Below are 72,089 nucleotides of genomic sequence, written 5' to 3'. Positions count from 1 at the left end.
TGGAGATACCAGGAGTTGAGTTCAGTTCAAAAAAGACTGGTCATAAACAGTTGTACCTCAAACAAAAAGTAAGTATTATAAATACTTACTTTGAGGAGTAGAGAAAAGTGTTCTCCCCCATCTTAATTAATGGACTGATTTATGCTCAGCTCATGTATTAACATGCTCATGTAAATAGAACTCCACTTTCCCACCTTATTTCAGCAGATTTCATTTGTCACATGTCAGCACATGTCACGCTTTCTGCTCACTTGACTTTGCCTTGTGGGACACAGGCTCATGAGTTGTATACAATGCTTTGATCATACTGTGTTTGAGATTATAGCTTTGATTTCTTATTTCCATTTTATCTTGACTTCTGCAAAACAAAAGACAAATGGTAAAACAGCAAGATAACTGATGTTAAAATAGTGATGAGGTCATCATTACACATCCAATAAGTAATAGAAAAGGGCTCAATGAATTAGTGTAACTGAAAGGCAAATTAGCAGGAGAGCTGTTCCACATCACTACCTGGTCTTCAACCAATTAGCATGTGAAATACATAAATGGATTGTATCTTTTGCCACATCAATAGAATGGAATAGAATGGAATTTGCCAGCATGCAAGAAAATTAGGAGGGGACATAGTTTTCATTGAATGTAATACAGAGTGCTAGAGTCACATAAAAAAAGAATTCAAGGGTTTTAAGTTAATTTGTATCATGGCTTATGAAAAATGATAGACAATGATAGATAAATTATAATGTTGAAGGACCTGGAAGTTCAGGAAAAAAATTAAGGAAGAATTAAGAAAGAAAGAAAAATCTGATAAGTATCCATCAGTGTTCATTTTGTAAACAGATGTAGATTGCTCAGACTGGAAAAATATAACCTAGAAAAATGCTTAATAATGCCTTAGAATGGAGATTATTAATTTGAGATTATAGCTTTGATTTCTTATTTCCATTTTATCTTGACTTCTGCAAAACAAAAGACAAATGGTAAAACAGCATGATAACTAGTAAATTTTCTCCATTATATTACAGAATATAGCACTATTAGAATTGTTATAAGAAAAATGTTCTTAGTAACTTGAAGAAATGTATTTAATTCATTTCTCTCATGCAAAATTACAAGACAAATAATCTACCACCAATTCTTCTAAAGGGGAAAAGTTAAACTTTATGAAATAAAAGTATTAAATACCACTTCACCTCTGTTGGATATGCTGGTGCTTCAGTAAGCATTTATGCCACAGAACTGCCTTTTCAATTTCTCCACCCTGCTTTCTCTTGCCTACAGATTCCAGAGACAAACTCAAGAGCAATTCATCCACCCATGTCACCATGATATGACCAGCATATTTTACAACTCTCCTATTTGCAGATAATGGGGAAGTGGGAGTAGAGTCTCATTTGCAATATATTCTATTAACTCAAAAATGTGGGTCAAGTCTTTAAAGATTTTTTGTTTTTGATTTGATGTAGCTTTCAGTGAAAAACTTAATTATTTGTGACTAATTGCAATTATTTGTAACGTAGAATAAAGAACACGTACGCAGATTGTATGATAGCTTCTAATATTAGGTAGACTTCTGCTTTTATGTGTCACCAAACAGCAGCCATGTTCTATTTTATTATCGTTGTTCTACTTTTTCATCTTTGGAGGATGGAAAGCATAATTTTCATTGAGACAAGCAGCCTGATTTGTGACTACAGGTAAAGTAACATTAACATAAGCAAAGAAACATTACAAAAAGTAGCTGTAATTTTTGGATTGTGACCCTGGGTGTCGCTGTTTACCAGTCTGGCAGATAACTGCTCAGAAAGCTCAACCTTCATATCTGTGCTACTCAAATACCTAGACTACAGAACAGCTAGATCATAAGGAAGAGACATACAAGCACAGGCAATTCTTGCTTGCTGGAAGTAAATGGAGAAAAGAAGCTACAGAGAAGGAATTCTACTACAATGCCTTATAATGGTGAATTCTTGGAAGATTATTTCTGGTCAGCTCCATTATTCTATTCCAGAGGAAGTACGGAAAGGTACTTTTGTGGGAAATGTTGTGAAGGATCTGGGAATAGATGGGAAGCAGCCTTTTAATCATGGACTACGTATTATTTCTAATTCAGGTACAATTCAGTACTTTGAACTTAATTCCAACAGTGGCCATTTACAAACCTGTGAGAGAATAGATAGAGAAGAGATCTGTGGAACAGGAAAGAAATGCATCTTAAAATTTCAAATCCTTGCTGAAAGCAAGTTAAAGCTTTATGTCACTGAAATAGAAATTGTGGATATAAATGATAATGCTCCTTCCTTTCTTTCAATAAGGTGGGAACTGAAAATCAGTGAAACATCTATTCCTGGTTCTCAGTTCTTTCTACCAGAAGCTCAAGATCCAGATCTGGGGGAAAATTCTATACAACATTATGAACTCACAGGCAGTAACCATTTTTCTTTGGAAGTGCAAAGCAGCCAAAATGATGCCAAATCTACTAAACTGGTGTTGGAAAAATCATTGGACAGGGAAGAACAGTCAGTGTATGATTTGATTCTAACGGCTTTTGATGGGGGTGAACCTATCAGGTCTGGCACACTGCAGATTCACATCTTTGTTCTAGATGCAAATGATAATGTACCAGTTTTCAGCCAACCAATGTATGAAGTAAATGTTAAGGAAAACATGCCTAAAGGATCCATAGTAGCTGCAGTGACGGCTATTGATATGGATGAAGGAATCAATGGAGAACTAAAATATTCTTTTCAAAAAATCACAAAAAAAGGCTCCCAACAATTTATTATAAATTCAACTTCAGGGGAAATTATCCTTGTGGGGAGCCTTGATTTTGAAACATCATCAAGATATGAATTTGAAGTGCAAGCCATAGATGGAGGAGGACTGAGTGATAGGTCAAAGGTTGTGATTTTGGTTACAGACTTAAACGATAATGCACCTGAGTTAGCCCTCACCTTTGTGATCAACTCGGTTCCTGAGAACTCTCCAGCTGGAACTGTCATTGCCATTTTAAATGCCCAAGACAGAGATTCAGGAGACAACGGAGAGATTAAATGCTCAATCCCCAGCAACCTCCCTTTTCGGCTCAAGAAAACAATGGAGAGTTTCTACAGTTTAGAAACAGACAAAGCCCTCGACAGGGAACTATTGCCAACTTACTCTATCACTGTTACAGCGGTGGATGACGGGGCACCACCACTCTCTACGTCTGTGGTTATTTCACTCCAGGTGTTAGACATAAATGACAACCCTCCACTGTTTCTAGAGTCAAAATATACCTCCTACCTTCTAGAAAATAATCCAAAAGGTGCCTCAGCCTTTTCGCTTAAAGCAAGTGATCCAGACTGGGAAGAAAATGCCAGAATAACTTACTCCATCATTGATAGCCCAATGCGGGACTCACCCCTCTCCTCCTACCTCTCCATTAATTCTGAGACAGGGACCATCTATGCCCTAAGCTCCTTGGACTATGAGGAGATTCAAGAGATTCAGTTCCATGTCAAGGCTCAGGATGGTGGATCCCCATCTCTCAACTCTAATGTCTCAGTGACTCTCTTCATCTTGGACCAGAATGACAATGTGCCAGAGATCCTGTACCCCTCTCCTCCCGCTGATGGCTCCACTGGACTAGAGCTGGCCCCTCGCTCTTCTGAGCCAGGTTACCTGGTCACTAAAGCAGTGGCAGTAGATGCAGATTCTGGCCAGAATTCCTGGCTCTCCTATCAGCTGATCAGAGCAACAGAACCAGGGCTCTTCACCGTGGGACTCCACACGGGCGAGATCAGGACTGCTCGGCTTTTTCTGGAGAAAGATGCCCTGAAGCAAATCCTGGTGGTTTTAGTGAAGGACAACGGCCAACCACCTCTCTCTGCCTCCGTCACTCTCACAGTAGTTCTGGCTGACAGCATTCCTGAAAGTCTCTCAGATCTGAGCAACATTTCAGCTCCTGTAGATCCTCAGTCAGACCTCACATTTTATCTGGTGATCGGTGTGGTGTTTGTCTCCTGCTTGTTTTTTACATTCCTCCTTGTCTTATTGACCATCAGGCTGTACAGGTGGAAGAATTCAAAATTGTTAGAGTCAGGAAGTGTACATTTTAGTGGAGTCCCAGTGTCACAATTTGTTGGGATGGATGGAGTCCGAGCCTTCCTTCAGTCTTACTGCCACACTATTTCACTCACTAGAGATTCTAGAAAAAGCCACTGCAATTTTCATGAGGAAAACTGTTCAAATACTCTAACCAATCAACCTCTGACCTGTGGGATGAGTGACTCTATCCTAGCCTGTGGGGATTTAAATTTGAAGAATGATGAACAAATCTTAGTCAAGGTGAGTTTAATATTTCAAAGCTATAGTGTGTTTTGTTGATCCTATAAGCCCTTATTTATCTCAACAGTGATTTCCCATTGGTCTATTTTATCTATTCTGACAAATTCCTTGTGTGTCCAATCACACTTGGCTAATAAAAAGAATTCTTTTCTTATTCTGTTCTATTCTATTCTATTCTATTCTATTCTATTCTATTCTATTCTATTCTATTCTATTCTATTCTATTCTATTGAGTGGATGTTTTAACATTTTGTTTTTACTAGGAACCTTCAGTTTTGTCCTGGAGTCTGTTAGTATAATGTTCATACTATTGATATGAACACTGTTCCAAAATGAATGCAGAATATATGTTTGTCGTATAAATCTACTTATTTGCCTCTGTTTCATTATTCTTGTGATATGATAAGGCTGACTAATTTCCTCGTGTATTGATTTTCTATTCATAATGCTCATTCCTCCTATGGTTCACCACTACTATCATTTTATAAGTTCGGGCTGATGAAGACTGGTCCAAAGTCATCCAGTGAGTTTATGTGGCTGAATATATAATAGGATATCTTCTCAGTGATGATCTGAAGAATTGTTGAGGAATTAGGGTACCACAAAATTATTTGTGTATCACATCACATTGTATGTTAATCTGTATATAGATACTCTGGTTGAACTACAAATGTGATTCTTACTCAGGTTAGTCAATGTGATCTTAATCTTAGAAGAAAGAATAAAAAAGGATTTCTGTGTAGATTCCACTGTAGCTAAATGTGGGCTTTCTGCTAGCATTTCTGCAGATGTATTTTCTTTACACAAAAACTGGTTAGTTGCTCTTTTTCTAATAAAAAACCCTCTAAAAGGAACTTTACTTGGAATTTTGTTCTGAGACATTTTACATAGATTAAAAATTCATTTTAAATCCCACCACAATATAGTAATTCCTAACTAAAGTGAAGTAAACCAGAGTTTTATTAGTTGTGATAATATATTGGACCTATTTGCGACATTATCACATTTCTTGAAGAAATGAACAAAGTTTGGTATTTTAACTATAGCATTTTTAGAGTTCTTTTGTCCATCAATTAAAGAAGCAACAGCAATAGCAATAGTACTTAGACTTATATACCATTTCACAGTGCTTTACAGTCCTGTCTAAGCGGTTTACAGAGTCAGCATATTTCCCCCAACAATCTGGGTCCTCATTTTATTGACCTTGAAAGAATAGAAGGCTGAGTCAACCTTGAGCTGGCCAGGATCAAACTGCTGGCAGTCAGCAGAATTAGCCTGCAATACTGTATTCTAACCACTGTGCCATCACAGCTGTTTTGACCCAAACCCTTTTCCAATAAAACAAACAATAACTAAAGGAAACAGAAACCTTTTAATCAGTCTTACGAATCCCTGGTTAAAAGGTTGCTGCAAACTAATTAACTTTGATAAGCACAAACCTCGCCAAAACTGTGTGAGACTGCCAAGAATCACAGATAAGAAATATTTCACAACACAAGCGTCTTCAAATACCAACTTAAGACACTGTAATGTCCACGAGGCTGAGTTTCAAAATGACTTTGCTTCCTGCAAAGAACATTCACTTCACAGCTGGCTTTTATCTTCTTGAAGGAAAGGCCATTACCTTGCAGCCTTACTCCCTAGTCGCCCGTGCTGTTGCAACTATTCTTTCTGTGAGCAATCCTGTGCGCATGCACACTTGGCACAGGCTCCTTGGGAACCTCCTCATCGCTGCTGCCAGCCCCCACAATCTCTGAAGGAAGCAGTCCACTCCCTAATGGTCCTGGCCCCTCATCTGAGTCCTCGCTCTCCTCAGCCATCTGCACCTGCTACTGGCTAACCACAACAACAGCGGTGGTAAAATGGCAGTGCTAAAGGAAGAAGCTTCCTTTACTATGTGCAATGTTTCCTATCATTCTGAGAAATACAGAGTAATCAAAGGCTCTATTTTGACCTGCAATATTGCCCACAAATACTTTAATAAAGAGGTGCATGTATTATTAAAATTAAGGAATGAATGCCACCTTATTGTTAAGGATTATAGGATTATAACTCTCAGCTTTTCAACCTGGGTGATACCTTAATTTATCAACTATGGCTTGCTGTATGAATTTAGCCCAAAATAATAGCTGAGATTCACAATTACACCCCCCACCCATCCCGCTTCCCTGGTCTGATGAACTTTTTGACTTTTGACAAGGTTGTGCTTGCATGAACAGGGTTGGTACACAATTTGAGAGTTCTCCTGAATTTATGTTTTCTGTTTGAGGAGTATGTGACAAACTTTGTTAAGATTTATTTTCTGCACCAATTGCACCCATTCCAGAATAAGGAAGCCTTGCTCATGGCCCTTCCTTGGTTGGACTAGTTAACATGCTGTATATGTGCTGTCCTTGAAGACCCCAGGATATTACAATTGGCACAGAATGTGGTAGCCTGTGTGGTGTTGGGCTTCCTGTTATTTGCTCATATTACACTGCTGATTTATGTGTTGCATTGGCTCCCAGTTTCTTTCTGGGTGCAGTTCAAGGTGCTGACTTTTAAAAGAACATGGCATAAGGCTATGTTCTTTTGTGGGGCCATCTCCACTTGAGGTTATCTGCCTGCTGCATCAGGACTGATAAAGTGGGCATGTTCCATGTTCCTTCTCTTAAATGCTACCATCTAGTGAGACCTAAGAAGTGTGCTTTATCCATAGCAACCTGTGGAATTGAAGCTGGATTAAATGATGATAATGCACCTCATTTTTAGTAAGAGAATTCAAAGTATCTGTAAAACCAGGATCCAGGCTTCTTTAAATATTGTCATAATGCACAAAATAATTCAGTTAATTGCCCAATGATATATTCCAAATGTACTATTTTATCTGGAAGTTAAGCAAAATTTCTAGGTGTCATAACTATTGTTCTGTCTTGAACAATAAAGGGGACTCCATTTATAATAATAGCTATTAAGGAAAGCAATCTGTCCATATGGTGGTGTATTATTCTAAATTATTTTATATTTAAATAACTGTTTACTGGTTTTTAATCTTTTATGTAAAATAAGTGTCACTGAGGATATCCTAAAAGAATCCATAATCTGTACAATAAAATCCAGTAATCTTGATGAAGGAATCAATAATGATATAAATTATGCTTTCAGAAATATTGGAGCAACTACTATTCAAATATTTATCTTCAGTTCTAAAAAAGGGGCACAAAGGAATTAAAACAAATGTGTGGTGACCAGAAACATCAGTTCATGAAGCATGTGCTTTGTCAGGAACAAGAATGTGACTGAGCCATCAAGCCCATTGACAATTCTGTTCTTGCAAATACAAATAGATACTCTAAAAAACAGCTATAGCTTATTCACCATAAAATGAAATTTTCAGAAGGAAGCTCAAAAACCTGGGAATTCAAGAGCCGTTATCTTCCAATCTGTTCTTCAGGTCAATGATGAATTATACAAATGGTGTCAATAGGAGAGATTTGGTTTCTGGAAACAAGGTCTGAATTCTCAAAAGATGGTCTGAATGGTCTGACTGCTAGCACAAAATAGGTTATACCTCACAAGGATCAACAAAAATGTGTTTGGACAAAGCATGGCAACTTCATTAGAAGGCCTTAAACTATATATTTTGGGAAGATGAAATGAAAATCTCATTTTAGATACTAATGCCCAGAATTTTGGAAACAAACTGAATCTGAATCCTTAAAATAGAAAGGCAAGTATCATTTAATTCATAAAATAGAGACCCAGTGGCTGGAATATAGCAACTGAAGGATGCAATTTGTTTAAAAGGGAAAAAAAGCAACAGAAAGCAGGGAGGAATTGCATTATTTGTTAAAAATATTCCTTCCTGCTCAAAAATAAAAATGAACAAACTGATCAATATTGTCAGAAACTCTTGTTTTTCAAAGAGTCATGAGGTCATACAAATGGGAAATCATTCCAATTATTGGGAAGTCCAGTCAAGTACAGATCTTCCAAAAATTTCTGATTTGTTTTGCTGACAAATTTCACCTTCAGAGAAAGGGGGAAGAATCAAGATTCTAACTCATATATATCTGAGGAAGTGGGCAAAGTACGTCATTGAGGGAATGGCAATGTATTGCTTATGTTCTTGATTTTAAGGGAAACTAAAAACTCACCATAGTGAGAGCAAGGATAAATGGGATTGTATGGGATGAAAAAGGATCCAAGACAGGATAAGTTCTTAAAGGAAAAAATTGAAAATTCCACTGTGAAGAAAAATGCAGGAAAGCAGACCAGTCTAGAACATCAAAACAGTGTAGCTACAGAAAGAGTTTACTGAAGATCTGAACACACACACACGCACACACACAGAGAGAAATGAAAAAGATCATAAAGGAAGAGTTTAGACAGTTAGATTTGGAGTGTACAGCTGGTATAAAGAAAGCAAAAGCTTAGAATGAACTAAAGTTACAGAAAGTTAGATAATTGCACTGTTGAAACAAACCTTTTGTATGTGAATGCATCAGAACAGATTTTTGCCTCCTTATCGAAAGAAATACCTGAAGATTCTCTTTAAATTTATATCACTATATGTAAAATCTAAGGCTTGTGGGGGCAAGGTACTTACAGGGAATTTAAAGTAACATCCATATTCATTTAAGGAAGTTGCATATGTATTTCTGGAAGTTTTCACTGAAAACAGCTGGCAATATTATAACATCTTTAAAAAATCTGAAAACAAACTAAGAGAAATATTGCTGTAGTACTGAAGACGAAATAATTGAAAATATTTAGACAAATCGTACAATTTTTCCTCTGTTAATCAAATATTGTCGTAAGAAAACTAACAAAAACATTTTTATTTATTGCATAACAACCAAGAACTAATCTGAACTTTAAAAGACATTGCATTATTGCATGTAGGAGCTTCCTTGTTATTTTTTTCTAAAAGCCTAGATCCAGAAATTTCTTGCAGTTCTGCATCTGAGACTCAGAGTGCCGCTGTTGACCAACATAGTTCCCAGAAAGGAGCTGGAAATCTAATGGGGCTTCCTGCCTTCTGACTATCCAGTCACCAAATGCAGAGCAGTCAAAGAGCAGGATTGAGGGACACCCAACGACCATGGCAGAGAAAAGAAAACCACTGCAGTGTAGATAAAACTCAGGAGAATCCCAGGACCCTCTTGATGCTTTCTTTCTAATGAGAATTTAAACTGCTCAGCTTACTGGATTGCACAAAGCACTTTTCATCGCAGTTGGGATGGACGGCAGGAGCAAAGCTAAGAGCAGATCTGTAAAAAGGCAAGTACGTCTCCTCTTCTTATTGTCTTTCGTCTGCCAGACTGTCTCGGAGCACCTTCGCTATTCAATTCCAGAGGAAATGGGAAAGGGTTCCATTGTGGGGAATCTTGCCAAGGATCTGAAACTGAGTGCTGCAGAAGTGGGGAATCACAACCTGCACATCCTTTCTTTAGGCAAAAAGCAGTATTTCTCCATTAATGCTGAAAATGGGAATCTGTATGTAAACGACAGGATTGACAGAGAGGAAATCTGTGGGGAAACTGCATTCTGCCCCATCAGTTTTGAAGTGGTGAGTGCAAACCCCATGGACATATTTTACATAACAGTAGAGATCCAGGATATTAATGACAATGCACCACATTTCTTAAATGGTGATATCAAACTAGAGATAAGTGAATCCTCTTTACCAGGAGCCACATTTCTTCTTCAACAAGCAGAAGATCCTGATATTGGAACAAATTCTCTCCAGAATTATCATCTAAATATTAATAAATATTTCATTTTAGCAATTACTAAACAAGACTCTTTAAACAAGTATGCAGAATTAGTGTTGGAAAAACAATTGGATCATGAAAGTGAAAGTACTGTTAGTTTAACCCTTACAGCTCTTGATGGAGGAAACCCTGCAAAAACTGGAACAGCCAAAATACAGATTACAGTCATAGATGCTAATGACAACCCACCTGTCTTCAGTCAAAAAGTATACAAAATCAGCCTCAAAGAGAATGCATCAAAGGGATCTACTGTAATACAAGTCAAAGCTACAGACAAAGATGAAGGTTCCTATGGTCAGATCAATTATTCCTTTAGCAACATTGCTGATAGTGTGCAGCAAAAATTTGAGTTAGAGCCACATTATGGAATTGTAACAATAAGGGAAGAGGTAGATTTTGAGGAAATAGAGAAATACACAATGGTGATAGAAGCAAGAGATGGAGGTGGCTTAGTAGCTCATTGTAACATTGAAGTAAATCTGGTAGATGTGAATGACAATGCCCCAGAAGTAATTCTCGCCTCCTCATCCAGAGAAATTCCTGAAAACTCTCCATTAGGAACACTGGTAGCCCTCATCAATATAAAGGATAAAGATTCAGGGGATAATGGGGAGGTCAATTGCCATTTATGGAATGCCTCCCCATTCAAAATAGTATCAGCAGCTAATGGCTACTATAAACTGCTGACAGATGGTCCCCTAGACAGAGAAAGCACCCCAGCATACAATCTTACAATCACAGCCACAGACAAAGGTACACCCCCTCTTTCTACACAGAAAACCATCTCACTGGAGATTTCGGATATCAATGATAATGCCCCTACCTTTGAGAAATCCTCATACACCGTCTATGTGGCAGAGAACAATCCTGCTAGCTCCTCCATCTTCAGCATCAAAGCTGTAGACCCCGATCTTGGTCGCAATGCTAGGATCACCTATTCCATCCTCACAAGCAAAATAGAGGCACTACCTCTCCCGTCTTACCTCTCCATTAACTCAGAAAGTGGCACCCTCTATTCTCAAAGGTCCTTTGACTATGAGCAACTCAGGGAATTTGAGGTACAGGTGAAGGCTGAAGATGGAGGCTCCCCACCTCTGAGCAGCAATGCCACATTGAAGGTGTTCATCCAGGACCAAAATGATCAAAGCCCTCAAATTCTGTATCCTTCTCCAGGAGCAGAAGGTTCAGCCTCCTTTGAGATGGTGCCTCGCTCGGCAGAGATGGGGTACCTGGTTACAAAGGTGGTGGCTGTGGACACCGACTCTGGCCACAATGCCTGGCTCTCTTATCATCTACTGCAAGCCACTGAGCCGGGGCTCCTCACAATTGGTGCCCACACTGGTGAAATCAGGACATTGCGGACATTTCTGGAAAGAGATGCTCTGAAGCAGAAGCTAGTGGTCCTAGTGAAGGATAACGGGCAGCCCCCGCTCTCTGCTACAGTCAGTCTCAATCTGATTTTTGCTGAAAACTTCCAAGAGGCACTGCCAGAAATAAATCACCAAACCACGGATTCAGAGCAACAGTCTGAGCTCCAGTTCTACCTAGTGCTGGCCTTAACTTTGATCTCCTTTCTGTTCCTCTTGACTGTAACTCTAGTCATTATGATGAAACTCCGACAGTCAGGGAATCTGAAATTTCTTCCATGCTTTGCTCCCATTCCCCATTCAAGCAATGCCATTATATTCCCACCGAATTATGAGGAAGGGACTATTCCTTATTCCTATCAGCTCTGCTTATCCTCTGAGTCCAAGATACATGAAATTACTTTTCCAACTCCCAAAGTTCAATCTGCAGAATATATTTCATGCAACCAAAAGTCTGATGAGCTTCTAGCCAGCAATGGAACTAATATCCTAAGTTCTGAGATGGATAAATCTAGTTTGGTGAGTTTTCTTATTTTCTTTTTTACTAGTATTGCCTTTAAACCATCCTTTAAAATATATTATGGTACATTGCTTTATATACACATTTTACTTTCTGTTACTATCTCATTCACCTGTTGTTTCTCATAGCTTTGTTGTACAGAAGAACCTCTACAGTTTCAGTGGTTTCTAACATTTCTTTTACATACTAGAATTATTTCAGGATCAGATTTTGGAGCAAGTGTAGTCTCCTTGTAACTGAAAATATATCATTTGTGTAAGAGAGAGACAGTTTGCACATATGCGTGCATATATGTGAGGTTGTGTATTAGAAAAAGAGAGTTGTGGAAAGTGAGAGCTATTCAGACTACCAGTGGTTTGACATTTTTTTCATAGGTCTTTAAAATTTAATTAAATAAATGGAAAGGGGCCCAATATTGTGAGTTCAAATGACACGTTGTATGCCTTGAATGAAAACGCAAAATAATGAGCAAAAATAACCTACAAGTATGAATAACAATTGATGGATTTCTTCTGCTTCTCCAGTAGCAGTTTCCAATTCTATTGGTGACTTGGGTTGAGATATAACAGCTTGTCTAAAACCACCTCTGGTATATGAATTAATGTGTTGTGAATAAGCTTAATTTATGAACTAATCCAATTTGGCAAATGTAAAAATATTGTTACAATTGTAAAAGCAAATTAAGTTTGCCAGATACCGTTTTTCCCCCAAGATATGATAACGCAAAACAACTTAGAACTATTTAAATAGATTTCTTTCCATCCTTTCTGATGTCACTTTTTAATATGACGTTGTCAAGGCAACTTGCAATTTAGAAGTCTAAATATTAATTTCATTTAAACAACAAAATATAACAGAAGAACCAATCCCACTTCACTATATTTCATTATATACCAGTAATAATGAATGGAGGCTGGGTATACAAAGTACAAGTACAGGATAAGGGTTGCAATTTTTTTTTTGCCTTACACTGTTCACTATGGCACTTGATAAGCAGACCAACAGAGGGCTTATGCCATACTAATTAATCATGCTAACTTAAAAAAAAATATTGGGTGTGTTTTGATTATAGATATATATGGTTTTAATTTTAACTATTAACTTATGGCTTCTGATGGTGTATTCTAATTTAAACTTCAGGAGTATATAAATAGGCTTTCCAGTTGTGGAATGAAAGAAGCCTGCAAAAGGCCTAGGATAGAATAATAGTAACTTGGTTGTTTTCTTTGCAAGATTTTTACTAATACTATTTGCTCAAATTTTTCTATATGTAAAAATCTCTAAAATGCATTCGAAAACATATTAAAGAAACAGAACAGGAAGGCAAGGAATGTTGAGGGTCCCATCCCCTAGGCAGATACATCTGGTGCGACCCAGAAGAATGGCCTTCTCCATGGTGGCTCCCTCTTTCTGGAACATCATTCCCCCAGAGATTTAGAATGGCCCCCACTCTAATACTCTTCCAGAAGATGCTGAAGACGTGGTTCTGCCAGCGGGCCTGGTGAATGCAGAACGGGATGGAGCCCATTAAATGGCTCGTATGATGTGTTGGCGCCAAGGCGAGGGGTTATTTCATTTCATTTGATTTCATTTATTATATATGACTCTTTTATTACTTTTATTGTTTTTATATTTTTGTAAGTTGCCTTGAGTCACCATCTGCGAATAGGTGGCAATATAAATCTCCTAAATAAAATGAATAAATAAATAAACACAAATCTGATAAGGAAGAAATATAACTGAGAAAATGCAGCTTTTTACAACTTTTGATTGAAGGATCTGCAACCAATTGCTTTGCACTTATAGGACCAGGAACCGTGTAGGTATAGCTTGGAAATTGAAAAGAAATGGGCTACTTCTCTGAAAACATCATTACTGATTAAGTTCTGCCTCACTGTCCTGCTCTTACTTTATTTCTTTAACATTCTTCATAAATCTGCGGTTTCAATTCTGCACTGAATTTCAGAATGTAAATTTCTCAGGTGTAGAATTTGTCTTTTTGGTTGTTGCACTAAAGTAACTGGTTCAATCCAAATATTCTGAACTTGAGCTCCTGATAACATGGCGAGCAACTGTATTTTAAACCATTCTGTATATCCAATACGGTCTGGAATCAGATTTGGTTTGGTTTTTAAGTGTAACATAACTGCAAACCTTTCATATTTCATGTTTTTCACACTCTATTGTATTGCTTTTGATTCCATAAATTTTTGAGCCCAGCTGTTGTTCCAATGGTATCTCCTATCTCCAAATGAATATATTTTCAAAATTGTGGCAACCTGCTTTTATGCTACTATTGGATAATAGACCAACCAGTTTAAACTTACAAAGGCCAGCATCTAATTTACTGAATTAGCCACCTAATTAGGGCTCATATTGTATGTCTTCAGTACTATATTAAATTTAACAACCTCAAACAAAGATATAAGAATATCGGATTTATATTATCTTGTATTCTTAATAAACACTAGTAGAGCAAAATTAATTCTGATGATTCAGGAATTCTAATTATTTTTCGAACAAATTTCCAGTTCATAATAAAACATTTCTTATGATCCTTCAAGGAAGAAAATTCCATAGATTCCTGGGACATTTGTTAGAGTGATTAAAAGACTTTCCATTTATTCTGCTTCTTCCTGTTTGTTTGTTTGTTTGTATCCCAATTTCATCATTTTTGCAAATAACTCAAGGCCAAAAACATATCCAGCATATATTCTTCCTATTTTCCCAACAACAACCAGGTGAGAATAAAGAAATACAAGAATGCCAACTCTTCCAAAATCTGTTGATTAACATAGCATTTATTCTGAACACCTCAAAAACCGGTAGCATGCAAGTATTGCAGTTTCCCCTCTGGCCTCAGGGTGTCGCTCTTAACCAACGGGGACGCCGAAGAGAATGCAGAACTGCTGCTTGTTATATAGATGCTTCCAAAGGAGGATTCCGGCATTTCGTTAAAGACAGGGAAAAGAGCAAATCACAAATGCAAAGCAGGCTTGCGAAACGGGAAGGTCCCAGACATTAAGAAGAAACGAGAGTGTTTCTTACTATTCTGCATTCGGATGAGATTTTGAGGCAGTCACTTTATCGCAGAGGAGATGGAACGAGGGCAAGGAGGGAATGGCAGAGCAATCCGAAGGCAAGTACTATCGCTCTTACTCTTGTCGGTTTCCTACCGGGCCGTCTCCGAACAGATTCATTATTCAATCCCCGAGGAGATGTCAAAAGGTTCTATAGTGGGGAATCTTGCAAAGGATCTAGGACTGAGTCTCAGAGAGCTGGCAAGTCGCAAAATGCATGTCATCTCTGTGGACAAGGTGCAGTATTTCAGAATCCGTGCAGAAAATGGAAACCTCTGTGTGAATGACAGGATAGATAGGGAAGAAATATGCAACAGAATCCCACTGTGTGTTCTTAATATTGAATTAGTGGTTGAAAATCCGTTAAATATTTACCATCTAAAAATAGAGATACAAGACATAAATGATAATTCTCCACAGTTTCTCAGTAGCATAATCCAGTTGGAGATAATTGAAACAACCCAAATAGGCACCAGGTTCCTTCTTGGGAATGCCAAAGATCCAGACATTGGCACAAACACTTTACAGAATTATCATCTAAGCACTAATCCTTACTTTACTTTGGATGTGAAAGAGGGTCAAGATGGAAATAAATTTGCAGATTTAGTACTGCAGAAACCACTTGATCGTGAGGGTGAACCAACTGTTCAGCTAACACTTACTGCGCTAGACGGTGGGAAACCCAGAAAAACTGGAACAGCCCAAATATGGATCAATGTCACCGATGCCAATGATAATGCACCTATATTCACCCAAGAAGTCTACACAGTCAATCTGAGGGAAAATCTACCAGTTGGGTTCCTGGTGCTGCAACTTTTAGCTTCAGATAAAGATGAAGGCTCAAATGCACAAATCAGATATTATTTCAGCAATATACCGCTGAGTGCAAATCAGAAATTCAGCCTAGATTCAACCCGTGGAATGATTTCTCTTGTGGAACCATTGGACTTTGAGGAAAACACAGAATATGTGATGACTGTAGCAGCGAAAGATGGAGGTGGATCAATGACCCATTGTAAAGTAGAAGTAAAGGTCCTTGATGAGAATGATAATGTGCCAGAAATTATAATTGCATCTGTTTTTAGTCCAATTCTGGAAGATTCTCTGATTGGAACAGTTATTGCTCTCATCAATGTACATGACAGGGATAGTGGTAATAATGGAAAGATTGTTTGCTATTTAGAAGATGACCTGCCATTCAAGATTCTTCCATCATCTAAAAATTATTACAAGCTCGTGACAGATAGACCTCTGGACAGGGAGAAAGCATCTCAGTATAATATTACAATCAGAGCCATTGACAAAGGAACTCCTCCACTGAGCACAAACAAAACCATCGTGCTGCAGATCTCTGATATCAATGACAATGCTCCTGCTTTTGAGAAAGCTTCCTACAGCATCTATGTGCCAGAGAACAATCCTTCTGGGGCCTCCATCTTCCAGATTCAAGCCTTTGATCCGGATCTGGATCAAAACTCACACATCACATATTCAATCCTCACCAGCAACATTGAAGAACTTCCCATCTCCTCCTATATCTCCATTCATTCTGAGACCGGCATCATCTATGCCCAGCGATCCTTTGACTATGAGCAATTCAGGGAATTCCAGCTGCAGGTGAAGGCCCAAGATGGCGGGAGTCCCCCTCTCAGCAGCAACGTCACAGTCAGGGTGTTTATCCTGGATCGGAATGACAACAGCCCCCAAATCCTGTCCCCTTCACCAGGCTCCAAGGACTCTGCCCTCTTTGAGATGGTCCCTCGTTCAGCCGAGGCAGATTATCTGGTAACAAAGGTGGTGGCTGTGGATGCTGATTCCGGACACAACGCCTGGCTCTCCTACCAGCTGATTCAAGCCACAGAACCGGCCCTCTTCACTGTTGGCTCCCATACGGGTGAGATCAGGACAGCAAGAACTTTTATGGAGAGAGATGCTGTGAAACAGAGACTGGTCCTTCTGGTGAAGGATAATGGACAACCGACTCTCTCGGCCTCTGTCACTCTGAACCTGGTATTTGCTGAGAACTTCCAGGAGGCCCTTCCGGAGATGAAAAACCAGATGAACAGCTCAGAGGATCAGTCCGACTTGCAGTTCTATTTGGTGGTGGCGTTAGCGGTGATGTCATTTTTATTCCTCTTGTCAGTGATTCTAGCCATTGCCATCAAACTCCGGCAGTCAGGAAATTCCAGTTTCTTACCATGTTTTGCTCCCGTTTCCCATTCCACAGCTGGGGTTATATTTCCACCCAATTTTCAGGATGGGACTCTGCCTTATTCCTACCAGCTTTGCCTCTCCTCAGAATCCAGAAAGAATGAATTTACCTTCCTGGCACCAAACATTCATGTTGCAGAGAATGTGCTTTGTGGTGGAAAAACGGAGGTGCCTCTTTCAAGCAATGGAGAAAGCAATTTGCATCTTGAGGTGGAAAATAACGGGAAGGTAAATATCAATTAAATGCCAACCCCATAAATCTATTCCCTAAGAAGCAGCATACTCCTACACTAGTTTATTCAGAGGCTGATTCTATTCTATTTTACTGTTCCAATACATAAGATTATATTTCTTACCGATATTTTGCTGAACCATTTAATTTACCCTTCACAGAAAATGGAATAATTAATTTGAATTGTCCAATTGAATACAATAGCAAGGTAAGTTTTCTTTTTTAAAGGATTTCCATAATATTTAACAGGGAATCAGCACATTAATTTTAGTTGTGTATTTCTTTTATCTAGATAGTAAGTGTTCTTATGAAGTAAATGATTTTAAATTAGTATTTATTCTAATTAAGTTGATGGTAACTTTTATAGTGAGGATTAAAGTTCTTTTCAAAATATTTTTCTGAGATACTATTTGATTTATTATTGCACAGATTAGTTTCAAAACTATTAAGAAAATATACCAGGTAAGAGAATTCCCTTATGTCATAATGATTTTAGGAATATGCCAATCTCTTTCATTTAGATTAATCGTTTGACTATTTTCTGTTCTCTGTCTAAAAATACTCACTCTTCAGTCCTCTGCACTCTTTTCTAATATTATATGTCACAATGCCACTATATATTACTTAATTTAGACAAGTAAATATATCTTATATTTTACTATAACAAAATGTTTTCTAGAACAAAGAGCTTCTTCAGGTAATACTTAAAATTAAAAGTTTTTTAAATGTTATGTAGGGCTCACGCTTCCATCAAAAGTACTGTAGTCATGCAAAGTTAATAAGCATAGAACTAGGTACTATAATATAAAAAGTTTAATTAAACTAAAACAGAATTAAATTCCGGTCGAAGGCAACAGAATCATAGAATTTTGCCATCATATCTTCTCTTCTACTGAATGTAGACATTCAAACTAAAGCATCCAAGATAGAATCATAGAATGATAGGCCTGGAAGTGACTTTGGAAGTCTTCTAGTCCAGTGCCCTGCCCAGGAGACAGGAGACCTTATACTATTCCGGAGTGAAGAACTTTGCTTTTATCTCTATTGAATTCTTATTAGAATGTTTCTCATCAAGAGAGTTAAGAATTTTATTTTTGTTTTAAGTAATAGTTATAAAACCTAATTTGGGCTCATTTGCATATTTGCTTCCACTTCTTCATAATTATTCTGCTGTAATTGTTGATTACATGCAGGGTACATGATTTCTTTCAATGGAAAACCAGCTGTCCCATACTCCTCATGGACTATGTTAGCACAAAATGAGCTTCTTCATTCTATTTGCAAAACAAATGGAGATGCATTTAAATTGCATACAAAATGGAATCTTTTCTGTATCATAAGAAGAGCCAATTGGTAGTATGTTGCATTGGTTATTGATAGCAAGGCTTGGTTGTTCCTTTAAATTGTGCTTCAGAATTTTTAACTTTTATTTTCATTTGGGTGCTATTTATGTTTACTTTCATTGAGGTATTAGCCAGTACTACTGTTTGTTCTTGAGGCTTCTTTACTGTGCAAGAAAACACAAAAGCTGCAACTGCTGAACAGATTATTTTATAATGGGCAGTTTTTAATACACAAACTTATTGAATACTTTTAACTAAATAAACATAGAAACATCATACTTCACTCATAAATATTTCTTTGATATGTTCTTCCTCATCCAAAGAAACAGAATTTCTATCCGTTCAAATAAGAATAGTAGAAATGAATAGTAAAAATATTCAGCATTGTACTAAAGAGTAGTACAAGATACAGCTGATTTTGATTCAGTGGCTGATGCACCAAAAGCTAAGCAGTGGGCTTCAAAAATTTTAGCAACGTGTTCTCTGCCCGGTTGCTGGCTGGGTGTGGCCATGGTGAGTGTGGCCTAGTCAGCCTCCTGTATCAAGGCAGCTGGGGGCATTTTTGCCCTCCCCGGGCTTTGGAGGGTTTCCTCAGGCCTTGGGGAGGGCAAAAATGGCCTCACGTGTGTATACTCATATCTGAACATGCGGAACTCCTAATAAAGGCAGAGGTTTGTATCCAAACTGAACACAGCAAGGAAGAAGCGCCAGGAGCTCTGTGGAGGCCAGAAACGGGACCATTTCCAGCTTTCCCAAACTTCCGGAAGGCCTGTTTTTCACCCTTCAAGAGCCCCCCCCCCCCCCCCACCCCAAAAAGGGGGGGGGGGGGCCCCCAAAGGAGGGGGGGGGGGGCGGGACCCCCCGGGGGGGGGGGGGGGGCCCCCACCCCCCAAACAAGAGGAAGGGGAAACCACCAAACACCCACACAAAAAAACCCCCCCCCCCCCCCCCCCCCCCCCCCCCCCCCCGGGAAGCCGGGCTGGAAGAAATAGTTATCTAGCACCTGTATAGAGCTATTTGCATAATGCTGGGCTAAGAAGTAAGAGAACCTTATGTTTGTTGATCATAAAAAAGGCAAAAGGATTTTAAAAGGGTAATAATGTAAGAATTTGCCTAATTCTTTTTTTTTGTTGTTAGCATGATTATCCTATGAATCAGAGGTATTAAGTGTATATATACTGTAGAAAGTATATATACACCAACTATTTTCTTGCATTTTTGCTATAATTCATTTGGTTCATTTGGCTCAATATTGTCTGGTGTAACTTCTGTTATAGGATTTTTTCCCCACTATTGTGGTGATTATGAAATTTGCTTGACATGCAGAATGCCGCAGGTTTGAAACATCACAGATTTTTAAAATTAGTATTACACTTTTCTTTCCTTACTGCACCTTTTAGGAAAAAAATACCAATGTACTATTTTATAGTTCTTGTCACTTTAGGTAGAAGGGTTTCAACTTCACCCTAGCTCCCAACTAGTCCAATTAGGTAAGTACCCAGTTGCAATACTTACTCCTTTGGATTATTTGTGAGCTGGAGGAAAACACAGCAGCAGCAGCTCCAGCATTTCTTAAAGCCTAGTGGAAAATTGGATTTCTCCAAAGAAGAAGAGTACGTTTTTAAAAAATGTTTCTGCTGAGTTTCAAATCAACCTTTGCAGGTTAGACAGGAGCACTATGCTATTGGAACATTGTTTAATAGAATCATAGAATAACAGAATTAGAAGGGACCTTGTGGGTCTTCTATTTCAACTCTCTGCTCAACGAATGGTTGCCCAATCTCTTCTTGAAAATGGTAGAGTATCCACAACTTCTGGAGGCAAGCTGTTCCACTAATTAATTGATCTCACTGACAGCAAATTTCTCCTTAATTCTAGGTTAGATCTCTTTAATAATCTGTCCTCCATTACTTCTTGTCCTGCCCTCTGATGCTTTGGGGAATAGCTTGACCCCCTCTTCTCTGTGACAGCCCCTTAAATATTGAAAGATTGCTATCATGTAATCCCTTGTCCTTTTCTTCGCTAGACTAGTCATGCCTAGTTCCCACAGGTGTTCATCATATGGTTTATCCTCGAGAATCCTTATCATCTTTGTTGCTCTTCTCTGAACACTTTCTAGAGCACCAACATTTATTTGTTTGTTTGTTTGTTTGTCATCATGATGACCAGAAGTAGATGCAGTATTCCAAGTATGTTTTACCATTTCAGTGTAAACGCTTCACTTTGTACTAACGCTTCCTTGATGCAGCCTAGGTCTGACAGCATACTGTTGTAACCCAGTTGACAGAATATTCCTGTCACTTCATGCAGTAGCCATTTGAAATAAAGGGGTCTTCCTAGCAACAACTAAACCACAATAGACAAACTGGATTGCAGGACTTCAGCTGCCAAAGCCAGAAAAACTACTTTTAATATGGAGCAGGCAGAGATGCACTGCAGTGGATTGAGAGTAAGAAGAGGATTGTTTCCATCCAGACATTGTTGATTGGCCACAAATAATAATATGATTAGTCACCAGAAAGTCTTTTTCTATTTCTTTAAAGCAGTGTTTGTCAACCACAGCAATTTTTAGATGTATGGATTTCAACTCCCAGCATGCTGACCAGGAAATTATGACGTCCACAAATCTTAAAGCTGAGGAGGTTGAGAAACACTTCTTTAGATGACTATTCAACAATAACCGTTGGCAAGATCTAAATCACTCCTGTTCCTTCTAATATTCAGTTTTAAATAAATAAGGTTAATTTAATGACAAGAAGTGAATATGACTTCATTTCTTCCACATCTTTATAAAGTAAGAACAGAAAACTGATGGTTAAGTTTAAAAGGTAATTTCAAATGACCTAACCAATTTTCCTAAGACTCCTTCAAAGCATTGGCAACACTCCTGAATATGCTAGAATGCCAAATGATGAAAACAGGGTTCCAAGCTCAAGAAAATCTTTATATTTCATACACCTATATTTAAGGGATATAATTTCCATTTTGTCCCTTTGAATGTGTGCATAGCAGCTTCAGTTTGGAAGAATTCTGTCTTACATCAGAGTGCTAAGTCTTTAGAGAGTTCAAATGAACACTTTGAAAAAGTTTATTAAAAATCCTTCACCAGGAAATATATCACATATTTATTAATAGACTTCTAGTGTCATACATATACATTTCTAAATTTAAAGTTTTAATTTCACTGAATCAGTCATGAAGTGTATTATAACAACATCGTGATCTTTCAGTTGCAAATTTCTGTGTACTGCACAATTACTAATTGAGCCAAATACCCTAACATATAATGCATGAAATCATCACACAGGCCATATAATAGGGGTAGCACTTCTAGGCACTGGCATTGGTGTTTTCATTTACTTTAGATACAAAATACCATTCAATAGATTAAATTGTAATTTCACAAAAATATTTTCTTCATGAAGAGTTAGTATAATCTGGCAACACCATGATATAACAGTGATTCTGTATTTAATCAATAACAACTTTTTACTGACTAAACTACATAATTCATGGCTTAAACATCTGCTTTTGGATAGTTTTTCTTCTGAAAAACCATTCTCTATTTTTTAACCCAGTGAAGAGCTCTGTAGAACTCAGAAACTTGCATACATTTTACTGTTAGTGTGGCTATCTTGGTACGGAGATGAAATATTGCTTGTTCTATTGTTAAAAGTACACAAAAAACCTGTAAACACACATTATTTACCATAAGCGCTACAGATTCAGCTCTCCATCATAAACAAAACAATCAAAATTGGGAGATGGGGGAATCTGAATATATTTAAGATGCTTCTTGCAGTTCTGCATCTGAGACTCAGAGTGCCGCTGTTGACCAACATAGTTCCCAGAAAGGAGCTGGAAATCTAATGGGGCTTCCTGCCTTCTGACTATCCAGTCACCAAATGCAGAGCAGTCAAAGAGCAGGATTAAGGGAAACTCACCGACCATGGCAGAGAAAAGAAAATCACTGCAGTGTAGATAAAACTCAGGAGAATCCCAGGACCCTCTTGATGCTTTCTTTCCAATGGGAATTTAAACTGCTCAGCTTACTGGATTGCACAAAGCACTTTTCATCGCAGTTGGGATGGACGGCAGGAGCAAAGCTAAGAGCAGATCTGTAAAAAGGCAAGTACGTCTCCTCTTCTTATTGTCTTTCGTCTGCCAGACTGTCTCGGAGCACCTTCGCTATTCAATTCCAGAGGAAATGGGAAAGGGTTCCATTGTGGGGAATCTTGCCAAGGATCTGAAACTGAGTGCTGCAGAAGTGGGAAATCGCAACCTGCACATCCTTTCTTTAGGCAAAAAGCAGTATTTCTCCATTAATGCTGAAAATGGGAATCTGTATGTAAAAGACAGGATTGACAGAGAGGAAATCTGTGGGGAAACTGCACTCTGCCCCATCAGTTTTGAAGTGGTGAGTGCAAACCCAATGGACATATTTTACATAACAGTAGAGATCCAGGATATTAATGACAATGCACCACATTTCTTAAATGGTGATATCAAACTAGAGATAAGTGAATCCGCTTTACCAGGAGCCACATTTCCACTCGAACAAGCAGAAGATCCTGATATTGGAACAAATTCTCTCCAGGATTATCATCTAACAATTAACCAATATTTTATTATTGATATTAGTAAACGTGACTCAGCAAACAAATATGTAGAATTAGTACTGGATAAACAGTTAGATCGAGAAAGTGAAAGTGTCATTACTTTGACACTTACAGCTCTTGATGGGGGGAACCCTCCAGAAATTGGAACAGCCAAAATATGGATCAAGATCATTGATGCTAATGACAACCCACCTGTCTTCAGTCAAAAAGTATACAAAATCAGCCTCAAAGAGAATGCATCAAAGGGATCTACTGTAATACAGGTGAAAGCCACAGACAAAGATGAAGGTTCCTATGGTCAGATCAATTATTCCTTTAGCAATATTGCTGATAACGCTCATCAAAAATTTGATTTACATCCAGAAAATGGACTTATAACAATTCAAGAAGAGTTAGACTTTGAGGAAACCTGGAAGTATACCATAGCAATAGAAGCAAAGGATGGAGGTGGCTTAGTAGCACACTGTAATGTTGAAATAAAGCTACTAGACGTGAATGACAATGCCCCAGAAGTAATTCTCGCCTCCTCATCCAGAGAAATTCCTGAAAACTCTCCATTAGGAACATTGGTAGCCCTCATCAATATAAAGGATAAAGATTCAGGGGATAATGGGGAGGTCAATTGCCATTTACAGAATGCCTCCCCATTCAAAATAGTATCAGCAGCTAATGGCTACTATAAGCTGCTGACAGATGGTCCCCTAGACAGAGAAAGCACCCCAGCATACAATCTTACAATCATAGCCACAGACAAAGGTACACCCCCTCTTTCTACACAGAAAACCATCTCACTGGAGATTTCGGATATCAATGATAATGCCCCTACCTTTGAGAAATCCTCATACACCGTCTATGTGGCAGAGAACAATCCTGCTAGCTCCTCCATCTTCAGCATCAAGGCTGTAGACCCCGATCTTGGTCGCAATGCTAGGATCACCTACTCCATCCTCACAAGCAAAATAGAGGCGCTACCTCTCCCGTCTTACCTCTCCATTAACTCAGAAAGTGGCACCCTCTATTCTCAAAGGTCCTTTGACTATGAGCAACTCAGGGAATTTGAGGTACAGGTGAAGGCTGAAGATGGAGGCTCCCCACCTCTCAGCAGCAATGCCACATTGAAGGTGTTCATCCAGGACCAAAATGATCAAAGCCCTCAAATTCTGTATCCTTCTCCAGGAGCAGAAGGTTCAGCCTCCTTTGAGATGGTGCCTCGCTCGGCAGAGATGGGGTACCTGGTTACAAAGGTGGTGGCTGTGGACACCGACTCTGGCCACAATGCCTGGCTCTCTTATCATCTACTGCAAGCCACTGAGCCGGGGCTCCTCACAATTGGTGCCCACACTGGTGAAATCAGGACATTGCGGACACTTCTGGAAAGAGATGCTCTGAAGCAGAAACTAGTGGTCTTAGTGAAGGATAACGGGCAGCCCCCGCTCTCTGCTACAGTCAGTCTCAATCTGATTTTTGCTGAAAACTTCCAAGAGGCACTGCCAGAAATAAATCACCAAGCCACGGATTCAGAGCAACAGTCTGAGCTCCAGTTCTACCTAGTGCTGGCCTTAACTTTGATCTCCTTTCTGTTCCTCTTGACTGTAACTCTGGTCATTATGATGAAACTCCGACAGTCAGGGAATCTGAAATTTCTTCCATGCTTTGCTCCCATTCCCCATTCAAGCAATGCCATTATATTCCCACCAAATTATGAGGAAGGGACTATCCCTTATTCCTATCAGCTCTGCTTATCCTCTGAGTCCAAGATACATGAAATTACTTTTCCAACTCCCAAAGTTCAAGCTGCTGAATATAGTTCATGCAACCAAAATTCTGATGTTCTTCTGCCTACTAATGGAGCCAATGTCGTAAATTCTGAGATGGAAAAATCGAATTTGGTGAGTTTTCTTTTGAAAAGTTTTCCTTTAACTTTACATATCTTGTTAATGAAATTGAAAATTTTAAATTTTTCTATAAAAACTACCAGGTCCTTTAATTTCTGTGTAAAAATAAGGTTATCTACTTTATTGTACACAGGTTGTCCTTCACTTATGACCACAACTGAGCCCAGAAATTTCTGTTGCTAAGCAAGAAAGTTTTAATGCGATTTTTTCTGCATTTTCTGGTCTTTCTTGCCACACAGTTGGTAACTGAATCACTGCAGTTGTCAACTTAGTAACACTGTTAAGTGAATTTGACTTCCACATTGACTTGGCTTATCAGAAGGTCGCAAAAATTGATCACATGACCCTGGGGGATTACAGTTGTCTTATGAGTCAGTTGCCAAATATCTGGATTTCGATCATGTGACCATGGAGATGCTATAATAGGTGTATCTGTGAAAATGGTCATGTTACTTTTTTTCAGTGCCATAATTTCGAACAGTTACTAAATGAACTGTTGTAATGCGAGAACTACCTGTAGTCCAGTTATCTATTTTACTCAGTGTTTCATTTTAAGAAAGAATTATTTTATGTATTAATTACATTTATATGCCACCCAACTCACTGCCAAGCAATTCTGGATACTTTACACCAGGGGTCCCCAACCACCGGGCCCCGGACCGATACCGGTCCGTGGATCATTTTCTACCGGGCCGCTGGTTTGCTGGGCGCCGCCATCTTGTTTCGACGAGAAAGTGCTTCTGGGTGAGCTTTTCCGTTGGAAAGCGGCATTTGGGTCCTGAACGAATCCTCGCACCTTAGTTTCATTGAAGGGGGGGCTTGAACGAAGGGCTGTCCCGATGGTGGAGGAGATTAAGAAAGCACAAAAAGCACAAAAAGGTACAAAGGAGGAGTTGAAGGTGGCGGGGAGAAGCGGGGACAGCTGGCTGGCCAGTCGCTCGGCTCGCCTTGCCTTGTCATGCGTGCTGATGCTGGTACTGGGTCACAGATCATTTTGTGATGCCGGTACCGGGCCATGGCACAAAAAAGGTTGGGGGCCACTGCTTTACACTGTCATAAATGTGTTGTTTTATAAGAATGATTGAAACCAGATAAGAATTGAAGAGGTTTCTTTCATAGATCTTTCTAGAGAAAGGAAAGGAAATGAGTAAACTTGAATCATTTATAACTGTTTTGAATGAAATTTAGTAGTAATAACCTCAAATATATATAATGAATGACTTTTTAATGATTATTCAATAGCAACACTTGTAATTAATTAATAGAGAGCTTTTGAAGCACTCAGAATGGTTCACCTTTTTTGATACACATGAAATGTCTCAATAATGGATGCCAATATTTCGTGTGAGACATTTTTACAAGATGAAGCTAATATGAAATCCCATTTCATTTTCAATTGTGACTATAATTCATCTAAAATCATTTCTATTTTCTATGTATTTATTTTAATAAATTAAACAAAGTTTTAATTATCAAGTAATCTTTGCCGAGCACAGGAAAAACTTTCCCATAAATAAAGAGATATACTAATAATCCATATTAAATGTATGTGCCTTACTCTTGAAAGGGATAATAAAAAGCTTTTAAAAAGATTCATTGCTTTCCTTTCTTCTCAACATATTCCATAGTGTCGATTAGTAATTTGTCAAAGCAGCTTACACTTTAGAAATCTAAAAGTAACAGTCTGCTTAAGGCACACTTCCTCATTTTCTCTTTTCATTTAACAATGAATTATTATTTTTAAAAAGGAGACCCATTATCACATTGTCACACCCTCAATAGTCCTGACAAGAAAATAGTGGAATCTATTCCTGGTATCAGGTTTTTGCAAAAAACAAAAAACAAAAAACCCAACAATATTAATTGTAACATAACATTTGCAACTAGGTTGTTTGCTGCAATTGTGGGCTTCCAAATTTAAAACATGGAGGACAATTTTAGGATACTGTATATAAAATCCAATATTTTACCAGTGAAAAGTTTGTGCCAGATCCTATTTCTACTACTTGATTCAAAGTGAACTCAGTCAAACAATAAAGCAATTTCATGGATTTCAAAAGACAGAAATTTACATTCCAAATAGAAGAAAGGACAATAAAGTATTGTTTATGATCTCATGCATGTCAAAGGTAGCTGGAAAAATAAGCTCATATTAATTTATACGCTCTGATAAATCAGCATGGAATTAGGCACATACACAAATCTCAAAAAACCACTTCTTGGTAACTTTAACATGACTCAAAATATTCTCATTTGAAATAATATAATATACAAAGCATAATAATACTAATTCATTATGTTTACCACTGACAGAAAGCTTTTTAATAAATATAAATGTGTACAAATATTCACAGTAGTAATGGCAACAATAACATTAATGAAAGGACCTCTATTTACAAAACAAGGCTTTGCTAGCATATTGATTATATACAGATTAAATGATAAAAGAGAAAATGACATAACAGAAGTTAGAAAAAACATTACTAGAAGAAGTAGAGAAGTGAAAGGATGTAAAAAAGACTTTAAAACATTTTCAAATCCTGGGTGGTTTCATTAATGAAAACCATGTTCTAATATTGTTACCTTCTATTGTAGTCAGGAATGTGGTTATATGATTTAAACTGACTTTCCAGATCTATCAGGAATTGTTATAGGCAGAACATATAGAATACAGATCATTTGGAAAGTTATACTGCTAAGAACATTTTTCTAATGCTTAAAATGAACCAGTATTTTTAAAGTGATTGGAACACACCTTCTTTCACTCATGCTCCTCATGCTCCTTCTTCCTCTTATTAGTAAAACTATTGTCTATGCAAAAAAGAAAAGAAATAGAAAATTGACATTTAGTAGTTTCCCTCTGGTGCCATGGTATGGTTGAGGATAAACTAAATTCTGAGATCAAATACAGCATACCTTTATTGTTAGATATACAGAAACTATAGACTGTGTTCATCATAGGGCCAGTAAATATGAAAGCAATCGAGTAAAAATGCAGTAAGAACTTTAAGATATACTTTAAGTATCATTGTCACCCATTTATTGTGTCTAGCCTGTGTGTCATGGGGTAGGTAAGATGCATAAAACTCCAAATCTTCCATTGTGCTCATTTTCCTGAGGCCAGGCCTGCTGGAGTGAATTAACAAGTATTAACATTGCACTGTACCATGACATTAAGAGCTCAATGAATGAAAGTTCATTGAAAGATCTATGTTATAATTGCAGCATCATAAAGAGAGAGAGAGAGAAACAAAAACTACAAGGCAAACTCTTACAAAACTCTGTTGCAGTTTTCAGTTAATATAACATTTATGAACACCCAAACAGGATTCGTATATGAACATCCCAAAACAGATCACATCCAAGCACTTTTTTTATATTGGCCACTATTACCTTTTTTATCACTTGTGGAAGAGAATCCGTTGCAGTTTCCCCTCTGGCCTCAGGGTGTCGCTCTTAACCAACGGGGACGCCGAAGAGAATGCAGAACTGATGCTTTCCAAAGGAGGATTCCGGCATTTCGTTAAAGACAGGGAAAAGAGCAAATCACAAATGCAAAGCAGGCTTGCGAAACGGGAAGGTCCCAGACATTAAGAAGAAACGAGAGTGTTTCTTACTATTCTGCATTTGGATGAGATTTTGAGGCAGTCACTTTATCGCAGAGGAGATGGAACGAGGGCAAGGAGGGAATGGCAGAGCAATCCGAAGGCAAGTACTATCGCTCTTACTCTTGTCGGTTTCCTACCGGGCCGTCTCCGAACAGATTCATTATTCAATCCCCGAGGAGATGTCAAAAGGTTCTATAGTGGGGAATCTTGCAAAGGATCTAGGACTGAGTCTCAGAGAGCTGGCAAGTCGCAAAATGCATGTCATCTCTCTAGATGAGGTGCAGTATTTCAGAATCCGTGCAGAAAATGGAAACCTCTGTGTGAATGACAGGATAGATAGGGAAGAAATATGTGGCCGAATCCCACTATGTGTCCTTAATCTTAAAGTGGTTATTGAAAATCCGTTAAATATTTACCATCTAAAAATAGAGATACAAGACATAAATGATAATTCTCCACAGTTTCTCAGTAGCGTAATCCAGTTGGAGATAATTGAAACAACCCAAATAGGCACCAGGTTCCTTCTTGGGAATGCCAAAGATCCAGACATTGGCACAAACACTTTACAGAATTATCATCTTAGCACTAATCCTTACTTTACTTTGGATGTGAAAGAGGGTCAAGATGGAAATAAATTTGCAGATTTAGTACTGCAGAAACCACTTGATCGTGAGGGTGAACCAACGGTTCAGCTAACACTTACTGCGCTAGATGGTGGGAAACCCAGAAAAACTGGAACAGCCCAAATATGGATCAATGTCACCGATGCCAATGATAATGCACCTATATTCACCCAAGAAGTCTACACAGTCAATCTGAGGGAAAATCTACCAGTTGGGTTCCTGGTGCTGCAACTTTTAGCTTCAGATAAAGATGAAGGCTCAAATGCACAAATCAGATATTATTTCAGCAATATACCGCTGAGTGCAAATCAGAAATTCAGCCTAGATTCAACCCGTGGAATGATTTCTCTTGTGGAACCATTGGACTTTGAGGAAAGCACAGAGTATGTGATGACTGTAGCAGCGAAAGATGGAGGTGGATCAATGACCCATTGTAAAGTAGAAGTAAAGGTCCTTGATGAGAATGATAATGTGCCAGAAATGATGTTCGCATCCATTTTTAATCCAATTCTGGAAGATTCTCAGACTGGAACAGTTATTGCTCTAATTAAAACAAATGACAAAGACATGGATGATAATGGAAAGGTCATTTGTTATTTAGAAAATGACTTCTCATTCAAGATTCTTCCATCATCTGACAACTACTACACACTCCTGACAGATAAACCTCTAGACAGGGAGAAAGCATCTCAGTATAATATTACAATCACAGCCATTGACAAAGGAACCCCTCCACTGAGCACAAACAAAACCATCGTGCTGCAGATCTCTGATATCAATGACAATGCTCCTGCTTTTGAGAAAGCTTCCTACAGCATCTACGTGCCAGAGAACAATCCTTCTGGGGCCTCCATCTTCCAGATTCAAGCCTTTGATCCGGATCTGGATCAAAACTCACACATCACATATTCAATCCTCACCAGCAACATTGAAGAACTTCCCATCTCCTCCTATATCTCCATTCATTCTGAGACCGGCATCATCTACGCCCAGCGATCCTTTGACTATGAGCAGTTCAGGGAATTCCAGCTGCAGGTGAAGGCCCAAGATGGCGGGAGTCCCCCTCTCAGCAGCAACGTCACAGTCAGAGTGTTTATCCTGGATCGGAATGACAACAGCCCCCAAATCCTGTCCCCTTCACCAGGCTCCAAGGACTCTGCACTCTTTGAGATGGTCCCTCGTTCAGCCGAGGCAGATTATCTAGTAACAAAGGTGGTGGCCGTGGATGCCGATTCCGGACACAACGCCTGGCTCTCCTACCAGCTGATTCAAGCCACAGAACCGGCCCTCTTCACTGTTGGCTCCCATACGGGTGAGATCAGGACAGCAAGAACTTTTATGGAGAGAGATGCTGTGAAACAGAGACTGGTCCTTCTGGTGAAGGATAATGGACAACCGACTCTCTCGGCCTCTGTCACTCTGAACCTGGTGTTTGCTGAGAACTTCCAGGAGGCCCTTCCGGAGATGAAAAACCAGATGAACAGCTCAGAGGATCAGTCGGACTTACAGTTCTATTTGGTAGTGGCCTTAGCAGTGATGTCATTTTTATTCCTCTTGTCAGTGATTCTAGCCATTGCCATCAAACTGCGGCAGTCAGGAAATTCCAGTTTCTTACCATGTTTTGCTCCTGTTTCCCATTCCACAGCTGGGGTCATATTTCCACCCAATTTTCAGGATGGGACTCTGCCTTATTCCTACCAGCTTTGCCTCTCCTCAGAATCCAGGAAGAATGAACTTACCTTCCTGGCACCAAACATTCATGTTGCAGAGAATGTGCTTTGTGGTGAAAAAACTGAAGTGCCTCTTTCGAGCAATGGAGGAAAAACATTACAACCTGAGATGGAGAATAATGGGAAGGTAAATATTGAACTGCAACCTCTATAACAGCTCCCCCTAAAAGACAGCAGACTCTTAGACATGTCTACTCAAAGTAGATTGCATTCTCTTTTACTTTTCTAACATCTAAAATTGTATTTCTTCACAATATTTCACTGAGCCATTAAACATTGCTTTCTCAGAAAATGGTCCACCTAAGTGTAACATCAAGGTAAGCTTCTTTTTTTAAGAACTTCCATATAGTTTTAACATAGGATCAGTTATATTAATTTTATTACTGAAGTTCTTCTGTCTAAGCGGTTAGTATTTGTATGAAGTTAAGAAGTTTAATCTGACTCTTTATTTTATTTAAATAAGTTGTATGTTTTTAACTCAGTTTCAACATATTATTCTGTGGCAGCATTTGAATGCCAGCACCAAGTACTGATATTATTTTGAAGGATACATACCAAAATTGGTGGGGAGCAAGGGTGGGATTCTACTGGTTTGGACCCGTTCGGGCGAGCTCCTTTCTCAGAAGATCATCTGGAAGCAAACCAGTTCGCTGCGATGAACATGTGGGCCCACCAACCTGACCCTACTCTTCCCTGTGCTTTATTTCCTTTTTTAAGAGCATAGCTGATTCATGCAGCAGAGCAGTTTGCTGTGCCTCAGCTGTTTTATTTATTCACAGGGACTGATGTAGAAGGTATTAGAGCTTTTAAAAATGCAGAGCTCGCACAGAGCACACGATCACCGAACCAGTTGTCATACTGGTGAAATCCCACTCCGGGGGTGTGTGTGTGTCACAATGCTTTTAGGACTATGTTGATACGTATTACTTCAAGTTTGACTACAAATTTCTGAGTCCCAAGTGTACAAGTAAAAATGTCTTGATTTTACAGTCTCAAAATATTTGCTAGAACAAAGAGATAGCCCAGGTAATACAGTACTTTTGCATTTATGTTAGACTTTCTTTCATTATATATATAAAAATACTTCTCACCCCTGTGGGTGGTATGTGTCTTCCTCAATCTCAGGACCTCTACCAGAGACTGGGAGTTCGAAAGTTTTACACAGTATCTTAGATGTTTATAACATTGGATTCTAACATTGGACATAGAGCTCTGATGTTGTTCCTGGTATCTCTTAAAGCCACTCTCCCAGCTTATGAGTCACAGCCCAAAGTGTTCCTAGCATCATTTTAGGACCACTTCGGCCTTTACTTTCCACATCCTCTCCAGTTCTTCCTACTTTTCCTAGTACTTCTCCAACTTCTGATATTCCTTCTTCATGTTGTTGCTATCACTTGGCACTGCTACATTACTGTATCACCACTGCTGTCTTCTGCTCCTTGACTATTACCACAATGGTTGCTTGACAAGTAGCTGCCTATCTGTCTGGATCTGAAAGTCCCATAGGATCTCAGCCCTCTTATTCTTCATGACCTTCTGTTGGATCTCCCATCTGAACTTGGGAGGATCTAACCCACATACCGTGCAGATATTCCTGTACACAATCCCAGGTTATGCTGTTCAATGCATGCTGTTCCTGCACTATATAGAGGCAACTCTAAGATCTCATCAAATTCTGCTTTCTACATGCATTTCATTATAAGTGCCATTCCCTTACTCTGGTAGCCTGGATATGGCAAATGATTATATCACTCCATTTAGAGAAGTGTCTTATATTTTTTATATGTAAATTATATATGTATTTAAAGAATCACAGTCAAATAAAAACAATTTGTAATGATAGTTGTGCTGGTATTCCATTTAAAAATGCAGTGATCATACAAAGTTAAAAGATCTGTAGTCATGAGTTTTATCATTAGAGAATCTTTATGGGCTTTCTGATTATGATCTCAAGCTTCATGATTATAGAATGTAAAAAAAACTCAGAACTGGTCACGATCCAAGTCCAAGTCCATAGAATCATAGATTCTGAAAATTTTGGCTACCATTCATGATCTCTGTTGAATACAAGAGTCCAAATAAAAAATTCTAGGGAGATTGCAATCTAGTTTTGCCTCTGAACACATCCAAGAAGGGAGAGTTGATTACATTTGTAGGCAGATGGATCCATTGTCAAATCATTGTTAGTGTCAATAAATGCTTTGTAATATTCAGAACCTGCTTTCTTAAAACTTAAATTGGTTATTGTATGTCTTACTTTTGGACATTTTTCTACATTTTCTCAATTTCTCTATTTTTCTTTGTTGTATCATCGGGGTGCTTGAAAAGTGCTACTATTCTTTCTGTTCTTATATTAACAATCTCATCATTATTTTGATTGCCAAGAGTCACAAAAGAGAACACTAAACAAATAATTATTGTCTCCAGCCTAAACATGCCTAATCTCTTGAATATCTCTTCATATTTATATTTGCCTGACCATCCTTTTACTTCGTTGAATCTATTTCCAGTTTGTCTAAATATTTTTTAATGTGGGTATTCACAAATAATACTATAATGCTGGGGTCTGAATAATGAAAAATAAATTTAAATTTCCCATTATTTAAAATTCCACTTTTCTTCCTGCAGCTAAACTGTATTTACCATTTTGCAACTGCCTCACAATACTGATTCATGTAATTTGGAATTAAATAATGAGAGAACAGTTCAGAGAACTAGGTATGTCTAGCCAAAGAAGAGAAGGGTTAGGGTGACATGATATCTGTCTTCCGGTACCTGACGGGTTGTCAAAGAGAAGAAGGGGTCAATTTATTCACTATAGCACTTGAGGGCAGGACAAGAAGGAATGGGTGGAAGTCCATTAAAATCCAACTGGGAACGGGGAAGAAATTTCCTGACAAGTGAGAACAATTAATCAGTAGAACAACTTACTTCCCAGAGTTGGAGGTTTTCAAGAAAAGATTGGGCAACTATTTATTCAGGATGGTATAAAGTCTCCTATCTTGGGCAGAAGGTCGGACTAGAAGACCTTGAAGGTCCATTCTAGCCCTATGATTTTATGTTAGTTGGATGTTATGTTACATTACATTACGAGATAGGTGTAGAATGAAAATTCAGATATTTATACACACATTCCTTGCGCATCTTGTATTGCAACTAAATAAATCTGGGAACTTCATAGCATAACCGATGAAGAATAAAATATTAGAACCCCATCTTTTCAGTCCCAAGTGTGCTAGCATTTCTGAGCCAAACTCCATATATAGCCAAGGCAGATTTCAAAGAGGAAGCAGAGCCAGGACACAATTAAATTAAATAGAAACTTGTTTCTTATAAAAAATTAAATAATAATAATTAGATACAGTTAGCATAATTATCCTCCATGCAGTATTTTTCTCTCATATTAAAGACTGGAATTTATCAATAACTTTTGAAATTATTAAGTCTCTATTGCCTATGACCATTTTAAAGTGTGTTGCATTTTCTTATCAATTTTTCAGCAGTTATGTTTAATTGTAATTATTGTTGTTATTATTATTAATATAATAATGATTACATTTTTATGCCATCTGGCTTCCAGCAACTCTGGGCAGTTAAGATGATCTTTTAAAAAATCATCTTAGTATACTTATTACTTAAGTAAAACCTCTGTGTATTATGCATTTATTACTAGTTTATAAAGTATGAAATCATTATAGACCATATAAAAGGCACTTCATTTCCATATTGCTGTTACTTTTCAGTTCCACTTTAAGAGCAAAATGCCATTCAAGAGCATAGTTTCCAGTTCCAGAACAATCTTCTTCCTGAAAAGTGCCCATCATCTGGCACTATTAACACACAATATTGACTCTGTATTTAGTCTGCAACTACCTTTTAGAGAATGACTTTCCACTGCTTATCCATCTGACCTGTGACTGACTGATTGATTGATTGATTTCGTTTAAATGCCGCCCATCTTATTAGCCAAGTGACTCTGTATGTCTTACATCACAATGTGCGTTTGGACTCTATTTCAACCTTTTTTCTAACGTTTTGCTCCCTTTCTGGAACATTCAGAAACTTGAAAACACTTTGCTTTTCTGTCACATGGAACATAATAATAAAAGGATCTTCCAGTTATGGATTGACAAAAAGTTTCCAGTGCTACTAAAAAGAATTGTGCATAATTTTTGATTTTTGAAATTTTCTATCAGATAGATAATACTGAAAAGGAAACAAGAAACATATATTACTTAGCAATCTATACAAACAGACCTTCCAAACCAAATAAAATCATCAGCAAAATAGAAGTAATTTTTTTTAAGATGCTTCTTGCAGTTCTGCATCTGAGACTCAGAGCGCCGCTATTGGCCCAGAAAGGAGCTGGAAATCTAATGGGGCTTCCTGCCTTCTGACTATCCAGTCACCAAATGCAGAGCAGTCAAAGAGCAGGATTAAGGGACACTCACCGACCATGGCAGAGAAAAGAAAACCACTGCAGTGTAGATAAAACTCAGGAGAATCCCAGGACCCTCTTGATGCTTTCTTTCCAATGGGAATTTATACTGCTCAGCTTACTGGATTGCACAAAGCACTTTTCATCATAGCTGGGATGGACGACAGGAGCAAAGCTAAGAGCAGATCTGTAAAAAGGCAAGTACGTCTCCTCTTCTTATTGTCTTTCGTCTGCCAGACTGTCTCGGAGCACCTTCGCTATTCAGTTCCAGAGGAAATGGGAAAGGGTTCCATTGTGGGGAATCTTGCCAAGGATCTGAAACTGAGTGCTGCAGAAGTGGGAAATCGCAACCTGCACATCCTTTCTTTAGGCAACAAGCAGTATTTCTCCATCAATGCTGAAAATGGGAATCTGTATGTAAAAGACAGGATTGACAGAGAGGAAATCTGTGGGGAAACTGCACTCTGCCCCATCAGTTTTGAAGTGGTGAGTGCAAACCCCATGGACATATTTTACATAACAGTAGAGATCCAGGATATTAATGACAATGCACCACATTTCTTAAATGGTGATATCAAACTAGAGATAAGTGAATCCTCTTTACCAGGAGCCACATTTCCAATCGAACAAGCAAAAGATCCTGATATTGGAACAAATTCTCTCCAGGATTATCATCTAAGTATTAATGAGAATTTCATACTTGAATTTAGACTGGTGGAAAACAGAAAACAATATCCAAAATTAGTGCTAAAGAAACAGTTAGATCGCGAAAGTGAAAGAAGCATTAATTTAACACTTACTTCTGTTGATGGTGGTAATCCAACAAAAACTGGAACAGCCAAAATATGGATCAGGGTCATTGATGCCAATGACAATGCACCCATCTTCAGTCAAGAACTTTATTTGGTCAGCCTAAAAGAGAATGCATCAAAAGGATCTACAGTAATACAGGTGAAAGCTACAGACAAAGATGAAGGTTCCAATGGTCAGATCAATTATTCCTTTAGCAACATTGCTGATAGTGTGCAGCAAAAATTTGAGTTAGAGCCACATTATGGAATTATAACAATAAGGGAAGAGGTAGATTTTGAGGAAATAGAGAAATACACAATGGTGATAGAAGCAAGGGATGGAGGTGGGTTAGTAGCACACTGTAATGTTGAAATAAAGCTATTAGACGTAAATGACAATGCCCCAGAATTGATTCTCGCCTCCTCATCCAGAGAAATTCCTGAAAACTCTCCATTAGGAACACTGGTAGCCCTCATCAATATAAAGGATAAAGATTCAGGGGATAATGGGGAGGTCAATTGCCATTTACAAAATGCCTCCCCATTCAAAATAGTATCAGCAACTAATGGCTACTATAAGCTGCTGACAGATGGTCCCCTAGACAGAGAAAGCACCCCAGCATACAATCTTACAATCACAGCCACAGACAAAGGTACACCCCCTCTTTCTACACAGAAAACCATCTCACTGGAGATTTCGGATATCAATGATAATGCCCCTACCTTTGAGAAATCCTCATACACCGTCTATGTGGCAGAGAACAATCCTGCTAGCTCCTCCATCTTCAGCATCAAGGCTGTAGACCCCGATCTTGGTCACAATGCTAGGATCACCTATTCCATCCTCACTAGCAAAATAGAGGCGCTACCTCTCCCCTCTTACCTCTCCATTAACTCAGAAAGTGGCACCCTCTATTCTCAAAGGTCCTTTGATTATGAGCAACTCAGGGAATTTGAGGTACAGGTGAAGGCTGAAGATGGAGGCTCCCCACCTCTGAGCAGCAATGCCACATTGAAGGTGTTCATCCAGGACCAAAATGATCAAAGCCCTCAAATTCTGTATCCTTCTCCAGGAGCAGAAGGTTCAGCCTCCTTTGAGATGGTGCCTCGCTCGGCAGAGATGGGGTACCTGGTTACAAAGGTGGTGGCTGTGGACACCGACTCTGGCCACAATGCCTGGCTCTCTTATCATCTACTGCAAGCCACTGAGCCAGGGCTCCTCACAATTGGTGCCCACACTGGTGAAATCAGGACATTGCGGACACTTCTGGAAAGAGATGCTCTGAAGCAGAAACTAGTGGTCTTAGTGAAGGATAACGGGCAGCCCTCACTCTCTGCTACAGTCAGTCTCAATCTGATTTTTGCTGAAAACTTCCAAGAGGCACTGCCAGAAATAAATCACCAAGCCACGGATTCAGAGCAACAGTCTGAGCTCCAGTTCTACCTAGTGCTGGCCTTAACTTTGATCTCCTTTCTGTTCCTCTTGACTGTAACTCTGGTCATTATGATGAAACTCCGACAGTCAGGGAATCTGAAATTTCTTCCATGCTTTGCTCCCATTCCCCATTCAAGCAATGCCATTATATTCCCACCAAATTATGAGGAAGGGACTATTCCTTATTCCTATCAGCTCTGCTTATCCTCTGAGTCCAAGATACATGAAATTACTTTTCCAACTCCCAAAGTTCAAGCTGCTGAATATATTTCATGCAACCAAAAATATGATGTGCTTTTGGCAAGCAATGGAGGCAATATCCCAAATTCTGAGATGGATAAAACTGATTTGGTGAGTTCTTTTTATTCGTACTGATTTTGTACTCTTAACTCTCCTTTAAAAGATTCTCAATAAATGTTTGATTCTATGATTTTGTATATACTTTCTGCTTTACCTATTGTTTGCTCATTGGTTTATTGTACTCAAGAATCTCTACAGTTATAATAGTTTCTGACATGCCTTTTGCAAATCAATATTATTTCAGAATTAGACTACGGAACAAGCATGGTCTCCTTCCAATTGAAAATGTATTTGCTAGTTGTGTTAAGTCAAAGTTTTATGTGAAACTCAAATCACCGCAGTTTTGTGGTTTTTGCATAGAAGTTTCAAGTTTAGTGAAAGAAAAGTTCAAATAACATATGCTTTGAATGAAATAGCAAATTAAATGAGAAAAAATAATATTCAAATATGAATAGCGAATGATCAATATGTGATGCTTCTTCAGTAGTTGTTGCTGCAATAGTAGCAGTAATAATTTGCAGAAAGCACTTCAGCATTCAGAACAGTACACATAATTATTTAGAAGAGATAATGTGAACCAAGAGCATATGCTGGTGTTTAGTTATGAACATTTTTATTAAAAAGAAGTATATAAGTATAGTTTTACATTTTATCAAATGCCTCAGACTAAATTGTTACCTGTTTCAAACTACCTCTGCACTGCACATATTAATGCATCACAGTTATATCTGAAGTATGAACTATTTTGACAAATCTGGAAGGAGCACTATTATAAATTAAGCTATGAAAAAGCAAATTATAGCTGTTCCTTAAAGTCTATTCTCCAATTTCAAATGAATATAAGCACAAAAGACAACTTTTTAAAAGCTGAGTTTTCTTCTTACTTCCTAATACATTTCCTGATGAAGTTGTGAAAGCCACTTACAATTTTAAAGTTAAAAAGGAAAAACAGAAGAATGCCAGTAACATGCTCCACCAAATCACTGTTGAATTCCTGTGAAGTAACAAATTACTTCTACAGCCAAAGAAGTCCAATACAAAGTACAAATAGCAACCATAATGAATGGAAATTGATCATTCATGTTGCATGCTAAAACATAATAAAACCATAATCATTCCCTTTTTCAGCCGTGGCTCAGTGGCTAAGATGCTGAGCTTGTCAATCAGAAGGTCGGCAGTTCAGTGGTTCGAATCCCTAGCACCGCATAATGGAGTGAGCTCCAGTTACTTGTCTCAGCTTCTGCCAACCTAGCAGTTCGAAAGCACATACAAAGTGCAAGTAGAAAAATAGGGACCACTTTGGTGTGAAGATAACAGTGTTCCGTGCCCCTTCGGTATTTAGTCATGCTGGCCACATGACCATAGAAACGTCTTCGGATAGCACTGGCTTTTTGGCTTAGAGATAAGCACTGCCCCTAGAGCTGGAAATGACTAGATGCACGTGCGGGGGAAACTTTACCTTATGTCACTGGAACTCTCATTTCCTGTGGTTTGCTGAGGCAGTTATCATCAATTATTTGAAGCCCCCCTCGTGCATGCAGATATGACTTTATGTCAATCTACGTCTCCTGTGGGCGTAAGGCTTGCCATTGGTTGCTTCCTGCATAAGTTATAGGCTTAATTAATTAATGCTCTTGCTAGATCTTATATTTGAGGCTGATTTCAACAGTGTTATTGTAATGTAGATACTGATGAGTCAATATGAAATGCTTGCCTCTATCTCTGTTCTTCTTTTGACTGTATTGTTTAAATTATTAAAAGGGACCAGTTGTTTTAAATATTCCATTTAGTCAAGACAATAGAAACCTATGCTCGCAACCTCCCTATTTATATCAATATAACTCTGAATGAAACAATCAAGGATGTGCTATTCAATACTTGCCTATTACTTGCCTATATTGTGAACCAGATGGTCATTTCTCATTGCTAAGACAGAGTCCTCTCCTCTGTCTTTGAATCTGTAGAAAGCTGGTTTGAAATTTGAAATTTGATGTTCCAATTACAAGTCATATCTTGCTTCTATTGAGTCACTGTACTTATTTATTTGTATCCACATGGTAATGGCCAAGTGGAAACTATGGAATACGTACTTTCCCATTGCACATACTCTAGAGATATCCATAGCTTATTCATTGACCCTATTACTCCTAAGAGTACAAGGCCGTCTTTTATATCAAGTTATTATGGTAATTTTAAATAATGAACAATTACTACTAATGTAGACACATTCTTTGCAACAACACATAAAATATGACTAGAATTAATATAGTATTAGTAAATGTTAAGTGTGCTAGAAATATTCTATATTTATAATTTAATCTCAGTACCTAATACTATTATTGTAATATTATTGTAAGCTATGTTTACTAACGCATCTTTTAACTGGATTAATTATCATCCCAGTATCTTAAGAGTTTAAGTTAATTTAATTATTTTAAACTAATTAAATGTTAGTAAATTTTAAAGCAGCTTGTAGATCTTAGAATTGTAGACTTCTTAATTGATATTTTTAATTGTATAGATTTTAGTCTGTTGTTTTACATAAATTTCAGACCTGCTTGTACTTTTTAATTTACTGTACAAATTAGGTTCTGTACAATTCTGTACAGTACTGTAGATGGTAAACACATTTAAGACTACTAAAATCTAATATTATAGTTACAAAATTGCTGGATTACTTTTGTATTGTCTATTTTACACATTAAGCTAGATAAATAAATACAGAACTGACCAATCACTTAATTTTCCTCCAAGGCAATGGGAAACAAAAGGTTTTTTTAGGCTTTGGCTTATACTCAGTTGTAGTACATTCACCACTATACCGTTTTATTATACTCAGTTATAACTATAAATATACTTGAAGCTACATTTGAAACCAAGAAAGTTCTGCATACAAGGCAAAAGCAATAAAAAATAAATTTGGTGTAATACATGCAACCGATGTTATTCAGGAAAAAATGCAGGGATCTGCTTCTGTGAAATTACCTCAGTGCAGGGATGGTCTTGAAAAAAATGAAGCACAACAGGCAATACCTAAGGCAATAACCAGAACCAGAAAACACTAGTTTGAAAGTAGAATAAAGTGATAAGAAGGTTATATTTATAGTGGTGTAGATACTATCTCTCTGTTAATACATCTTAAGACTGCATTGGCTCTTTTGGCAGTTGCAGCATACTGCTGGCTCATACTTAGGTAATGGTCCACCAGGACACCAAGATCTCCCTCTATATGTTATTGACTTGGCTTCACAAGTCTGTACTTTGTGACCCCCTGCAATTTCTCCTCAGCAACCACTGTTGAATTTTCCAAGATATGCAAGACAAAATGAAAAAAGCTCTAATTTTCCCCATGTAGATAAGTGAAGTCCAAGAGCAGATTCATTATACAATATCTGAGGAAATGACAAAAGGTTCTATTGTGGGGAATCTTGCCTAGGATCTGGGGCTGAGTAACAAAGAACTGGCGAAACGCAATGTGCATGCAGCCTTGGTGGATGATATGAAATATTTTGGAATCAATACAGAAAATGGAAATTTCTATATAAACAAAAGTATAGACTGGGAAAAATATGTAGTAAAATTCTGCTTTGCTTGGTTAATTTTGAAATAGTGATTGAAAACGCTCTGAATATTTTCCATGTAAGCATAAAAAATCCAAGATATTAATGATAATGCCTCACAGTTCCTTAATGGCACTATCAACTTGGAAACAAGTGAAGTTACTTTGCCAGGCGCCAAATTTCTTCTTGGAAGAGCTGAAGATGCTGATATTGGAATAAATTCTTTACAGAATTACCAGCTCAGTTCCAATCCATATTTCATTTTGGAAGTAGAAGAGAGTCAAGATAGAAATAAATTTGCAGATTTAGTTCTACAGAAACCTTTAGATTGTGAAAGTCAAGATTCTATATTTTTGATTCTTACAGCAATAGATGGAGGTGAGCCTAGAAAAAATTCTACAGTGCAAATATTAATAAACATTACTGATGCCAATGACAATCCCCCATTTTTATTCAAGAGGTCTAGAGAGTTGGTCTGACAGAAAATGCTCCTATTGGAACTACTGTGCTCAAGACTTCTGTTTCTGATGATGATGAAGGCATAAATGCTCGAATCAGGTATCGTTTCAGCAACTTACCAACAAATGCCCAAGAAAAATTTAGTATGGATCCAATCAAAGGGATGATTACTCTCATTAAAACATTAGATTTTGAAGAAGCCAAAGAATATATTATAACAGTGACAGCAAAAGATGGTGGAGGATTAGTAACACATTGTCAACTACAAATACAAATTGTAGGTGAGAATGACAATTACCCAGAGATAACAGTGGTTTCCTTATTTACCCCACTTTCTGAAAATTCTAGGCCTGAAACTTTAATTGCTCTTATAAATGTTAAAGATAAAGATGCTGGTGATAATGGAAAGATAACTTGTTATTTACAAGACGCTTTGCCATTCAAGATTCTTCCATCATCCAACAATTATTACACACTCCAGACAGACAGACTCCTGGACAGAGAAAAAGATTCTGACCATAATATTACAATCACAGCCATTGACAAAGGAACTCGTCCATTGAGCACACACAAAACCATCATGCGGGAGATCTCTGATTATCAATGACAATGTTCCTGATTTTGAGAAAGTTTCCTACAGCATCTATGTGCCAGAGAACAATTCTTCACCAGAAGAATTATGCACCAGAACTCACAGATCACATATTCAATCCTCACCAGCAACACTGAAGAACTTCCCATCTCCTCCTATTCATTCTGAGACTGGCATCATCTTTGACTATGAGCAGTTCAGGGAATTCCAGCTGCAGGTGAGGGCCCAAGATGGCGGGAGTCCCCCTCTCAGCAGCAACGTCACAGTCAGGGTGTTTATCCTGGATCGGAATGACAACAGCCCCCAGATCCTATCCCCTTCACCAGACTCCAAGGACTCTGCCCTCTTTGAGATGGTCCCTCGTTCAGCCGAGGCAGATTATCTGGTAACAAAGGTGGTGGCTGTGGATGCTGATTCTGGACACAACGCCTGGCTCTCCTACCAGCTGATTCAAGCTATAGAACCAGCCCTCTTCACTGTTGGCTCCCATACGGGTGAGATCAGGACAGCAAGAACTTTTATGGAGAGAGATGCTGTGAAACAGAGACTGGTCCTTTTGGTGAAGGATAATGGACAACCGACTCTCTCAGCCTCTGTCACTCTGAACCTGGTGTTTGCTGAGAACTTCCAGGAAACCCTTCCAAAAATGAAAAACCAGCTGAGCAATTCAAATTTCCAGTCTGACCTACAATTTTATTTTCATTGGCCTTACTTTGATTTCATTCTTATTTCTGTTCACAGTGATTCTGGCTCTTATGTTGAAACTCTGGCAGTCAGGGAATCCTAGTTTTCTGCAATGTTTTGGGCCAGTCCCACATATCAAGACTGGTACAATATTTCCTTCAAATTTTGAAGAAGGGATGTTGCCTTTTTCCTACCAATTTTGCCTTTCCTCTGAATCCAGAAAGAATGAGTTTGTTGTTCTGACACCAAATATTGCTCAAAATGTTCTTTGTGATTTGTGATTTGTCCAGTTTATTAAAAAATTGCTACATCTTTTGCAGAGGTTGGAGGAAACAATTTACCTTGTGAGGTGAGATAAAATAAAAAGGTAAACTTCTTACTCTTTGTTTTAGCACAGTGCTATCTATCTATATTTTATTTGTAGTTAACTGTATTTTTTCCAACTCTTTTAGTTGCATAAATCTGTTTTAGATATATTTATCTCTCTCCATAGGTTGTGCAATAATGAATTTCATTTAATATACAGTACATTTAATATTGATTCCGAAGGCACATTTTCACTGATTTATTGTCTGTGTTACAATGTTTATTAATAAACAAACATCTGTGCATATTACATAAGTGATGTTCTTCATAATGTGTATGTCTAAGAAAAAGATAAGAAGTTTGATTGCTTTGAGGCAGCATGTTTTCAAGAGATAACTGTTGCTTTACTATCTAATAATAAACATTTAAGTGAATCATGTTTAGGAAAATGGATAAATGAGGGTTGGAAAAATATATTGTGAATATCTGCAAAATTTATTTTCTTTGGATATTTATTGAATTTTAGATTTCTTTTACTCTTTGGTCAAATGTGAGTAAGAGAGCAATTTACATGTTCCATTCTAATGCATTGCTGAATCCTTGAGCTTTTAAAAATTGATCCAAGACTGTTCAACAATCATAAATATATATAACTTTATGCTTGTTTATTTGTCTAATTAACTCATTATTCTGCTCAAATAGAACATGAGGTTTGGTACAAAGCATAACACATATAAAGGTAAGTTTGCATAATGTTTCTGTATGCTTTCTTACAAAACTGCAACAGGATTTAATATGAGTAAGAGAGTGAAATAGTTAAAAATGTGCCAATGCCAATGTAAAGGTCAACTTTCATTTCCCTAATTGTGGAATTGTGAGCCAAATTCATCCTTCAGAGCACAGTACACTTTCTAGTTATATTTCTAAACTATGTTAAAGTCAGTCTAGCATCAATAACTGGGAAGATTCTAGAGAGTTCAATCCGTAAACTCGAAGACTTCTATGAGTAGAAGTCAGCAGAGATTTATTAAGATATGTCAGACTAAACTTAGCTCATGTTTTAATCTGTAACTTTTTTAGTAGATTGTGGGAATGCTGTAATAGATCAGGGGTGGCAAATTCACAGCCTGTGGGCCAGATGCGTCATGCACTGGCCACACCCACACCTGGTTTAGAGAGGGGGGGAATGTCACGATACGTCATGTGATGCTGCCATGATGATGCGGGTTTGACACCCCTGCTGTAGATATAATAATATTGTGTGTGTGTGTTTTCTTGGATACGTTTTCTTGCAAAGTTCAACATACTCCAGTTTATTAGTGAAACTTCTGACATTTTTCATTGCCCATAGTTTTTTCATTAAATCAATAGTTTCATCAGAGATTGTTGACTGTCCAGTGGTACTATAGATGTAGCAGATTCAGAGATGTTTTTGACTATTTTGTTTATTTTGGTCTGTAATGTTCATCTCTTCCAAAACTTGCAATAGAGCAAAGTAATTTGTTAGATTAATCTCAAAATCGCTGTTCTTCTCTAACAGCTTATCACTCTCTATTTTTGTTTTTTGTGATGTCTTTATCATGTTTGTATGCTCTTTTCAATAGTCTATCTTCACTTTAGCTTGTATCATTCTATGGTCATTTCTAACGTTAAAATGATTGGTGACAGTACAATTGTAGAATATAGTTTTATCACTTGACATGATGTAGTCAATTTTGCTTGTGTACCCAGAAGAACTCTTCCACGTCCATTTTCTGCTGGCTTTTTTCTTGAAAAATGAGTTCATGATATAAAGTTCCTGTCCTTCGGCAAAATCTACTAGCCTGTTGCCTCTATTATATCATTCACCGCTTCCATATGGGCCAGTCACTTTTTCTCCAAGCCTTGCCTTGCCTTGCAGTTTTGAAGTTTTAAAATCCCAATTTACAGACCTCAGTGCAATAATATTTGCATACAACAGACCCAGTTTCTTTTGTGATTTGCATGAGTTGTGTAATGATCTCATTTGTATCTATTTGCATCATTTCCATTATGTCATTTCCCAAATGACATAAATCCCCACCTTATGTCACTGGACATTCAATGGACATTCCTGAATAAGGAACATTCCCCTCCTCTGCAGTTGCACTGTAACTTCATAGATCTCTGACAAGATCTATGCAACCATTTTTCTTCAAATTTTCTGTGAAAAACTACTGTGATTCTGATAACTAATCTTGGAATGCTTAATTTCTTTAAAAGTTATGCCTGAGGGTGAACATTATAGACAAAAGCCACAGAAACCTATGAAATGGGAGTATGTAATTCCTGCTTTTTCTTATAACCACTCTAAAACTTCAAAATTTAGTTTGAAGGTGAGGTGGGTATGATTTCTATTCTTAACATGGCAAATTATTAATTCCTCCTTGTTATGTATTTTTAGATTTTACCTCCAGATTTATCCTCAAGCAATAATACAGCTCTTTTCTACCTCCCTATTACCTCAATAAATAGCTAATTTCCCTGTTCTCCACTTTGCATGTCTTTTTAAAATGACACAATTTTTTTTGTTAGCAATGGGTTAACATCTTTGTTTCAAAAGTAATATGTTCTGGTAAAATGAATATAACTTGGTAACTTGGACTTTTAGAAACATTGCCTAAAGTTCTTCAAAAGGTCTTAAGTAAATTTAAGTAGAAGAATGTCCCTGTGTGTGTGTTTTTTTCTTCCATCCATTTTTATCCAATTCTTGGAGGCTGCCTAAACAAGTCCCTGCAGTTTTCTTGGCAAGATTTTTCAGAAGTGAATTTCCATTGTCTCCTTCCTACAGCTAAGAGAAAGTGACTGTCCCTAGGCTACCTAGCTAGCTTTGTGCTTAAGGTGAGGCTAAAACTCATGGTCTCCCTATTTCTGAAATAGGAAACACAGTAGGAAAATATTTGAAAGTTCTTGCTATAAATAAAATTAAATATAGCATTATTTGAATATTATTGAGGCAGGGTGATCTGGAGTCTTAGTAGACAACCAGTTAAATATGAGCCAGCAGTGTGCAGCGGCAGCCAAAAAAGCCAACACAATCCTAAATTGCATTAACAGAGGGATACAATCAAGATCAAGCGAGGTACTAATGCCACTCTATAAAGCCTTAGTAAGATCCCACCTAGAATACTGCATCCAGTTAGTGAACTAGTCTAGTGAAGAGAAGGACCAGGGGAGACATAATAGCAGTCTCACAATATTTGAGGGGCTGGCACACAGAGGAAGGGTTCAACCTATTTTCCAAGGCACCTGAAGGCCAGACTAGGAATAATGGATGGAAACTTATAAAGGAGAAATTCGACCTAGAAATAAGGAGAATTTTTCTGACAGTTAGAAAAATCAACCAATGGAACAGCTTGCCTTTGGAAGTTGTGGAAACTTCATCACTGGAGGCTTCAAGAAGAGACTGGACTGCCATTTGTCAGAAATGGTGTAGGGTCTCCTGCTTGGATGGGGGATTGGACTAGATGATCTACAAGGTCCCATCCAATTCTGTTAATCTAATCTAATCTATCACCAACTCATAAATAAACTGAAGTGAACCATGAATTCCCAGAGTACGTGATAGAAGAGGGACTGAAAATAAAACTGCTAGTATCACAATGCTGCTATGGTCTATAAGAGTCACTTCACTTGGAATAGTCTACAATTCTGATCTATCCATATGAAAAAAGATAAGAGTTGGGAATTGTGTAGGAAATGGCATTAAAACAGGAGTCTGGAGTTTGGAAGAAAAGCTAAAGAAATAGTTACTGTATCTAAAAATATGACTTAACCTGAATATGATACAACTCTGGGCATGATTTGGAAAAGGGAAAGCAATATATTTTTGTTTTAATTGATTAATTAGTGCTCAGTAGAAATTACTGTCAATAGTGTCAAGATACACAAAACATATTATTGCCACAAAAGTCATAACTATGTATAATATCCATATTCATAGTCTGCTTGCGAGGTTTTTTGAAGACATGTACTGTATATCCTATTATGGAAAATAGGATACACTATTTCTCCTCATTTACTGAATTTAGTATCTTTATTTTAAAATCCATCAATCAGAAGCCATGCTGACCACAGACCAAATGATAAATTGTATTGAGAAATTATGATAGTTCGTATAAATATCATCTACAAATACAATTTTCAAAGTTGCAAAATCAATTGTGCACGTGTATATTTTTTAAAAAGCAGAGCTGAGTAAAGCATGAAAGAAAGCTCCAGAAAAAAGAAAAACACATGCTGTGGATATAGAAGCATTTAGTCATACCACAATACAACAAATCCTTAGCTTTAAATTGAAGATAAATGTTCTTGCAATGCTCTGTTTAAACCTCAAAGTGCCGCTGTTGGCCAGCACAGACTCCTAAAAAGAGTTCATGCTCAATATGTAGTTCTATCAATGATGTCTAGGAAAATAGAGAAATACAGAGTCAGAGCTGATTTGCAGACTGAAGGAAAACGGGTTCAGGTGGTACAAGAATAAGGGCAATTTTCCTTGTTCAGATTTCATCTATTCTCAAGACCATTTCACCTAATGACAATAAGTTTAAAAGAAGAAGAGAAAGGGGTGATAGCTTATTATTGAAGAAGACAGATGGACACAAATGACAGAAAGAATGGCAAAGCATTCACAAGGCAAGTACTTATCTCACTATTCTTTTTCTTCCACTGGGCTGTCTCAAAGCACATCGATTATTCAGTACCAGAAGAGATGGCAAAAGGCTTTGTTGTGGGGAATCTTGCAAAGGACGTAGGATTGAATATAAGGGAAGTGGAAAAACAAAATGTACATCTAGTCTCTATTGCTAAAATGCACTACTTCAGCATCAATGAAGAGAATGGAAACCTCTATGTAAATGAAAAGATAGATCGAGAAGTAATATGTGGGAAGGCTCCACTCTGTCTTCTTAGTTTTGAAGTTGTGGTTGAAAATCCTTTGAATGTTTTTCATGTAACTGTATCAGTTGAGGACATTAATGATAATGCACCATATTTCTTGGAAAACAACTTCAACTTAGAAATAAGTGAAACCACTTTTCCTGGAACTCGATTTCTCCTTGCAAAAGCTGAAGATCCTGACATTGGAAAGAATTCCCTCCAAAACTATGAGCTTAGCTCCCATCTTTGTTGTAATTTGGAGACTGGAGAGAGAAAAGATGGAAGTAAATACACAGAACTAGTGATTAATAATCCATTGGATCGTGAAAGTGAACCATATATACATTTGATTCTTACAGCCATTGATGGGGGTGAACCAAGAAAAACCGGGACTGCCCATATATGGATTAATGTCACTGATGCCAATGACAACTCACCCATTTTCACTCAAGAACTCTATAAGGTCAAATTGGAGGAGAGTCTTCCAATAGGGTCCCCTGTGCTCCAGGTTATTGCTTCTGATAAAGATGATGGTACAAATGCCCAAATCAGATATCATTTTGGCAATATGCCTGGAAATAACCATCCCATATTTCATTTGAATCCAGTCAGTGGAAAAATCACACTTATGGCCCCCTTGGACTTTGAGGAAACTGCAGAATATACAATGACAGTAGTAGCAAAAGATGGTGGTGGCTTAGAAGCAAACAGCAATATTGAAATAAAAATATGTGATGAGAATGATAATGCACCAGAGATAAACCTGGTCTCCTTATTTAGTTCTTTCTCTGAAGATACTCCACCTGAAACATTAATTGCTTTAATCAGTGCAAATGACAAAGATGCTGATGATAATGGAAAAGTTACATGTCATTTAGAAAATGATATTCCTTTCAAGATCCTGCCTTTTTCTAATAATTACTACAAGCTCCTAATAGATAGACCTCTGGATAGAGAAAGAATTTCTAAATATAATATTACAATCACAGCAACTGACAAAGGAACCCCTCCACTGAGTGCAAACAAAACCATCATGCTGCAGATCTCTGATATCAATGACAATGCTCCTGCTTTTGAGAAAGCTTCCTACAGGATCTACGTGCCAGAGAACAATCCTTCTGGGGCCTCCATCTTCCAGATTCAAGCCTTTGATCCGGATCTGGATCAAAACTCACACATCACATATTCAATCCTCACCAGCAACATTGAAGAACTTCCCATCTCCTCCTATATCTCCATTCATTCTGAGACCGGCATCATCTACGCCCAGCGATCCTTTGACTATGAGCAGTTCAGGGAATTCCAGCTGCAGGTGAAGGCCCAAGATGGCGGAGTCCCCTCTCAGCAGCAACGTCACAGTCAGGGTGTTTATCCTGGATCGGAATGACAACAGCCCCAAATCCTGTCCCCTTCACCAGGCTCCAAGGACTCTGCCCTCTTTGAGATGGTCCCTCGTTCAGCTGAGGCAGATTATCTGGTAACAAAGGTGGTGGCCGTGGATGCCGATTCCGGACACAATGCCTGGCTCTCCTACCAGCTGATTCAAGCCACAGAACCGGCCCTCTTCACTGTTGGCTCCCATACGGGTGAGATCAGGACAGCAAGAACTTTTATGGAGAGAGATGCTGTGAAACAGAGACTGGTCCTTCTGGTGAAGGATAATGGACAACCGACTCTCTCGGCCTCTGTCACTCTGAACCTGGTGTTTGCTGAGAACTTCCAGGAGGCCCTTCCGGAGATGAAAAACCAGATGAACAGCTCAGAGGATCAATCTGACTTACAGTTCTATTTGGTGGTGGCCTTAGCGGTGATGTCATTTTTATTCCTCTTGTCAGTGATTCTGGCCATCGCCATCAAACTCCGGCAGTCAGGAAATTCCAGTTTCTTACCATGTTTTGCTCCTGTTTCCCATTCCACAGCTGGAGTCATATTTCCACCCAATTTTCAAGATGGGACTCTGCCTTATTCCTACCAGCTTTGCCTCTCCTCAGAATCCAGAAAGAATGAATTGATGTTCTTGACACCACATAGTCACGTTATTAAAAATACCCTTAATGGTGATAATAGTGTTCCTTTTGTAGGCAACAGTGAAAATCAATTAAATTCAGAAATGGATCATGACATTAAGGTAAAATAATTTTACAATCATTTATTTTATTTAATATTCTATTATCTTTTTGTGCTATTGATTTTGTAAATTGGGGATCCAAGATGTACTATATAGTTTTGTTTTTCATTTACTCAGTTAACTAAATAACTTCCAATTTGCCTACAGATTGCCTTTCACAAGCACTATGAAATCTAGCATCTGTACTCCTGGATTTAATAATTTAAAGATCCCTAGTAAACTGTTGTGGCAATACCTTTGTTAAATTATTGTTGTTTACAATTACATAAGTTGTGTACAATGGAAAAATGCAGACCTCTAAAAGGGACAAGGCATTGGATAATCCTGAATGGTATGTCTAAAGAGCAGCTACATTGCAATTTAATCCAATTCAGTTAAGATAATATCAATGTTGCCAGCAATCTTTCTCTCTATTTCTTAAATTTTGAACATTAGATTCTTTACATAGTTTCTTTGTTCCTTCCATTAAACCTAATGGACATTATGGAAAGATTTTAAAAAGATTGTAAGCCCGTGAAAGAGAAATAAATCTCCCTTTAGATGCTAGGGAGCAAAACTACCACAGCAGGGCCAATTGCATCAGTGAAGGATATCAGATTCATAGCGCCATATTTTCTTTCATTTTATGTTGCAAATTTCAGCAAAATATATATATCTCATCAAACTTAGGAACTTTAGGCTTGTGATAGAATCCCAGAAGCCAGAAGCTTTCTCAAGTTTTGTTTTGTTTTAAATCAGAGAAGTTTTCAATGCAGGGATAAAGAGTCTATTTGGATAGTGATACGAGTGGCGTATAAATTTAATAAACGATAAGTAATATTTAAAAATTAACATTACTTTCTCTCTTTATTGCTTCCCAACCAGCCCTAACATGCTGAAACCATAGTGTTGGAAAGCTTCAAAAAAGAGATGTAAGGAGCTAAGTAAGAGATATTTTTCCACGCGTCTAAATGTGGAGAATATTTAGAGCAGTTCTACAGGTGTAATCTAGAATCCCCCTCATTGCTTGCAAGGAAAAGCAGTTCAAGCCTGGAAAGTTCTGTTGATGGTTGGTTCTTGAGCACCAGACTCTATTCTTGTTCTTCTCCATGTATTTCTCCATAAATTATCATATTTATATAGTAACTAAATTTATACATTCAAATATGCTATATTTTAATTTATTTTCAACATTTCTATATAAATTATTGTAATTATTCCTAAATTTATATCCATAAGTCAAGAAAATCAGTTTTTTTACAAATGTTTTTTGCCACCCCAAGCCTGTACTGTGGGTTTTCAGTACAGAACCTGAAAGGCTTGGCAATGAACTGGTTCTTAAGATTTCAAAAGTTATAGTGCAGAAGGGCCTTTATTTCACCAGTGAAATAAAGACAAATTTGAATGTATTCCCCCCACCTGTGTGGGAGGGAGATTGGACTAGATGACCTACAAGGTCCCTTCCAACTCTGTTAATCTGTTAAAAAATGTACCAGAAGTGTCAAGATCATCCTAATGTATAATTATGCCCATTTTTAATACTAACTTCCTATCCTTTATGTTTTTATGACAATAGATATTTCTATTCAAATTTCATGGGTAGTCACTATTTACTATACTGTAGACAACAAAACTATATATCAAATTGGCCACTGTTTTTGGTTAGGCATAGATATGTGCATGTAATTAGATTTTCTGTACTTGATTTCTAGGCCCAGCATGTACTATGGATTTTTTTGTAGTGTTAGTGTCACTTTCTCCATTATAATGTTTCTCCTAAAGAAAATGAAATTGTTGGCAAAAATGTTATGGGCTTCTTCATAAGTATGTTATACAGCTTAATTCTAAAAAGCTACTCTTAAACAATCTCATTCTTTAGGCAAAACTATTCTATATATCAAGATTATATATGGGAATTCAATCACTGTTAAATCAAGATACTACAAATTGAAATTCATAATTAAGTCTTTTATTTTTACTATAATGTAGATTCTTCAACAGGTATATTCTAAATTTTAAGGCTTTAATTTCACAAATCTAGTTTCAATGGGACTTAGTTTTTAATTATAATATTTTCATATGCATTCTTGGGACTAATTCCAATTTATTTCATAATCATGAAGTTCTTTAAATCAAATTCTTGATACATAAAATAAAGATCAGAATGAAGATAAATGAACTTGTAGGAAACAATTGTGTGAAGTTATCAGCTGTGACTTCAGGACTAAGAAATGGGATGAAAAATTAATCTGCAAAATTTAGCAGCTTCAGAGTATGAAAGGGGGCGTGCATAAGCGCACCAACGTGCCTACCGTCCCTGTCCTATTGTTTCTCTTATTCTTTTATTTTTCTTATATGTAACCATTTCATGTATTCACAACTATGTATACATTTATACTTATTATCTTGTAAACAATTGGCAAATCAAATAAATAAAAATAAATAAAATAAATGTGGAGAAACTAAAAACAGACCAAACATTTCAGTTGTAAGACACTATCAGTTGAACAACACATATTTTCATTTTCTGGCAGCTCTCTGTCAGTCTTCAGCCACAAATCTCCTTGGTATTTCTTAACAAAATAGAAACAATAATAGCAAAATGTTCCTAAAACCACAAAAGAGAAGTTATTGTTTTATTTCTGTTTATTAACATCTACCAAGTCAATCCATTCCCTCATTCCTCAAGAAACAGAAAAAAGGTCTTTGATAGGAAACTGCAAAGGATTTGGCACTGGGAATGAAGAAGATAACTGATTATATCATCCACTTTGTTTCTTCAAGCAAGTCTCCACATTTTGCTTTGGACTATTAGAATGGCGCATCACAAGGATAAGGAAGAGAAATGGGCTCAAAGAAGAGAGTGTAGCTTCAATTGTGAGATTATAGCTACATATTTGATTAAAAATTAAAGAACTGAAGTAGAATTCACTGATATTAATGATCATGCCCCTACCTTCCAGTCAGAGAAGCTCAGAATACAATACTGGGTTCCAAATTTCCATTGTTAGACGCTCAAGATCCTGCTTTAGAAGACAATTCTGTGCAGGTGCACAAAATCAAATGTGGAGAATATTTCTTTCTGAGTATACAAACAATGTTATAAATATATTGAAATATACAAACAATTTTGTGATAAACAATATATTGAAAAATCACAGTCAAAGCTTCTGAAATATTCCACATGAATGCAAATGCAGGGGAAATGAAAATTGTAGGAAATTAAGATTATGAAAATTCTCTACATTATAGCATTGATGTTCAAGTTCTGGATGATGAAGATTTATTGGACAGATCAACCCCTATTGTGTTATAGATCATTTCCATCCCTAAAAATCCTCCATCCATAATTGTGATAATTGTGTGTTCCAAGCCAGGTCTTCATCCTCGGAAACAAGTGGTAGTCGCTTGGTGCAAGATCGGGGCTGTAGGGCGGATGAGGAAAAATCTCCCACTTGAAAGCATTCAGGACTTCTCGAGTGCCGTAGTTCGGCCATTTTTAAACTTAATGCACCATTGGCGCACTCCACCTTCAGTGATGATGTTGTCCCCGTACACTTCACACAGTTGCCGAAAAATTTCAATCGGTTATGGTTTTTTGCCAACAAAAACCTTATCACTGATCGCACCTCATAACTCGCGGGATTTTCAATTGCAGCACACATTTCAAACATTTGCTGTGAAATAACGGGCAACGATACGAACCTCCCACTAGCACGACTAGATGCAGACTGAGCGGCGGATGCACAGACCAAAGATGGCCACGCTAGCTCCATCCCTTCTTGCTACAGACGAAAACGTAATCTATTTTGTGGATGGCCCTCGTATCTATAAAGGTGGTACGAGATTTGCAGATGCTATGTAAAGTTCTAATGTAAGGTTTGATAGAGAGTCCTGACCTCTCTTTCAATAAGAAAAATAAAATAAGCAAACTAAAAAAATAAAATAAAATATAAAATAACCTGGACAGCCATTGAATGCGGAAATAAACTTTGTAAACAGAGATTCTTCTCCATCTATTAAAAAGAATAACAGATATTGCCATTAATAGAAGTTGGGTGAAGGAAGAAACAGAGCATAATATAACTACAGTGTACAATCTTTTCAAATGAATCCACTGATGAGCATTCATTAATTTGGCTACAAAGAATGAAATCAACATTTGATCAAAATCAGTCATGCTCTTCTAAAAATAGGATCATGTAAGATCAATTAGCATAGGAAAAATGTGGAAAGTACTAAGTCACCCATTGCTGAAATACTGGTTGTCTTTAAAAACTACTGCAAATAATATTATATTTAGCAAGATATCTCTAAATATTATCTTGAGATAAATAGTAACTATATTTTGTAAAGCTTAAAACAGTGTGGAGTTTGATGATTTGGAGGTATGGAGTTTTGTGTGATTGAAAATAGTACATTGACTATTTTTATTTGTAAGTTAACAACAGACCAAATGCAAAGTTATACAATTAGGAATTAGAGAAGAATAACCATATTACCTGGTTTGATATTTGTTGTTGTAATCAAATAGTTTAGTCACTTCTAATTCAATGTGAGCTGCTAATTTCACATGACTGCCTGACATTCTTCACGCTCCTCTATGCTGCTCTCGACCAGTGATCATATCTTGCCACTTCTTTCAACTCTTTTTCAAACACATTCACTTTTCCTAAGCATCTGGGCCTTCTCCAGTAACTTTTGCCTTCAAATTATGTGTCCAAATTGTTTAAACTTTACCTTTATTATTAGTATTTCCAGTGAGCAGTCTAGTTTTACTCTCTCTCTAGAAGTTATGGAAAAAAGCCTAGAATAGTAATTATAAACTGGTCATTTATTTGTTAGATTTTTAATCTGTTTTTATTATTGTTATAAACAAGTCAAAGCCACAAATATACATAATACTCCTTCCTCCTTATTTTCCCCACAACCACCTTGCGAGATGGGTTGAGCTGGGCTAAGAAAGAATTGGTCCAAAGTCACTCAGTTGGCTTTCATGCCTAAGGCGGAATTGGAACCCATGATCTCCCACTTTCTAGCCTGGTGTTTTTACTACTAAAGCAACTGTGGTGTGATGTGGCTGCAAGAAAGACAAATGCCATTTTATTTGCATCACCAAAGGTATTATTCAATTTTATTCTGCATTAATCACAGTCCATCTTAAATACTTTGTCCAGTCCTGAACACCATTGTTTAAGAAGAATTAAAACTGGAACTGGTTTAAAGAAGGGTACTGAGGATGATCAGGAACTAGAAATGTTCTGAAGAAACTAAAAATCTTTAGTTTGGAGAACAGAAGACTAATAGTTGTCATATAGAAGACCACCAAGGCCAGTACTATATTGTGCCATATGGCAGAACACTTAACATTTCCATAACAATGAATTTAAATTGGGGGGGGGGGATGATTTTGATTGAATGTTATGAAAACCTTTGTAATAGTAAGAGCAATTGGACAATAGGACTGATTGGTTGTCCTTTACTGAATATTTTTAAACAAAACTTGGGCTATTTATTTGTGGAGGATATTTTAAGTTGGATTCTGGAACAAGAGGTTGAACTTAATAATCTAAAATGAATCTAAGGTTTCCAACTTTATAATTTTATAATTCTATGAAATTCTATATCACACTTTTATCACATGATGTCAGTCACTCAGAATATCCAGACTTTGGAGTAGTTGTGTTATTTAGTGTTGTTCAAAAAGGCAATCTATATGTATTTTTCTGTTATTTTGATAATTATTTTGATAATATTTTCACCATGGTTAAGAAGCTGCCTATGAGAAATCCACAGGCAGAATCTGAATGCAGAACTTACCACTTCCTTTCTAATGTCTGTTTTGTATTCTAGTACACTGGCATGTAGCATGTTCCCATGATCTGTCCAATTGCATTCTTATTATGATACTTTTCAAGAGTAACTTCAAAATATGTAAAATTTATTGGTCTTTGTTGTTCACAAAATGGAACATAAAAAAGAAGGAAGTTTATCAAAATGAGCATGGTGCCACATTATTATGATATTTTCAAAGATGGAAAAGCTTGCAAAGGCAAACATTTTGTTTTATCAGAGTTACAGTATTTTGGAGAGAGGTATTTCGGGTGCTACTGTGTTTGGAATCAGCAATATATCCTCCAAAGGGGATACTGAGTTCTAATCTTTTTTAAAAAAGTATTTTTGCATTACGTACACATCACGCATGTGTGCGCGCAACACATACTTACAGAAATCAGTAGCTATATAAAAATTGTTTAATGAAGTATGAGATTCTAGAATTTAAAAGACAAATGTAGAGTTTTGTGGCATCTTAGAGATTAATTCATTTTTGCATAAGTGATTGTGGATCAGGATCACTGCCCATTCAAATCTTCCTTTTTACCATCTGCAGCAGATTAATACAGCTACCTCCTTTATATCTTTACAATAATACATTTAAGCCTTCTCAGTGAGAGAAGCTAGAACCTTGACTTTTAAGGTGATAGTGCTGACATAATGTTTTCAGGAGCCTAATTTTATTACATTTTGATAGGTCCTTTTAAAAAAAGTACAAATTAACATAATCCAAATAACTGTCATTGTTAGAATTACATAATTCCATGCAATAAAAGGGAAGTTAAAGTCATATTCAGTGGCTTGCATGAAGAAACAAATGGAGAAATAAAATAATACCTTAAAATTCAAACTAACTTATTTTTATGAGACAAACAATCACAGTGAAATAGCATTTCTATTTTGGAAATGCTATCCTAATTGGATAGGAAACTATTCAATGCAATTTTCTGACTGATCCTCAGAGTGTCACTGTTGGACAATGTGGCATGGGAAGAAAAGCTGGTGAGCCAATGATGTTTCATTGATACTTTTCTCCTATAGTGTTGCACATAATGGGCAAACAGCAGAGCACAGAAAAATACAAATGTAATATTTGCAGTCTAAACAATTTAAGGAAAGAAGAAGCTAATTTTTTATATAAATAGATTTCTTACGCTATAAGGAAATTTCATCTGATCACTACTAGTTGCAGGGCAAAGGCAGAAACTCTGCAGACAGCTGGATGGATAGAAAGAACAAAGACAATGGAAGGGCAGCCAGAAGGCAAGTATTGCTTCTCTTAATATTATCATATTCCTACTGTACTGCTTCAGAAGAAATTGGCTTTTCAATACCTGAAGAGATGACTAAGGGATCTGTAGTAGGGAATCTTCTCAAGGATTTGGGACTGAATATCCAAGAGCTGTCTAGGAGAAATTTGAATGCTGTCTCTGTAGATCAAATGCATTATTTCAGTATCAATGCCAAAAATGGAAACCTCTATGTGAATGACAGGATTGATCGGGAAGAACTATGTGATACAATTCTTCTTTGTCTTGTTAATATGGATGTAGTACTTGAAAACCCTCTGAATGTTTTCCATATATCGATCACAATCCAGGACATTAATGATAATGCACCCAAATTCCTCAAAGACAATATCCATTTGGAGGCAAGTGAACTAACCTTGCCAGGTACAAGATTTCAGGTAGGGAAAGCAGAAGATCCAGATGTTAGCCTGAATTCTGTCCAGAATTACATACTGAGTCCAAATCAATACTTCTCCCTGGAAGTTAGAGAGAGAAAAGATGGACTTAAATATGCAGAACTGGTGCTGCAGAAACCCCTCGATCGGGAAAGTGAACAGAGCTTTCACTTGATTCTTACCGCCCTGGATGGGGGTGAACCAAGGAAAACTGGGACTGCCCATATATGGATTAATGTCACTGATGCCAATGACAACCCACCCATTTTCACTCAAGATACATATACAGTTAATTTGAAAGAAAGCGTTCCGGTTGGATCCCTTGTGCTTCAGGTGGAAGCCTCTGATAAAGATGAAGGGACAAATGCCCAAATCACATATCATTTCACCAATTTACCACCTACTGCAAAGGACAAATTCAGCCTGGATTCTTCAAAAGGAACTGTCATTCTTAGTGCCCTACTGGATTTTGAAGAAATAAAACAATATACAATGACAGTTGCAGCAAAAGATGGGGGCGGTTTAATAGCACATTCCAATATTGAAATAAGTGTTCTAGATGAGAATGATAATCCCCCAGAGATAACTCAAACCTCTGTGTTCAGTCCAGTTCCTGAAGATTCGCTTCCTGGGACACTGATTGCTCTCCTCAGTATAAATGACAAGGATACTGGTGATAATGGAGAGGCTACTTGCTATTTGCAGAATAATTTGCCATTTAAGATACTTCCATCATCTAAAAATTACTACAAGCTCCTTACAGACAGACCTCTGGACAGAGAAAAGGCATCTCAGTATAATATTACAATCACAGCCATTGACAAAGGAACCCCTCCACTGAGCACAAACAAAACCATCATGCTGCAGATCTCTGATATCAATGACAATGCTCCTGCTTTTGAGAAAGCTTCCTACAGCATCTACGTGCCAGAGAACAATCCTTCTGGTGCCTCCATCTTCCAGATTCAAGCCTTTGATCCGGATCTGGATCAAAACTCACATATCACATATTCAATCCTCACCAGCAACATTGAAGAACTTCCCATCTCCTCCTATATCTCCATTCATTCTGAGACCGGCATCATCTACGCCCAGCGATCCTTTGACTATGAGCAGTTCAGGGAATTCCAGCTGCAGGTGAAGGCCCAAGATGGCGGGAGTCCCCCTCTCAGCAGCAACGTCACAGTCAGGGTGTTTATCCTGGATCGGAATGACAACAGTCCCCAGATCCTGTCCCCTTCACCAGACTCCAAGGACTCTGCCCTCTTTGAGATGGTTCCTCGTTCAGCCGAGGCAGATTATCTGGTAACAAAGGTGGTGGCCGTGGATGCTGATTCCGGACACAACGCCTGGCTCTCCTACCAGCTGATTCAAGCCACAGAACCGGCCCTCTTCACTGTTGGCTCCCATACGGGTGAGATCAGGACAGCAAGAACTTTTATGGAAAGAGATGCTGTGAAACAGAGACTGGTCCTTCTGGTGAAGGATAATGGACAACCGACTCTCTCGGCCTCTGTCACTCTGAACCTGGTGTTTGCTGAGAACTTCCAGGAGGCCCTTCCGGAGATGAAAAACCAGATAAACAGCTCAGAGGATCAGTCGGACTTGCAGTTCTATTTGGTGGTGGCCTTAGCAGTGATGTCATTTTTATTCCTCTTGTCAGTGATTCTGGCCATTGCCATCAAACTCCGGCAGTCAGGAAATTCTAGTTTCTTACCATGTTTTGCTCCCGTTTCCCATTCCACAGCTGGGGTTATATTTCCACCCAATTTTCAGGATGGGACTCTGCCTTATTCCTACCAGCTTTGCCTCTCCTCAGAATCCAGAAAGAATGAATTTACCTTCCTGGCACCAAACATTCATGTTGCAGAGAACATGCTTTGTGGTGGAAAAAGTGAAATGCCTCTTTCGAGCAATGGAGAAAGCAATTTGCATCCTAAGGTAGAAAATAATGAAAAGGTAATATTCGTTTTTATTGTTCTTCCCATAATTATGTTCCTTAGGAAACAAACACAATCCTTTACAAACTATTGTATAAGATTTAATTTAACTCTATGTAATATGACAAACTATTTTAAAATTAAGGCATAAACTTAAACTCAAAATCATGTTAGATTGTTGCTATTAGAAAATAATAAGTGGTAGAAAATATGGAACAAACATTATGATCAATTATCATTGTAAAAAGGAAAAACAGGAAAATATTGATATATAGATATATAAGTAGGTATTGCTAAGATAGCATAAAAATATAAACTGGAATCTTTTAAGCTAATTTAGTTAACTAAACCTAATAAATCTGTTAACTATAAAACATTATCTATTTTCTTTTGCTACTTTACAATCCTTGATTATGTATACAAAAGACATAAATTAAAAAAATAAAACAGAGGAAGTAAATAAAGTGGAAGACAATGTAGAATTTTGCCTTGCTAGTTCTGCTGGTTTTTTAACTATAAGACACATATGCTTTTGTACATATTCAACGCAAAATCTTGCAACTTGTATCAAAATATTATCCAACAATAGGTGAAGGTAAAATTCTCTGGATGCCTCTTTAAACCTTTTAGTAAGCAGAATTATCCTATATCTGGCTTCACCATAAAAAGGGCAGTTTAGAAGATTTTGTAAATAACTAGACAAGTCATGACCCATTTTAGAGGTATTTCCTTATCAAAACAAATAAATAGAATGACCATCGGTGTAAGCAATAGACTTTTCCCCTTCGACCGAAAAGAATGTACTTCTGAAAGCTAGGTATTTCAAAAGGAATTCTTTATTGAAAGCAAGTGAATCCAGTACTAGTCAAAGCAGAATCTAATATGCTTCCAGGCATACAGTAATAGATAAAGGGAGTTGGAGCCCCTCCCCTTATTTAGATGTGGATTTATTCAAACAAAGAACCAACATGTTCATTCCCCCCTCCCCTTATCTGGGTACGTATCTTAGAAGAGTTTCCCAGGGGTATCTTCCAGAGCTGGAATTTTTATGGTCCCTTCTCCTCTTGCTATCTCTCCAAGAGGTGACAAGTTTCTAGACATCTGGCTCCAGTCCTCCAGTTGTATATCATGTGCAAGTTGTGCAGATTCAATATAAGATTTAATATATTCAAGTTACATCAAAAACGATGACTTGTACCAACTTCCCCCCCCCTTCTTCCATTGAAGAATGGCAGATACATGGATCTGACATATTTCCCTCCTCAAAAATTTGATAAATCCACCTGGAAGACATAAAACATGTGTTACATTTACAAATTAGGATGGTTTTTGAGGGTATTTCAGGTGGAACTTCCATAGTAATGTGGGTGCTTTTACATGTCGTTTGTCTACCAAAACATTTTCTGAGGAAGGAAGGTGTTTCCAAGCTACTAAATATTGTGTGGATCCACTGTGAGTGCGCAAATCAAGGATATCTTTAATTTCAAAATGTTGTTCCCCATGTACCATAATAGGAGTTGGAGGTGTGGGGGGAGGGTCTAAAGTTTGAAGTGATCTCTGGTTTGAATAGGCTACAGTGAAATACTGGATGAACCTATCTAAGTGTTTTGGGAAGTAGAAGCTCTACCATAACAGGATTAATAATTCTGGAGATGGAAAATGGCCCAATGAATTTAGGTCCCAGTTTCTTAGGGGGTTGCAATGATTTTAGGAATTTTGTGGACAAATATACGTGGTCCCCAACTTTGAATGGTTTAGGATCACAACATTTTTTGTCCTCTTGAGCTTTAAAAGCTGCTCTAGCCTCTTGTAAGGCTAGTCTGACTACTGGCCAAGTGGCTTGCAAATTATTAATCCACTCCTTAAGGGAGGGAATTTTAGGTTCCTTGGTGGGTAGTTCTGGCATGGGGTTGAATTCTTGGCCTGTGGCTACCTGGAATGGGGTGAAACCAGTGCTGCTGTGGACCGAGTTGTTGTATGCTACCTCTGCAAAAGAAGGAATTGTCCTGTTGGTAATTAATACCAATTGTCCTGTTGGTAATTAATAAAGCATCTTAAATATTGCTCTAATGCGCTGTTTGATCGTTCTGTTCCATGGTTAGTCTGGGGGTGATTCGATGGGGTACACAAAGTCAGTGTCTGGCTGGGTAATTGTTGAAGTTTCTCCCCAGCATTCAGCTTTCCCTTGCTCCTTGCTATATTCAGACATTTTTGCAGGTCCCCTCGGTAGAGTGAAATTTTTTTAAAAAAATCCTCTCCGGGTTGACCTCTGTTGAAGATTCTGCTTTATGTAAGCAATGGACTTTTCCCCTTTGACCAAAAAGAATGAACTTCTGAAAGCTAGGTATTTCAAAAGGAATTCTTTATTAAAAGGAAGTGAATCCAGTACTAGTCAAAGCAGAATCTAAGATGCTTCCAGGCATACAGTAATAGGTAAAGGGAGTTGGAACCCCTCCCCTTATATAGATGTGGATTTATTCAAACAAAGAACCAACATGTTCATTCCCCCCTCCCCTTATCTGGGTACGTATCTTAGAAGAGTTTCCCAGGGGTATCTTCCAGAGCTGGAATTTTTATGGTCCCTTCTCCTCTTGCTATCTCTCCAAGAGGTGACAAGTTTCTAGACATCTGGCTCCAGTCCTCCAGTTGTATATCATGTGCAAGTTATACAGATTCAATATAAGATTTAATATATACAGGTTACATCAAAAAGGATTACTTGTACCAACTCCCCCCCTTCTTCTTCCATTGAAGAATGGCAGATACACAGATCTGACAATGGGTGGGCAAAAAACATTGGGAGCAGGAGCAATTTCTGACTTTCTGCTGTGTTCCTCATTGCCTTTCCTTATAAGAAGTTGGCAGGGAACATTGGAAATATCAATCACATGACTGGCTGACCATGGCAACACGGCAGCACTTTTTTGGCCAACAACGTTTCCAAATTTCAATCCCATGGGAATCATGGGTGGAGGGTTTTGGACAAATTCTGTAAATTTGCCCATTGGAAGTTTGCTGATTCAAAAGTTGTTTCTCTATGATGCACCAGTTTGCCCAATTAAAGGCTACAAAGAAACAGGAAGAAGAATTTTAGTAATATATAGATTGGCCAGGGCACCAATACTGAGTGACAGAAGTCTAAGGCTTGACCCAGCTCTTTCCAGTGTTCCATATCAGCTATCCTTTCATTAAGCATTCTCATGTCATCTAATATTCAGTTGGCTTATATATTCAGTCATTGATAATAAATGTTTGTTCACAAACTAATTGTTATCATTATAGTTGCTCATTAACAACAGCAGGAGCAATCCTGTTGGGGTTTAAAATAACTCTGATCTAGTTGTTAGTATCCTGAATCAGGTCGGGGTTTCAATATTTGGCAAGCCTATTTACAGTTTCAGTTACAGTTTAGACATATATCTCAGAATACTATTATAGCCATCAGAAAAGCTCATTGAAGCTGTTGGTTATAAAATGTTAAGGTGGATTCCATACATCATTCATACTAATTATTTGGCAGGAAACAATGTATTTTCTACTGGAGTTAATTTCCCTTCTTAATATCTGTAAAATCTTGGAATGGCTGCGGAATTATTTTGGATCTTCAAAATGGCATAGATTATTTGAACCTTTGATTTCCTATTGCTTTGCAAAACAACTGCTAGATATTTATACTTTAAAGTTGTTCAACTGCATGGCTATTAATTGTTCACAGAACATAGAATCATAGGACTGGAAGGGATCTTGGAGGTCTTCTTTATCATACCTTTTGTATGATAAAGTTATCACCTAGGCTTGTGAGGAATATGTTTGATCTTCCACATCCTGCAGTGTTTGTTTCCCAGTTGATGTCAGAGTAGTTAAATTCTCCCTTTACTACATTACTATTGAGGTGTATTTCCTGCACACTTCAACTAACTGATTAGTGAAGAGTTCAGCTATTTCCTCTGGCTGGTTGGTTGGACTGTAGTACACTTCTATAGCAAAGTCATTTTCACAGAACATAGAATCATAGGGCTGGAAGGGATCTTGGAGGTCTTCTTTATCATACCTTTTGTATGATATTATTATTATACTATTTACCCAAATACTTTCAAGAAAGCTTTAGTCCCTAGTATTGTGTATTTCTATGGAGGTGTATTGATTCCTTACATACAATGCAACCTTGGTGAGGGGTCACAGAGAGGGTCAACCTATTTTCCAAACCATCTGAAGGCCAGACAAAAAAAACAATGGAAGGAAATTGATCAAGGAGAGATTCAACCTAGAAATAAGGAGAAATTTTCTGACAGTGAGAACAATCCACCAATGAAACAACTTGCAGTCAGAAGTTGTGGGTGCCCCATTACTGGAGATTTTCAAGAAGAGACTGGCTAGCCATTAACGAAATGGTATAGGATCTCCTGCTTGAGCCACTGGGTCATTCATGATAGTTTGGAAAAGAAAGAAAGTGTTGGATATATGAAAGCACCGCAGTTGCTACTGCCTTCCACTATAGTTCATGCAGGAGTATATATGAAAAAGTCCAAGAAACAAGCAGATAGAGGACTGATGACTGATAGTGAAATCAGGGGGCTAATCCAGGTTCTCTTGCCAAGTGTGACAGAGCTATGGTATTCAAATGGGAACAGCTATTCCATTGGTTACTTGTTCTTACTGCCAGGAAGTTTCTTTGTAGTTCCAGGTTGGATCTCTATAATGAACTTCTATCCATTGCTTCTTGTCCTAACCTTGGGAGCTTTGAAGAATAAGTTGACTCCCACTTCTCTATAGCAGCCCATCATGTACTGAAAACAGTTATCATGTCACTCCTAATTAGCAATAGCACTCAGACTTATATATCCCTTCATAGTGCTTTCTAAGCATTTTACAGAGTCAGCATATTGCCCCCAACAATCTGGGTCCTCATTTTACTGACCTCAGAAGGATGGAAGGCTGAGTCAACTTTGAGCCAGTGAGCATTGAATGCTTGACATTGAATTAGCTTGCAATACTGCATTCTAACCACTGCACCACTATGGCTCCTAATTCTTCTCCTCATTAGGCTATACATGCCTTCCCTTATTAATTCCTTATCCTACAGACCCTAATCTTGTTAGTTTCTCTTCTCTGCACTCTTTCTAAGGTCTCAGAATGTTTTTTTTATTGGTATTGACCAGAATTGGAGGCAGTATTCCATTATCTCTAGTGCAGTATAAAGCAGTCCTATCACTTTTTGTGCCCTTCATGCTATCCCTCTGTTTATGCAGTTGCTATTACTGAGCCAGGTAATGCCTATTCTATATCTCTGCATTTTATTTTCCTGGCTAGGTGCACACCACTGAATTGCATCTTGTTACCTAGGCCTCAATGTTCAAGTCTGCCCAGATCCTTCTGAATCTTGAGTCTATCCTGCAAAGTGTTAGCAATCCCCCACAACTTGGTATCATCTCCAAATTTGATGAGCCGACCCTTTTATCTAGATCATTTATGAAGGTGGTGAAGAGCACTGGCCCAAGACAGAACATTTTTGGTCCGCGAATGCGCAGTCATGCTTCTGACCCATAACCAAATTGGGTTGCGGCCAAAATCCTGGAAGGGTCATAACCCTAGGCTCCACTGTACTATGGTAATTGAAGCAAGGGGATGAGATTGGGTATAGTTTATGGTACATACAAATTAGTCATGCAGAAAGAATGTGAAAAATAGTAAACAACAAAACAAGGTAACAGAAGAAAGTATTATCATTGGTCACACTGTCAGATATTTAGACTGATTTGGCATTTTTATCCACTATCAAATCCTTACAAGGACTTGGGAGAGGCGGATATTGTTGATAGATAGCATTAAAGATAATCCCAGGATGTAAAATATTCCAAGTAAACATACCTTTTGCAATTGACTAAAGGTGATTTTGTTGATGCCAATGGCATTCAAGGGCTGCTCCTGATATTTTGGGATTGTACTCAAGGCACCTATTACTATTGATACTATCTTTGCTTTCTATTGTTACCTTTGCTTTGCTTTCCCTTTGCTTTCTACTTCTATTTGTAGGTCCTTATATTTTGTGATTTTCTTCAGTTCTTTCTCTTTTATTCTGCTGCAATGTCCACTATGCAGACTTTTGTAAAATCTTTTTTACTGACAGTTGTTAATTCTGCATTGTTATGTGGCAAATACTTATCTGGTTGAATTCTAATGTCCTAGCATACTTTAGCTTCTTCATTTTCTACTACTTTGTCTATTTTGTGGTCGCACCATTCATGTTTGTAGGGAAATGTATTTCTTGAGGAAATTCCAATATAGTAGGAATGCTGGTAGGAGGGAAAACAGCAATATTGCTCTAGAAATATTGTATCTATCTCCCCCCACTATTGGCTCAATTGCAATGTAGCTAGCTGTCAGCTCACTCCTCTAAATCAGATTACCAGATCAATAAGATGATAAAAGTAAACAAAATATCTGGCCACAATATTGTCCTGAAAAATAAATATAAATTCTGGCCAGTTTATCCAATACACAGTCAAGGCTCTTTTTTCCTCCACCATCCTGCATCCTTTATTTTATTTAGAAAATTTATTGGCCACCTATCTTAAAAAGGGTAACTCCTTTTTTTAAAAAAATATTTTGATTATGCATTTCCCTTTATAATACATCATATTTTCAATTTTTACATCAACAATCCACTCTTTCTGAGTCTTTCCTTCACCTTCCATGCCTTCCCTTCTCCCCTCTTCTTCCCTCTTTCTTTCTCTTCCTCCCCTCCACTTCCCTCTCCTTCTCTCTCTCCTTCTCCTCTCCTCCCTCTCCTTCCCTCTCCTTCCTTCTCTTTTTTCCTCTCCTCCTCTCCCTTTCTATTTTATTTTTAATATACATCTATATTATGTGTGAACAGTGTTGATTCTGAGCACCATTCATATTAATACAATTTACCATAATATTAGTATTCTTTATTACAATCAAATATAATCCTCTTTATATTATTTAAACCTTACATAAAAAGAAGATATCTAACATCTATTAACCCTTAATCTTTCTATCTATTATTTATTAATCCAATATTGATATTCTTTATCTCAATCAAATGTAAAAAATCTTTTTATATTATTTGAGCTCACATTAAGAGAGAGAAAAACGCCTAGGATCTATAAACCTTTACTCTTTCTATCATTTTTTTTTTAGTTCCATAAGAAAAAGAAAACAAATTTCCCCTATCTAATTTATTTCTGCTTCTCCAACTTACAATCTAGCTTCCTTAATATTTAGGTAGTAATACTTTCTATCCCTCGTCTCTTGCCCTCAATAGTGCTTCAATTCTTATGTATTTTTATTCGTTTTCCACACTCCTCATCTTTATCTTCATCTATATCTTCCTTATTTAATCTAAACATTTCTCTGCTTACATTCTTGTATTGACATTTCTCCCACAAATCTGCCCATATCCCAGTCTCCTTATCCACTATATCTTCTTTTTTGCTCATTTGTTGATGTTATATGTGAAAATTTACCTTATACACCTAAGAATATAAAGAACCAGACAGGCTCCATATTTGTTCTTAATCTGACCTTCTAGAGATCAGAACATTTATGTAACTTGTTATTTTGCTAAAGTTCTGTAAGGTTGCAAAGTATTGTGTCCTTGGCTTGGTTTGAGATTCATAAGAGGTTGCCTTGACATTATAGGGTTATTAATGATCTATTGTGTAATCTTTTAAGTGAAAAAACAGGAACGTTGATGATAATGATGAAGATGAGGAAAGTTGGGGAATTTCCATGGAAGGAGCATGGGAGGCGTTATGAAAAACACCCATATCTTTCTCATGACAATCTCTATAACTTCTATGTGTGAAAAACAGGAAGTGTTATGGAATCTTTTAAATGTGATAATCCTATATAAGGATATGATTACTGGAAGGGGGTGTCTGTTTTATTTTCTTCAATCTTTCTTCCTTTATCAGCTATTGTCAGTCCTATTTTTTGTCCCAGTCCTTGATATATCTGTTGGTTTGTCCAATTCCTCTGTTTTTTCCACTCCTTTTGCTTACCATTTATCTGATCTTCCTCTTCATTGGGTATTTGCTTCATTCACTCATTTTTCTGAACCATATTTGTTCCTTGTTCATATTCAGTTTGCTGGTTTTTTTCATCTTGTCTTTCTATTTCTATTGCAGCACTGGTCAAAAGGGCCCAGCAGAGATTATATTAACTGAGACTTCTCAGAAAACAACAACTGAATGAAAAACTGCTGGTGACCTTTTACCGCTGCACCATAGAGAGCATTTTAACATACTGCACCTCTGTATGGTTTGCCAATTGCACAGTGGCAGATAGGAAAGCACTCCACAGTGTTAATGTCATTGCCCAGAAGATCATTGGTTGCCCTCTCCCCTCTTTGGAAGAGCTTTATAGCTCTCACTGCCTTAATAAAGTTCAAAACATTCTCAAAGATCCATCTCATCCTGGGAACCCTGTTTTTTGAACTATTACCATCTGGCAGACAGTACAGAATAATACAAACAAGGACAAATAGGCTGAAAAACAGCTTCTATCCCAGGGCAGTAGCTCTTTTGAATTCTGCTGTTTAGCGCAGTGTTGGTGTGGTGTCAGGGGTTTCCGATTCAATGTGTGAAGGGTGAAGGATGTGTGTTTGGGTTTATTTTCAGGTCATGGTCATGATGTGCACTGAAGATGGTGTTTGATTTTGTTGTACGAGGTGCAATAATAATAAAGTAAACTAAACTGAACTAAGCTAAAGTATTATTTCCACCATTTCAAGGACAGTTTGATTTTTACTTATTGTTCTTTGTAAGATATTTTCCATTTTCTCATCCATGCCATCCATTAAGACTTTGATACTTTTGAAGATCAAGGTCACCTCTTGAAAAAGTCCACTAATTTCTACAGCTGTTCCTTCAACTCTAGTTATAGTGATGATAACCATTCTACAATAAAAAATCTCTATCCAGATCCAAAGAAGTCCAGTGTAATAGGGGTATAGTTTGTCTTCCAATTGTCAATGGCGCTCTCCTCTCAAATTTCCATGCTGCCTTTTTTTCCAGCAGCTATTACTTACAATCAAAATCTATTTATTTCAAAACCAAGTCAATTATTTAGTTAAGCCAGGTCCAGCTCATACATTTGGATTGTCCAATAACCAGTTCCAGTCTTTAAAGCTAATCTAAAATCCAAAATTCAATGCTTTCAGAGTAAAACCTCTTATTTCTTCCTTACTCCAATTTTTTTCCAGGGCTGAATCATTAGTTCAAAGTGCCAGTTAGCCATGAAAATTACTCTTTTGAACGTCCTTTTTTTCCTAAGATCGTCACGTTGGGGATAACTTTTAGTAAAAATCAAGCTTAATCTCACACAGTCACACACTGTTCCTCTACTCGCTCCTGCTCTGCCTTTGTTGTTTCAGTTGCCTCAGCTGGGTGATGGCCATGATGGCTGCCACTGCTCCATGCTTTCGGGTTTAGAGAGTTTTCTCCAGGTCAAGCAGGAGAGTTGCTGCTCTCCACGACCCCCTGAGCATCCGTCTTTCCTTTGCCTCCCCTCCAGGGAGGCTTTGGCCCCGTTAGGAGCCCTCTGACAGGAGTACTCGGTGCAGGATTGCAGAGCCGCAATTCCTGCCGCTGATACCGCTGCGACCGGAACCGGAAGCCCCCGGTTCAAGGTTCTTCATTGGGATGCCATGCAATTGCCAATGATTGTCTTTTTTATTGGAGAAAGATATTGGAGGGTTTCACAAACAATAATAGTTACCTGCCTGGCTCTGTTTCTGTCATTGTACAATGGCCAACCGATTTCCTGAAATCCCCTTATAATTCAGGAATAACTTAGCTTTTTTAAGTCTCTGCCTATTTTTTTTTGTCTGGTTGTAGTGACTTTTACTTCATTTCTATCTTGTATTATTTAATTTTGTTCTTGTGTTTTTGCAGCTTGGAATGCAATAAAATATCTAATATATGGTCATAGGACAATAACTTTTAGCACTGTTCCAACTTCATACTTTATCATGATTGATGGAATAAGATTTTTTTCTTCAAGTTCTGTTGTAATGAGATTTGATTCTAGAAAAAGAACTGTATTTCTAGAAAGAAACATTTTCATTAAGAAGAAAAGTCCCTTTGGTACTAAAGGATATTTTCCTTACAAAAATATTGAACATGTCTGTTACATCAAACTTTGTTCTAACTGTTCAAGATTGTGTTGCTATGCTATCAACTACCCCTCTCATATTAGAGAAGCATTTTCCTCATTTAGTTATACAAATTATTTGTGAGGATATCTCTATTTTCATAAGTGCTTTTTCCGTATGCTTTTTAAACTGAAAACTTTTTATTACTTGTGCCTTCTTTTTTTTTAAACAAATTTTATTAATTTTACAATTAAAAAAACAAATCTACAACACATACACAAATAGAAAAACTAGAAAAGAGCAAGAAAGAAAGAAACATGAAAAGAAAAGAAAAAGAAAGAAAAAGAAAGAAGAAAGTGTGAGCACTTAAAAACATTCTCATTTTCGACAGTTTGTAAGATCTTTTCTCTTCTTAAATTGCATCATATATGCACATCTTATCCATATCTATATTTAGATTACACTCATATAAGTTTATCCCATTCTTTTTTTTTTACCTTATGATACACGATCTATCTTTGGTCTAACCATTTATACCAGGAATTCCAATTGTTATAATATATTGATGAATCTTTATTTTTTAGGGCTAGGGTTAGTTTGTCCATTTCTGCACAGTCTGAGATTTTCTGGATGATCATCTGTTCTGTAGGTATGTGAGGTAGTTTCCAGCTCTGAGCAAACGTTAGCCTGGCCGTTGTTAAGATATGTATTGTTATATACTTCATTTTTTTTGGTAACTGTTTGTCAAAAATCCCTAACAGGAAGGACTCTGGTTTATATTCAGTTTGTTCTTTGGTTATCTCCTCTAGCCATTTTCTAACTCTTTGCCAATATTTCTGAGTTTCCTTACATGACCACCACATATGAAAAAAGGTTCCATCTATACTTTTACATTTCCAACATTTGTGTTGGGGTGCATCTTCGCTAACCTCGAAGGAGGAAGGTGCCATCTGTAAAACATTTTGTAAGTGTTTTCTTTATAAGCTGCCGATTTAGTGATCTTATTGTTTCTGTTCCAAATCTTTTCCCATTCTGTTAATGTAATACTCCGTCCGACATTCCTGCTCCAAGCTATCATATTTCCTTTGACTGTCTCTTCTTCTAATTCTACTTCCAGTAAGTAATTGTAAAATTTAGTTATATTTTTTTTGTTTGATCCTAATAAAATTTTATCTAAGTACTGAAGTTTGTTATTAATTCCAAAATCTTTTTTATCTTATTTATATCTACTGTGAATTTGGAGGTATACCCACTGATCTATTTTAAAACCCCGCTCTTGTAGTTCTTGTCATGTTTTCAATTTTCCTTGTGCATCTAATAAATCTTTATATTTGATCATTTTAGTAATGTCCAGGTTATTTGGGTGAATCATTGCCTCCATTGTCGATAACCAGATCGGTATTTTTAAATAGTGTTTTTTCTGTACTTTTTTCCAATTGGTTAATAATGAATCTCTAATTAAGTATCTATGGAAATATGACTGGAAATATGCTTTTTAAACTGAAAACTTTTTATTACTTGTGCCTCCAAGTCAAACCTGACTCCTAGTAACTGTCTAAACATGTATATGTAGTTTTCTTTGTAAGATATCAGAAGTAGTTTACCATTGCCTTCTTTTTAGAGCTGAGA

General features: G+C 37.5%; 1 protein-coding gene and 2 pseudogenes across 1 annotated transcript; all 3 read left to right on the top strand.

The window, feature by feature from the left end:
- Positions 1 to 14,544: 14,544 nt before the first annotated feature.
- LOC148131364 (protocadherin gamma-B5-like) lies at positions 14,545 to 19,119 on the top strand. Its single transcript, XM_087961005.1, has 2 exons — positions 14,545 to 17,494; positions 18,692 to 19,119. The coding sequence occupies exons 1-2, from the start codon at positions 15,074 to 15,076 to the stop codon at positions 18,698 to 18,700; spliced, it is 2,430 nt and encodes an 809-aa protein (XP_087817131.1). The 5' UTR covers positions 14,545 to 15,073; the 3' UTR covers positions 18,701 to 19,119.
- Positions 19,120 to 22,928: 3,809 nt separating this feature from the next.
- Positions 22,929 to 28,949, top strand: LOC113429966 (protocadherin gamma-B1 pseudogene; annotated as a pseudogene).
- A 19,661-nt stretch (positions 28,950 to 48,610) lies between these two features.
- Positions 48,611 to 50,164, top strand: LOC148131363 (protocadherin gamma-B5 pseudogene; annotated as a pseudogene).
- Positions 50,165 to 72,089: the final 21,925 nt, after the last annotated feature.

This window comes from Notechis scutatus, chromosome 3, assembly GCF_049901735.1.
Source record: "Notechis scutatus isolate UNSWTSFEM ecotype Mainland chromosome 3, rNotScu1.2, whole genome shotgun sequence".
In the NCBI taxonomy this organism is placed as follows: domain Eukaryota; kingdom Metazoa; phylum Chordata; class Lepidosauria; order Squamata; family Elapidae; genus Notechis; species Notechis scutatus.
The sequence above is the reverse complement of the archived record's forward strand: the minus strand, read 5'-3'. Positions and strand labels throughout refer to the sequence as shown.

Excerpts from the sequence above, each read along its gene's own strand:
- LOC148131364 (XM_087961005.1), top strand. The coding sequence starts at position 15,074 with ATGGAACGAGGGCAAGGAGGGAATGGCAGAGCAATCCGAAGGCAAGTA.